This window comes from Martes martes (genome assembly GCF_963455335.1).
Source record: "Martes martes genome assembly, chromosome: 4".
In the NCBI taxonomy this organism is placed as follows: Eukaryota; Metazoa; Chordata; class Mammalia; order Carnivora; family Mustelidae; genus Martes; species Martes martes.
Window position 1 is genome coordinate 57,878,381 of NC_137891.1, and position 72,089 is coordinate 57,950,469.

The window sequence follows — 72,089 nt, forward strand, 5'->3', positions numbered from 1 at the left end:
CGCATTGCTTCCCTCTCTCTTTCTGCCTGTCTCTCTGCCTACTCGTGATCTCTCTCTCTGTCAAATAAATAAAATCTTTCAAAGAATGTTTATCAATGATCTATCTTCATTAGCTATAGCGTCTTCTGCTGTGATAATATGCAACAATATTCATTTATGTCCTCAAGAAAAAAAATTAAAGATTATTGTAATATTTATTCAGCAATACTGACCAACCATTTATAAATGTAAAAATCATTGAATCTCTCGGGTAAAGAGATAATGTCACAGTTCTCAAGGAGCTTATCCTTAACTTTAAAGAACTAAATATAATAAAAGTCAAAAATCTAAAAATTGGTATGGTCAAATTAAAAGGACATTAGAGAGCATTACTTAATTCTTACCAAGAGAATTGTAGGAAAATTCCTAGAGGATTTCACATTAAGTGCTGATGGATCAGTAGTGTAGCATAGCAGATACATAGTTTCCCCAAGGTAAGTAGCAGAAATGACTATAATTATATTAATAATAAGAACATATGTTTACTACAATCTGTATGTTTGATGTTAAGTAGGTTATATATCTCAGTTCTTCGAACAATCCCTATGAGTTGTTATTCATCCCATTTTTCAGGTGAAGTAATGAAAGTGTAGAAAGTTAAGAAACTTACTCAAGGCCACACCTTGTGTAGAAAGGATAGGTAAGCAATATGGAGCAAGACCAAGGAGGTTCATAAATGTTTTTATAAGATGATTTGGTTTTCTCAAATAATGGAAACTTATGGAAAAGCATAATTACAATGAAAAATTTAAAGATGGATTAAAAAGGAATGGAAAGAAACAAAAATGAGACTCCAACTGGAGACATTGTAATAGTACAGGAAATTGATGGTGAGTGTCTAAACTAGGGACAAATATGAGAGTCTTTATACTGACAAGAATAAAACTACTGGGGTGGGGGGAGAAATGGGGAGCCAAAGATGAATCTGGGTAAAGTTTTCATTTCAATCATGCTATTTAAGAAGGTATAATGTGTCTTTTGGGGAAAAAATGTTCCCACAAATCTGCTTTAAATTTTGGTATTTTTAATCTACAAATGCTTAAGTTTTGACTACCTATATTTTGAACCACTTGATTTCTGGCCAGTGCATGGTAAGTGGTCATAGTATTATTTTCTTTATCATTTGTTCTCCAGCAATGGTCTATATGAGCCTCTCCTTTATTGTTTTTCTATTATCCAGCTCTCTTGATTTTCCAGGTCTCTGGCTATGACTTATCTCCCCTTTATCTGCTCCTAAATACATAGTAATTTATTTTCTGAAAATATATGAAGTATTTGTTGTCTTGTCAATTTTTTATAACTACTTTATATCCTTCAGATTCTATCCTCATTTTATTCAAATTTTCCCTTGATACAATGTTCCCAAATATATGATTGTCTCCTCTTTCATATACAAATACCTACTCAAGTTGACTTTGCAGACTTCTGGTGTTAAGGATGTTATTTGTATTAATATCAATAACCCAAATTTAAAAGACTTAAAATAATTTTGTTAATTTAAAATGATTTCTTGATCAAAATAAGGAAGAAATGGACTAAAAATAATATTTTGAAACATGATTAATTTTAATATGTTTACAGGGAAAAAGTAAATCCACCAGCAAGAAAAAAAAATACCATAATTAACATTTTACAGGTTTTTAGTCTCAAAGCACAATACATTTTTCATAGAAACAAATATATCACCATCATAGGTACCATAATATGGCAACATTTATAAACAAGGCCATTTACCATTAATAAAACCAGTGGCAATGGTGATACAATACATTAGTTTATCTTTGTTAAAATTTTTGCTATTATACTTCCTGGCCTGCAGGAGTATTTGCCAGGATACAAAAGAAAAATGTGTGACCTCACTTTGAACAATACATAGAAAGCTCTGGCTGCCTTTGCTTAACCCTATATTTACTATATTATCACTAGGAATGTTTTCATACCACTACTCTACCATAGAATAATAGTTCATTCCACTTACTATTAAAGCCATTCCCATGAAATCAAATGTTTTAATAGATTCATTTGGAGATTAAGGAATTATTTTATACAAAATAAGAAGTACAATATCAGGACATAATACTTGATATGCCTAAACTTAACAGAGGAGAAAAACTATACCTGTATTAAGTGGAAAACAATTTCAGATTATTTGGAGTAGGTAATGGCAGAGTATTGAATTGGGGAAAAATGTGATAATATGGTTCCTTTCATTTTTTAAGAATTGATTATTTTTAAATGCACCAGATGATTTTCTGGAGTCCATTCACATTCACTGTTTAGATTCATTTTATTAGTGGCATATACAAAGCACCATATAAAATAACATGTGAAATGTAGAACAATCATGACTATGTAATTAACTATAGAAATAACTGCTAAGAAAATATAGCAATATTTAACACAGGATTTCTAAAACCATTGCATATTCATTACTTTCCCATAGTTAATAATGTCCCATGTTTAATTTTTACAGAATTTATCTATCAAGATTTATAATGCATTTGGCACTTTTTGGGGGGCTGAAAATGGTTGATATCTTCTGTACAGTAATGTTACAATTTTATACAAACTTCAGAAATATGGCATTTGGAATAGTCTTTATGATCCTCTTCTGAGTGTTCCATTTCACACAACAGCAAATACTCTGAATGCCTTTCCTCCTGGAGGATTATGTAAACTGCAAAAAAATACAGAAAGTATATTGATGTCATCTCCACATATAATCCTCCAAATAAATCATGTTTATTTATGACAGTCAAGAAAGCAGCTCTATAAATCCAGATGGCCAGCTTTCTTAGGCTACTATAATTTATAGTTATTGGAAAGCTTGAGTGAGGATGACATAATTCTTTAAATCTTGGTTGTATGATGGGCTGCAAGTTTACTAAAATTTAAGGTGCACAGTGATAATAATAGTATTTTATATGTAATGTAACAGATTCCAGATCATGTTTTCCTGTGCTACCACCTTTGATTTTAATAAAGCAAAGTTAGGCAGCTGTTATTCCATTTTATTAGGGGAATATTAAGATCCAGGTTTACAACTGACCAATGTGGTTAAAAGTTAACTTCAAGTTAAGAAGACAGTGATACTTAAATAATACTCTAGAGTACTATTATTTTTGAGTACCTACTATGAATTTCCCAGACCTATAACAGACGCTAAATGCCAAGTTATCTTTTTATTAAAAATGGCACTCAGATGGTTATGTGGAAGGCAATCTACCTTACAAAGCACCATCCTTGGGGTCATTTATAGAAACTTAACTGTATATGTAAAACCTCCACTGGCAATTTTAAAGAACCCGCTAAATGTCTAAAAGTTAGGAACTTTTCTTTATCTATACAATATACATGAGAGTTAATGTTTTTTCCCCAAGTACAAATGATTTGAAAAAATCACTATAGGTTCTTTGCTTTTAACTTTTTTGAATACTTGATAAAGTAAGTCATATTAATTTTCCCAAACCACTAAAATATATACTACTGATGGACTGAATAGTATAAGACCAGAAGACATTCATTTATGTCATACAAGGTATCCAACTTCTAATCAAAATGAATTTGTTTTTTGCGAAAAATCAGACCATTCTTTAGCAAATACTTTGTCATATAAAAGGATTAGAGAAATATCCAGTGCCCTTCTCAGCTAGAAATAATTACATATAAAAACTAATCTAGAAAATCCAAGAGGATGAAAGAAACTTCCTTATTATAAAATCAACTAACAAAAGAGTGATTCTGACTCATAATCCAACATTCATGTTGATATTTGTAAGCCTGTAGGAGACAGACATCTCTGGTACTGCAGCTTTTCCCATCCCTGGATGACCAACTATTACGCAGGGTGCAAAGGAAACACACTGGCACAGCCACGGAACTCCAAACCCATATTAAGGTGAGCTGGTTGTAAAGCAAGCATAAAGGGGTGTGTGTGTGTGTGTGTGTGTGTGTGTGTAAAGAAAGAGAGAGGAAGAGACTATAAATATATAAAATACAAAATATATATGTATACATTTTAAAATTTACCTTTCTGAGAAGATTCCATTCTGAAAAGAAGCAGTGTAAGTCTTTCTTTTGTCCACAGGCATGACATCAACATAACCACCGTGATTTCGAACCACTCCAGCGTGTACGGCTGCTCTGCAGATACTGGACAGCTGAAGGGACAAGGAAAAACCCATTGTTTTTAGGAAATTCCTGCTGAACTTATCCAGTCTACTCTTCTACTGGACTGAAGTCGGTGACACCTGTCTCTATATGGACATTCAGTGGTTACAGGTTGATGGTTTGTACATAAAGAAATGTTTCAAAAGTCACAGTTAAAGCCAATTCCGAGTGAGTCTGAGGCAGATCTTAAGGGTAGCTAGGACAGTAAAATCCCTTCACATTAAACCTAACAGACACTTGCCTTTCCAAATAGCAGGCTTTGGCTATAGTGAAGCAATCAGATGCGAATTTACTCCTTTTATCTCTTGAAGGGCCCATTTATCATTCTTAAATTTCAGCTTTTGAGAGTCCCTACTGGAGCCACTCTGACCAAATATTCACGGGCTTATTATCTGTACCTCTTTTATGTTCCGTTTTGACTTATAAACAAATCATAGATCTGTATGTCTTTACAGTCCCTTTTCCAAAATACAGGTGTATATTAAGTGGGGAGCTTTCTTCTATTAAGTAATGTAATCTACACACAGCAAATTTGCTCAAGAAGAAAAATATAAAGAACAATCATAGCTTCTTACCTATATTTGCAATGTCTGTCACTTTGGTTTGAATGGTCTGACGTGAAGTGCTAGGAAAGTGCTATGATTACATTGTACCAGTTATATAGTCTGAACTGAACTGGATTTCTATGGAAGAGAAAATTATTTTCAGGCCCAACACTTTAAAATTATTAACTATGGATTTCTAGAAGTCGACTCTTTTCCTTTGTCCCCTTAAAGCCTTCTCCAGACTTTGACATTTGCTTTAATCCTAATGTTCTGCCAAAATTTGTCAGTAGCTGCATACAGCCTGAGGAAATCCCACAAAATGAAACACTTGAACTGTTTCAGGATAAAACAATCCCCCTCATATCTGAGGGGTCTTTCTGATCTCACTGGTGTGTTCTTTTTTTTTTTTTTTTGGTCTGTATGCACATGTGAGTGACTTAATGTGCTTTTTAAGTTCACATAAGCATGTACATCTTACATGACCTTGCTTTATTACTGTGCTCTGAACTTTGTGGCATCAGTCAGAACTTATTAGATCAGAGAGCCTGAATGCCAAGCTGTTTAATCCTTTTCATGTTTTTGCTATGTCACAAAATACCATATATCCAAAGCCTTGTATTCTTACTCCAAAGAGGCATTTATTCAGTTTAAAGTCCTTCATTGAATTAATGTTTGTATCCAATATGATTCATAACAGATGAAATTAAAAATAATTCTGTAACATTTCAGTATTTATCTTGCTCTGTTAAAAGAGTATCATCAGCATTTTCCCCAAGGCAATAAAAGTGCTTAGATATAACATTCACTAAATCCAAGCACTTAATATGTTTTGAAACTATTGTTCTGCCCACAACTATGCAATCAGCAGGCATTCCTATTTCCGTTCAAAGGTCAGAAGAGATTTTCTTTTCATACCCACACTTCGTAAGAATTAATATATCATGAAAAGAAAAATAATTTATCTGTGAAAACAGTGGAATATTTTTAATGGGTACAGAAATTAACTTCATTTGTAACAAATGAGACAAGTTCAAAACAATAGAATGTACAAGTTGTAGCAATATAAAGAGAAAGAGAGAGACAGAGAGACAGGGAGGGAGGGAGGAAGAGAAGATATCTTTCCATATCTTGTATTTAAAGAGATAATGTATTTTGTAAGTCTCTGACTCTGCACTAACCTCATAATAGTAATCTTTTTATTTCCAACTTACTTTTAAAAGGATCTACATAATAATACATAATCACCTATACTCATTGCACTATAGAAGATAAAATGATCTCAGGATATAAGTTCTAATAAAACATTAACTCTAGAAAAATAGATGGCTGATGGATATAGAAGTGTATAGGGTATTTTGAAAGATTTTCACCAAGCATGACTAAAATGAAAAGTTTTGGTGTTTAAACAGATAATCTAAAAAAATAACTTCTTTTGAAATCTTTGATGATTTTATTTAATTTTTTTTAAGATTTTATTTATTTGTTTGACAGTCAGAGATCACAAGTAGGCAGAGAGGCAGGCAGGGAGAGGAGGAAGCAGGCTCCCCGCTGAGCAGAGAGCCTGACATGGGGCTCGATCCCAGGACCCTCAGACCATGACCCAAGCCCAAGGCAGAGGCTTTAACCCACTAAGCCACCCAGGTGCCCTGAAATCTTTGATGATTTTTAGAAAGGCTTATCCATTTACACTTATTCATTTATTTTTTTCAACAAATATTTATGTATAAGATATTTGCTTAATTTCTGATGCCCTGTGTGCTCTAAGTTTGTTAAGGCAGGATGTAATTCTGTCTTTTTCACAGGTCGGCACACATCAAACTGTTGATTAAAAAACGATGCATGAATTGCCCAGCTGTCACCCTCAAGGAACTTCAAATAATAAAAGAGGTGGAGAAACAATCCTAACACTAACAGAATCAGCTAACTGCTAAAAGGGAAAAAATAAAGTTGAAAGAAGGGTCACATTACACATGTATACAATACACTCCACAGAGAAAGTGCTAATAATTTAGGATGTGAAGAATGACCATGATTTTAACAGACAGAAAGATAAGAAGATAAGCACAAACATGAGGATCAAAGTTAGGATACCAGTAAGACATTTAAGCTGTAGATAAGAATAGTGCAAAGTTGAAGCCTGGGAAGGACTCAGATGTGGAGAAAATCTCAGAGCTAATGCTGAACTTAAAAGGAACAAAAACAAAAACAAAAAAACCTGGACCTCAATGAACTCACCAATAGAAATAAGGTGATCAATACTATTTCAAACCTCTTTTCACAAGCCTATTTCCATAGTATTTTATTGAATATGTGTTTCAAAAGTGTATTATCTGAATTTGTTTTTGTATCTCTCTGACTTAGAAACTGTAATGGTTTCTAAATGTCTGCCACATAAAATCTAAACTCATCAGCATGCATTCAGACTCTCCAAGGACATGTTTCAAGAGCCAGATCCCTCCATCCCTCACACCAAATTGGCTGCAGGCCCTTTGAAATTCAATGCTCACCTGTTCAGGGACAAGCAAACCTATGTGTTATGCATGCATCTTACCTGCTGTCACCTCCTCATCTTTGTAGATGCTGTTCATCCCACCTAGATTGTGTCCCTAATCCAATTTATCAACCCACACTTGAAACCTAGCTCAAAGAGCACTTGTCCATACGGAAGCCCTCCCAGCTAATAGTCCTTGTCCAACCCAGTAATGTTGTCCATTATAACATCCCCTCAAGTGGTTTCCTTTTGTATGTATTTTAGTGTACTATCTGTTCTTGATTCTATGCTACCTTTTTAAATGTTCCTTTGCCAGCAAAAGATATTGTTCATATACCTGATAATTTCTTAATTATCAAGTTTACACTATAAAATACTGAAGAACCAAAAGGAAGATTTAAAAAAGAAAAGTCAATTTTCCTTCAAAAGAATGACTCTGGACTATTTCCTAAGTGAGAGATATACAACGAATGGGTAAGACATAAAGAAAAATTTAGTAAAAATAAATTATTATGCACTCCTATGTGCAAACGGATAGTCATTTTTCAGTGTTATTGCTGACTAGCTTCTCTGAGAATATGTATATCCACACAGAATCTGTTCCCTTATTCTATATATAAATGTACATGCATTAATGTGTGTACAAATATATACATGAATACTGAGAGTTGAATAAATCAAGATACTTACATCAGAATAAACTCGAGTTCCAATTACACGAGCATAATGCGGATTTGCCTGCATACAGTTACGAGGACAATAGACTCTGAAAAAAATATATATAATATTAAGTAGCTGGTTACTTCAGTCATTCTCACTAATTAAGACCACAGACAAGAACACACAACAATTAACAGCATTCTCGATCCTACTCATCTTTTTATCTTCTGAAATAGGTCAATTGTATAAGCCAGGCAGTAGATGCAATTGCTTCTGCTTAATTTACTCACTTCCAGCTTTCGGCACAAATGTGTTCTTTTCTTTTTTAACTTAGCCAAGAAGCTTTCTAATTTCTGGATTAACCAGAAAGAAACATCAGGGTGCATCCCTGAGTATCTGGGAATTGGTACCCAATGTGTCTGTAGAATTTAGTAAACAGATAACTTGAAAAACATGACTCATTGCCTCACACTTCTCATAGTTTGTTTATTCTATGTTCACATCTTTGGTATCTCGTCTAATTTCATGGTTTTAATCATGATTATAAATTGTTGATTTCCAAATTTCTATCTCCAGTTAAGACTTCTTAATTCCAAATTTGAATGACCTATTGCTTATTCAGTATCTCCACTTAACTCTTACAGTCATTTCAAACTTTAAGTGGGTTTAAAACTAAATTCCTAATCTCTTCCTCCGGCCCCCAAATCTGTTTTTTCTGTAGGCTTCCTACAATAAAGGGTAACTCCATTACTCCAGGTGCTCAGGCCAAAATCTCTTATTCTAGCCTCGATACCTCTCTTTATCTCACACCTTACATTCAGTCCCTCAGCAATTTCTCTTGCTCATATGTTACAATCAGAGAATTCCTCAACACCTCAGTTACTATAACCCTAGACTTCATGGTGTCTAGCTATCTGTTCTCCTATGACCTCCCTCTTTCCAACCTTGCCCCATCCACTCTTTTGTTCCCCCACTTATATAAAAGTGTACAAGTCCAATCATATCATTCCTCTGCTCCAAATACTCCAGTGGCTTTCCATCTCTTTCAGAATAAATGACAAGATCCTTACAATGATCAACAAGCCCTGCATATCTTGTTCCCCCCACCATTACCTATCTGGCCTTTTTTCCTCCTCTTCTACTTTCTCCCCCAGCTCCAGTCATGCTTGCCTCATAGTTATTTCTCAAACATTAAAAAAAAAAAAACAGGCTCTGCCTCAGGGCCTTTGCACTTCTCTTTCTCTGTGCCTAGAATATTCTTTCTCCAGATAGCCTATTGCCTTACTCATATCTGATTGGCTTAGCTCACTTAATAACATATCCAAAAGCCCTTTATTTAAACATCCAATTGGATTTAAAAATCCAATTATCACTGTTCAATCAATCACGTGTTTAAAAAGTCCACTCCGAAAGTTTAAGAAACTATCAAGTGGCACTTTTTTTTTTTTTAAAGCAATGGACTCTTCAATTCACACACATGCACACACACACAAAGACACTTGTGTACTAAAAGGAAATTAAAAACTAAAACTGGAAAAAAATTCATTTTAGTAAATAGTAAATCAGAATCTCAACAAAATGACTACATGAAAATCAGTCTGATGAAAGAATCAATGATTTTCCTAAAAGTATTCTAAAAAAACATTTAATTGCTACTACCTTTACTAATTGAAGAAACTCCTTAAAAAAGTTCTTAAGAGATAGCTGCATTGGGACGCCTGGGTGGCTCAGTTGGTTAAGCAGCTGCCTTCGGCTCAGGTCATGATCCCAGCATCCTGGGATCGAGTCCCACATCGGGCTCCTTGCTCGGCAGGGAGCCTGCTTCTCTCTCTGCCTCTGCCTATACTCACTCTCTCTCTCTGACAAATAAATAAATAAAAAATCTTTAAAAAAAAAAAAAGAGATAGCTGCATTTCTTATTTCTAAAATCTATATAACATTGTACACTTTAGAGTATACTTGTGAATTATAACTTCTAAAGTAGAACCATTTAAATATAAATAATAAATGAGTCCAAGTTTTTATAACTTTAAAGAGCTATTTTTATAAAAGATGCTATTGGGGATTTCTAGAGGAGGAAAGTTGTCCCCATTGACTGCGATATTTTCCCCATGTGTTTGAGAACAGTTGGGCATCCACTGCCCATCCTATGGCAGTAAAATCAACTCCTCTGCCTTTAGGATCACACTCAAGGCTCTACCTTGACTATATTTAGCACTTGGTTTGTGGAAGACAAAGGTCAGTAGCTCCAGACTGAGTTAGTATCTACTTAAGCAAGTTCAGGTCAAAGAAAGACTGAAGGAGGTTTTACTTGCTTGAGTTCTGATCTCTGGTTTTAACACCTTGTTATGTACTACTGAGAATGTAAATAGTAACCTGGTTGGCATTCCTTTATATACAATTTAGTTATACGCTTTGAATAAAAATGTTGACACATGTTAATGATACCTGCTTTTACATCTTGAACATTCAATAGGTTTCAAAGACTGAGTCATTTGTAGATATATGTAAATCAGGATATGATTTCTGCCCTCCACCTCTGTGGAGGTCAGGGAAAAAAGAAAGGATTTCTAGTAACTCACACAAACACATGATATTTACAAGATTATGGAATTAAATAATAGAGACTGCTTATTTGGGGCTATTCTGCCTGCTATGGAACCTCTCAATGACACAATGGTACAGGTAAATATTGTTTCTTCATGCTCATCTTGAGCTAATTTCCTTTCATTTATTTGTTCTTGGCATTTTCTCCAGAATAGATTTATGCCTCAACTTATTTAAGTCATATGATATTCTGAAACAGATGTACCAACCACATGGTTCCTTAAAAGTTATAAAGTGTTATATAAATCATACCATTATAGCATAATTTGTGAAACTACTAAAAAGTTGTATGAGAAAAGAAAAGACAACCCTTTGTTTCACTAGTCTCTAAAAGGAAACGGCGGGAGGCGGGGGGCTTTCCTGACTACCTAAGGTCAAAATTATGCATAAGTCACTACTTCAACCAATTTGTTATGTTGGTAACAGTAAAAGGTAAAATCAAATTTTTTAAAAAGATTTTATTTATTTATTAGAGAAAGAGAGACAGAGAGAGTGTGTGTACAAACGGAAGCGGGGAGAGGAAGAGAGAGAATCCCAAGCAGATTTCATGCTGAGTGCAGGGCTGAATCTCAGGACCCTGAGAGCATGACGTGAGCTGAAATCAAGAGTTGGATGCTTAACCAAATGCCCACCCAGGTGCCCTGGTTAAATTTAATTTTAAAAATTTCTCTCATGGGGGAATATTTCCCCTCCCCAGAGTAACCAAAGAAATAGGAAACGTTTATTAACATTTCACTTTAGTGATTTTTATTTCTTTTGGAAAAATATTGCTAAATTATTCTGCAGATATTAAAATAACCATTTACTGAGCATCTACTAGAGGGATGCTTTATGCTGGGATGCTCTACAGAAATTATCCTCACTGTTTGGTCCTCATAAGCCTAGTCACATGGCTGAGATAGAGCTTAGCATAGTACAGTACATACTGAGAATTTAATAGGTATTCATAAATGGGTAATTCTAAAATTTTTGTTTTTTCTATCATATGATAATGGCAAAATTTACCAGCTTCACCTACCTTAAGAAGTAGCTAATTCTTATATCATCACAGTCTTTTATTACCTTATGAACAACCCACCTCATTCTTTAAGTGAAACACCACTTTAGTTTTAAAAGGATAAATGACAAATCTTTTCCAAAACAAACTTTACCATAAAAAGTAAGCTCCCTCAATTTTTAGTAATTACAGTTTATCAATTACAATTCTATCTCTAAATCTTATTACTGGTTTTTAGAATTAACATGTGATTACTTTGTATTAATGGAGGAAGTGTGGATAGAAATAAGACTGGAAGTGAAGAGATATATTTCATTTTTCCTACGTGTGGTTATAACTTATGGCCATAATACTTCTAACAGTTTTCACCTTAGTGTGATCAAGATAAATGAAGTACTTTTTCATTATTGTGTTACAGATAAACTCCATTATAATTTTTAAAATGATAGTACGCAAAAAATAATAAATAAAAGAAAGGCAGAAGATGGCCTTTTTGACTTAGCAATCACAATTAGATTTATCCAATTTAGAAACCGGATGGCAATGCTTAAAAATATGTTACATCATTATAGTTTTTGTGGTAATTTGTTGTAGACTAACTCGTCTCTCCAAATTCATATGTTGAGGCCAGCTCCCACTGTGACTGTTTTTGGAGATGGGCCTTTATGGAGTTAATTAAGGTTAAATGAGATCATCAGGGTTAAGCCCTGATCCCAGGAAAGGAGAATCTTCTCTCTCTGACTCTGCCTTTGCCCCTGTCTCTCTCTCTCTCCCCTTCCCTACCTCTCCTGCCTTGTGAGAACACAGAGAAAATGCAGCCATCTGCAACAAGGGGATAGGCTTCAGAAGAAACCAAACCTGTCCACACCTTGATCTTAGTCTTCCATCTTCCAGAGTTAGGTGAAAATAAATTTTGACTTTTAACACCATCCAGTCTGTGGTATGTTGTTATAAGCACCTGAGCAGACTAAGACAGAAGTCTTCACAGCACATGTGAACATACAGAACACACCCAGCAGCTCTGGTATTATGAAATAGCCAAAAGCACTCTGTGCTTTGGAGAAAGCGCATGAGGAATGCCTAGAGTGCAGGTAGTTTGTCATGACCCGCTGCTCCTTTCACTTCACAGCTCAAGACCATGTACCTTTCAAAGCCTGCAGACAGCAGAATTCCAGGCAAGAGCAGTTATCACAGAATAAAAGCCCCATCCATGTATGTTCACTGGTCAAGAAGAATGAAAAAATTTAGAAAACATTACCTTGGGCAATGTGAAGCAGGCTTATGAAATGGACAGAGCTGTTCCACAGTTGTTTCACAAGTGACAGCCTGGACTAAAGAATTGAAACACAAAACAATAAGCAAATCTTCGGCAACAATAACATGCAACATAGTCATAAGAAAATAAGATTTTAAAAAGTGCTAACCTGTTACTTTGGAGACTGTGAAGGAATTAGCAGACTGATATTTGCTGAAGATAAAAACATAAACACGTCAATCATTTTTTAGATGCATCATCATCAACATAATTCCTAGTACTATTTAGGTCTATGAATACTTTGTTTCCTCTTAATTTGATTCTCATTTAAATATCTAAATAAGTATTAGTATAAGAATACATCCTCTATTTTATGCTAAATCCATATTACCTTCAAGTATGAACCAAATCAATACCAACCAAATTAATCATTCTTGATATTGGAAAATGGTCTCTTCTCATGATCAGTCTCAAATATACAAATAACAGCATAAAACTACACAGATTTATATCTATATATGTGTTTCCTATTAAAATTAAAACTCTAGGGGCACCTGGGTGGCTCAGTGGGTTAAGCTTCTGCCTTCAGCTCAGGTCATGATCTCAGGGTCCAGGGATCGAGCCCCACATCGGGCTCTCTGCTCAGTGGGGAGCCTGCTTCCCTTCCTCTCTCTGCCTGCCTCTCTGCCTACTTGTGATCTCTCTCTGTCAAATAAATAAATAAAATCTTTTTAAAAAGTTGAAACTCTAAATATATTAATCCCCTGTCACCATAGAACCAAACTATTTAATCTCTCACAATAATAAATACAAGATAGTATTGTAAAAAGACTATTAAATCATAGGTACCTTAAAGGAATGTGTGTTACTCATTTTTTGTCCCCCCCAAGTATATAGTAAAATGTCTGTAATGAATGAATTCCTCCTCATTATATGTTTAATGCATCATTAAAAAGCAGGAATAGAATAGGTATACCATTATATATCAAAATATTAATTGGTTTATTTATACCCAAATTTTCAGAAAAAATCTATTACAAAAAATAAAGCTTATTTGTGATAGTATTTGAATGGCATACCTTCACATTTCAAAAGAGTTTTTGTAATAAACATAATCAAAAACTAAGTTCAAACAGAATAGTAAATAGGATAAATGTTGTTTAATCCAACAATCAGTATTGGGTTTACTAAAGGTAATAACTTCTATTATTCATTTAAGGTAATTAATAAATATCTGCTGAATTACTAAGCTAATCAATAAATGCTTCTATACAGCTTTTACTTAAGAGAATAATTGCTAATGACTGAAAACTACAGATAAAGCCTTTGAACAAAATTATATACAGAGAATGTTATTCTACCAAATTTGCAAAGGTTTTTAATAAATTCTTATCATTATGAATCCTCTACTGTGGAGTTTCATGCAATTCTATAGTTACAAAGAAAAGAAACTATGTCATATATCTTAAGAAAAGGCATTCCGTATGAGGTTTAATATTTGTTTTTTTTACATAGAAGGAGGACACTAACAAAGTTATTTCAGATCACATTTTTCTAATTTCTATAGAGTATATATCAAAATATATAGTCTTCTAAAATAATGTTTTATATATTTAATGTGAGACACATTTCAAAATTTAATGCCTTTATGTTGAGTTAAATTACATTTAGATGGACAAAAGTACATAATATATTACATATTTAGAAAGCTTTTCAAAATGCTCTTTTACCTATTAATCGAATTTATCTTATTAACAAAGTTACTGTTGCATGAAATAAACCATTTTCCATTTTCCAGAGCAGGCAGAATATGCAAATCAATTAGACTTCTCTGGGGTATTTTCTTTTATAGCTGAAAAAAATCTGTTGCTTCACATCAAGAAAAACTGTAAATCTGTAAATTCTCAGTGAAACTCCAGAAAATGTGGAGCTTTAAGCATGTTCTTTATAAGTAAAACTGCTCAACTTTGAATTTACATACTTCAGCTCCTTTTTGTCTTCAGAAATTACTGAGCTCAAATGAGCCTTGACAATTACCAACTTCCATATAAATCCTTCTATGCTGGGCTCTAAAAGAATTTGTCAATTCATTATTACAATTTAAAATCATCCCATCCAAAAGATCATTTGTGTACTTACCCGATAGTTTGAATACCATTTCTATTGGATTTGATGAAATAATGTTTTCTTCCTTGTCTAGTGATATCTACCCAACCGCCATCATTGTCTATTATGCCATAATGAATTGCAGCTCTACAGATGCTGGATTGCTTAGAGAAAAAAGAAAGAAGAAAAGGATATTAAAATATCAAGAGTTCTCCATAGGATACGTCTAATAACTATTTACATGACTTTAAGTTAAACATATTTGAGCAAAATATATTTACTTATATAAATTGTTATTTTTGCATTTTAAAAAATCAAATATTATGTAAAAAGATCCTATTCCCAAATCATGATATTTATAGTACTTACCATTTCATAATGTACACTGCCAATAACTTTAGCTTTACTATCCAAACAGCCAGCCGGGCATTCATATCTAAATGAAAGTAATTGAGAACAAAATTCATTTTCTCTGAATGTCAGTGCAAAATGAAAAAATCTCCTCTTTTGTCAAGTAATTTTGAGAATAATAACAAATATTACCTATTGCAGGTTGTTCCTTTGCACTGATCTCTTAATCTTACTTCACAAGAAACAATTTGGGCTGAAAAAAGAAAAAATACCAAAATAATTTAGATAATGTAAAAGCTGCTGTAGTTCATCACATATAGTCTAATGCCAAGCTTCTGCCATTCTCAAACTATCCTAATTAATAAAATAGAGTTGCATATGCCATTTTTGTAAACTTTAAAATTTGTGTAAATTATGCAGAGGTCTTACACATTTGCTGTGTGCTTATCACTTCATTTCTGTTACTATCATCTGCTCTTGTCTGAACGTGGGTGTCACGGACTTGTGACTGCTGCCGTTCAATTTCATTTGTTTCTTCTTCTCGAGGAGGATAATACCTGTCTGAGCCTTCTGTTAGAGAGAATAGATTTAAGAAATATGAACCCACCTTAAATGCACACAAATCATCAAATAATAATAAACCATTAGATGCCTGGGTAACATTTAAAACTAGAAAACTAAAAAAATCTGTAGTTTTTTTGGCACAGGTGTTGGCTTAAGGTGGTGATCTTATCTACTGCACTGGAGTAAATAAAATAAATGTATAAGGCTTTGAACTCTTGATTCATTTATGAATTCATTTATTCTTGATTCCATCTGGCTAACACTAAATAGAGTCATTTCTAAACTTGCTTTATATTTGAGAGTGATATCAGTGATTGCCTTTCATAATGGAACCATGAAGTCTACACTGTGATCTAATGATGTAAGGGCTTAGTGTATTTGAATTTGTTTTCCAAAATGAAATCATATTTTTAAGAGAATCACTTTTAAAATTTTCAAAAGGGTCACATTTAAAATTATCCCAAAAAGAAATTCGGCTTGAAGAAAGCATGCCATGCCCTACTAATTTACTACAATGTCAGTTTCCATGGAAATGTTTTTCTCTTTTAGAAGGAAATCCAATGTGCAGAAATTTAAACTTAACAATGGAGAATTTAATTTTTTTTCCAGGTTGACATATCAAGGGTTTAACAGTGGCATAATTTGGAATGGTATGTTATTTTCATGTATGTCCAAGAACTCAGAACCTAGAAAAGGAAGTATGAGTTCAGAGGAGAGTGAGTTTTAAATAAAATAGTGGTCACTGGTGAAGGGGCAAATAGGATGGAGGTTTAGAGATGGAGAAAATGGAAAACAGACTCACACACAATGAAAATTGCTTCCAGGAATGAAAAACGGCTCATATAACAGAGTGAAATAAATCGTTACTTCTTGTCTGCTCATTATAGTAATGAGCACTCAGTCATCAGGGAAAAAAGACACATCTCTTTATGAGTACTTTAAAAGAGTGGCATTAATTCATATTTTCTAAAACACTTAGTCTACATTAATCTTCATTCAGTCATCATTAAGAAAAAAGTACAAGGGAATAAAAATGTTCACTTGGATGCCTAAAAAGAGTAGGATTTTCACAAAGCTTTATCATACAATTTTTCTCTTCATGTGCTATAAGCAGGACATTAAATTTATATGTATATTTTAGCACATCAGATGCATTTCAGAGCACTATTTTTATAAGTCTTACAATACTATGATAGCTTTTATTACTGGTTGTTTTGGCATGAGAATTCATATATTCTGCAATAAGGAGCACAGAATTAGTATATTTCTTTGAGCATCATTTAGTAAGATTCATGGATAGGTATTTTGGCAAAAACTCTTAAGGTGTTAAAAATAAACTGTATTAGATTGCTAAATCCTTCAAAAATTAAGACACTTATAAAAATAATTCTAGTCAATAATATATTAAGGTGGCTTTTTAAAAAAATATGTATTCATTTATTTGACATGGAGATAGAAAGAGAGAGCACAAGAAGGCAGAGCAGCAGGCAAAGGGAGAGGAAGAAGCAGGCTCTCCATTGAGCAGGGAGCCCAAAGCGGGGCTCGATCCCAGCACCCTGGGATCGTGACCTGAGCTGAAAGCAGCTGCTTAACCACTAAGCCACCCAGGCACCCCTATTAAAGTGACTTTTTAAAATGTAAATGTGTACTTGTCACTCTGAGATAATTTCAAAGTAGAATTAGAAGTGGTTACCTAAGGGGCGCCTGGGTGGCTCAGTGGGTTAAAGCCTCTGTCTTCAGCTCAGGTCATGATCCCAGAGTCCTGGGATCGAGCCCCATGTCAGGCTCTCTGCTTCCCTGCCTCTCTGCCTACTTGTGATCCCTGTCTGTCAAATAAATAAAATCTTAAAAAAAAAAAAAAAGAAGTGGTTACCTGAAATAGATGAAACTTTCCTTTAAATACATATTTGATATAACAGACTTAGTAATATTATACTTTTAAAAATATTTATAATGGCTTCAAAATATTTTAAATAGAGTCCTGGGAATTTTTAATGTAATAATTAAATATGCTTTTTGCCTTTTAAATACAAATTAATGTAGAAGTTGGATTAAAATATGAAACTGAGTATTATGACACAATATCACATACCTTTGTAGCACAGATTTTCTCTACAGCCGCCTCCAAAACTAGGTGGGCAAGCAGAACAGGGCCGTCCATGTTTATAGGGCGCATGACCCCACCAGTTTCCCCTTAAAGAGATGATCCACTCTATTAAGAGGTAGTCTAATATAGCATAATTTATGACACTGTAAAATTTGCTATTTTCTAAGTAATTATTTTGGTGTATAGATTTACAACATTTATCTTTCATCACAGAGACCCTTCAGTTACTAGGTAACTAGTAACTGCTGCCTCATTCTTTTGAAAATATTTTAAGGCATTTGTTATGTATATTGTTAAAAATTACAAAATTAAACTTTCATAGAACACTAAGCTCTGTTATGGGATAGTCATCCATATTCCATTTGTTTTAATGAAGAGAGTTTAGACTTAGATTTGTCCCTATGTGAAGTTGTAATATTTTCAACATAGTTATTCAGTGGTCTTTACACAGATGAAAATACTTTTCTCAATTATTCTATAGTTTTTCATCTCTAATAGATCTAAATTATTAAAATTACTTATGTAATATAATGTAATGAGTAAAACTGAAGACTTAAAAATGTAATTCCTGTCTTCACAAAGATCGTATTTTCAATTTTCATATTCCTTTTAAGCACTGATTTTATTCATCAGGCAACCATAATTGTTGTCATATTAAATAACCGGAATTAAAACAATATACTTGATTCAGTAATACCACTGAAAATGAGAAAAAAAAATTGGGAATATAAAGTTACTTCATTTTGTTGGGAAAATTTACATATAAAAGTAATGTTTTGTCTACTTACTTTGGGGAGTAATTGCACACCAAGTAGACAGCTTTGGGCCATATCTGTCCCCAGATGTTCATGTTATGACACAAATTAATGGCACAGCCTATTCTGCTACTTGTTGCCCACACCACCTACATTAGAGAAACGAAAAGAAAGGCTCAGAAAAGGTAGGCTGAGACAAAGTAAAACAACAACATATCGCAGAGAGAAATGTATAAAATTGAACTTGAGAAATGAACCTTTATCATTCAGGATGAAATAAAGCAATGTCAAAAGGATACTTTTTCTGAGACCATGGGAAGTGCTTGATTCAATTTAAAGAAGAGTGCTACAGGTAAATAACTCTCTCTAGCTCTAAAACGTAACCATCTTCAAAACATACATTTACTAAATAGTTCAAAAGTTACACCCTCACAAACCCAAATCCTGTGTTAATGTGTCTATGAAGAGCCTTACCTAACAAAGGAATGAAATTTCTCATCTTAAACTGTACTGGAACAAAAATGTAGAGACTCAGATGTCTTATACAATGTGTACTTTCATAGTATGACTGCTTATTAGGGAATTCAGTGCTGATTTGATCTTGTCACATGCAAAGGCAGACAGAATAATTTGCTTTATATTCACTAAAAATCAGCTGTAGAGATTCTAGTAACTCAGATCTGTTGTGAGATTTATCTAGTTGAATTTACCCTTAGTGGTTTGATTTAGAAGTTTACAACTTATCGAATACCAACTGTGGACACTGAATAAAATATATATGATGTATAAGGTGTATATATACATATAATGTATAAAATGTATATATATAAATGCTGCACACATGTAAATATTGAGTATCATGGTAAATAAAACCACATTTTTATTCTTTGGAAAATAAAAAATGATACCTGACTTTGAAGATGGTAAATTTCTCCATGTGCATTTCCTGGGGCCAGATTAAAAATGTTTCACATATAAAATAACTGAAATAATGTTTGTTTTTTTTTAATTGATGTTTGGACTTTTTCTAGTAATTACTTTTATCATTTATAGAAATTGATTTCTAAATCAATATATATTATAAAATATTTATAAAAATAAATTTATAAAAATAAATATTTATAAAAATTTATAAAATAAATTTCTAATTGATTTCAATAAATTGAAAGTTTATTCTACATAAATCAATATCTATGTTTTTAAATAATCACACCAAATCATACAAGACACACATTCAGTAGTTTAAATTCTTCCACAGTTACACAAACTCAATTTAGAAAAATGAGGTATAATATACCCAAAACATACCTGTGTATAATGAGTACACACAGGACCAGAACATCTGAATGGACAATATGGGTTGCATTCATGTTCATAAGGGTAGCTGAAGTCTCTCACTTCATCATACCATGCTTGTACATGATATGTTGGGGGCCTGTATCTATTTGAAAGACAATAACCACCAAGCGTAAGTAAAGTGGGAGAAAATGTAAAACCAAATATTGAAAAATAGATCGATAAGTTTAGTAGAGAGATATTCTTGCATAAGTTGTTAATGTTAAATATTATGCCCATTACATTACTAATAGGTCAATGATTTAAACAAAAAATAAGACTAAAATATTGCTGCTATTCTGTTATGACATTTGTTTTTTGTTTTTTGTTTTTATTTGTATTGGTGTGATCATTTGTTTTCCTTTTAGGCTCTAACACTTTGAAAATATTCAGTGCTGAATTAATAAGTATTTCAAGCATTTACACTATCAAAAACAAAAAGAGTTACTCTTTACACTACCTTCCCCAGTGTGCTCCCAAGTTCTGTCCAATTGATGGAAGCAAACTTGCAGGTCCATGTTCCCACAAACAAGTTTCAGCCCAGGATTCTGCAGATCTTTCCAGCTCTACATCCCATGTCTATAGTTTAAAATGAAAACAACACACAGATACAAACAGATAATGTATTTGTTTGGTGTTTGGACATTTCTTCAGAATATAGTATGCTTCAGTTCACTTTCTTCCATCCTTACTGCTTTACAAAGTCAACATCTTAGTCTGGGTTCCCACCATCTCTCACCTAGATTTTTGCACTAGTCTCCTAACTAATCTCCTTGCCCCCATCTCTTATCTCTCCAATCTGCCCCCACAAGTGTTTAGAAATTTTCTAAGTCAGTACAAATATGCCTAGGTGATTTCTCTATCCAAACACATCCAACAAATTCCCATACACATGAAGTCCAAGATCCCTGGTCCCGCTGTTCCTTATCATAAAATGCTGGCATTGTTTCCTCTGTCTAAAACATCATTTTTCCCAGCTATTTGTCACACAGACCATATTCTTTTTTCACACCCCAGCTTTAGATAATACATTTTAGGCACATTTTTCCATTTCTCTCAGATGTAGGCTATTCTCTCCTTGGGGCTCTTAAAACTTTGTAACATTTCTTCATTTAGCAGCTATTACAATGCAATGTTAGTATTCATCTACAAGTCTGTCTCTTTCATAAGGCTATGAGTTGTTTGGAGGCAGTCATTTAATTCACACTGGTATCTTTGGCCCATTTTTGTGTTTTCTGTCTATCATATAGACAAGGTGATTAATAAATGCTTATTGAGTATACAAATGATGAATGAATCTGATTCCTATAAAAATGTATATGCATTAAAAATACATATGCTTTTTTTTAAAGATTTTATTTATTTATTTGACAGACAGATCACAAGTAGGCAGAGAGGCAGGCAGAGAGAGAAGGGAGGAAGCAGGCTCCCTGCTGAGCAGAGAGCCCTATGCGGGGCTCGATCCCAGGACGCTGGGATCATGACCTGAGCCGAAGGCAGCGGCTTTAACCCACTGGACCACCCAGGTGCTCCAATACATATGCATTTTTATAGACAACATTCAATGAGGGTGATTAATTTGTAATTTTAACATAATTTACAAAGAAATATTTAAAATTATAAAATTATTACTGAAATTGTTTTGTATGTCCTAGGTTTAATGTTCAATTTGTTAAGTTGAAAAACAGGCAGTGTAGTAGGAAATGTGGTTGTAAAAACCCAGAGTTAGGCTGAGCTGGGTTCAGTCTCAGCACAATCACAGAACTCTGGGCATGTTTAGAGGATAGGAAATAGTCCTGGAACTGAAACATGAGCACACAGCCTAAGGTGATAGCAATGAGGATGGAGAAGAGCAGACAGACTGAAATCATGTATCAGAATTTAAATTCCTAGAAGTCCATGGATAACTGAAGGAAGGTTGTGAGGAGGGGGAAAAAAAGATGAAGAGGATGAAGGGTACCAAATTGGAAGAAGGAAAATACAGAAAGAGAAATAGATTGTTCCCATGGAAATATGTTTGATGTTTCTCAATGCAATGTGTGCCAAGGAGACAGTGGAAATAGATGACTGGGGTTCTGGGGAAAGAAATCTGTACTGAAGATATGGGTTTTGGGGCTATTCACCCAGAGATGACTTTCTTTAGGAAGATGATACAGAAAGAGAAGAGGAATGAAAAGAAAATTCTGAGATTATCAACCTTAAATGGGAGAAAAAACAATGAATTAGTAAAATAATTTATTAGTAAAATAAACCAGAGATCAGAAAGGTGAAGGGAAAACTGTAAGAGGATTAAATTATAAAGCAACAGGACAAGGATTCCATGCATAAAGAACAGGCAACAAGATCAAATGCCACAGAGATTTCCAGAAAGACAAGAGTTGCTAAGTGTTAATTCATGATCAAGAACAATTTCAGATCAGTGCTAGAGAGAAAACCAGGACACATGGGCACATACTCGACAGGAAGGAGAAAGTGAAGAAAGCAAGTGTGTGTTACTTTGTTAAGACTTCAGAAAGGAAAAAGAGAGATGTGCAAAAGCTAAAAAAAAAAAAAAAAAAGTAACCTGTCAGGTTCTAGGGTATGAATATGTTTGCTTGCTTTGACTTTTAAAGGGTGGAAGAAACCTAGTCGTGACTGCAGGCCAAAGAAAGCACACTAGGAAAAAAGCCCAAAAAAATTAAAAAAATAATAATAAATAAATTAAATAATGGCTTGAAGCCATTGTAGTGATTTTAAAACAATCTTCCCCACAAAGGTGGAGTTGAACTCCCTCCCCCTTCCCTTCAATTTGAGCTGCATAGTAACCCCCCCTTTTTTAAATTATTATATTCAATTAGCCAGTATATAGTAACTCCCTTCTAACACATAGAAGGACAACGTGAGACTTCTCAGGCTAAGTTAGGAAACACAGCCTCTATTCAGTCAGTTCTTTCTCTTTTAAGACACACATTTTGGGGCACCTAGGCGGCATAGGCAGTTAAACATTTGACTCTTGGTCAGGGTGGTGATCTCGGGTCCTGCTCTCAGGGTTCTGAGATCCAGCCCCAGGCTCTACACTTAGCTTGGAGTCTCCTTGGATTTCTCTTTCCCTCTCCCTTTGCCCTACCATACACACAGAGAGCAAGAGGAATTTCAGTTGTTTGATTTTCCTACCTCATACTGACAGGTATGAGGCTGTCAGTTTGCAAGTCCAGGTCACTGCAAACAAACATTTGAGAGATCCAAGTATGAACCACCCAACTAAGCCCTTAAAAAGAGACAATGGGACCCTATTCAAGGCCAGTCTACTCTTGTTTTATACATGAGTCTACAATCTCAAATGTTAGTTTTTCTGATGAAATTGAGGATGGATTTTTTTTTAAGATTTTATTTATTTATTTGACAGAGAGAGAGAGAGCACAAGTAGGCAGAGAGGCAGGCAGAGAGAGAGGGGGAAGCAGGCTCCCCACTGAGCAGGGAGCCCATTGCAGGGCTTGATCCCAGGACCCTAAGATCATGACCTGAGCCGAAAACAGAGGCTTTAACCCACTGAGCCACACAGGCGCCCCGAAGATGGATGCTTTTTAAAGAGGATAAACAATCAGTTCCAAATTCACAAATTCACAAATGTTATATTGCAAAAGGCTGCTTACATATCTGTTGCATAGAAATTAAAATAAAATAATTTAAAACGTACCATTCAAATGCTTTAGGCTAAGTTTTCTTATTTGCAAAATGAGAAACAGAAGATAACTCAGGTCCCTTCAATGGCTAAAAAATTCAATTAGTGAATATGTACTATCGATAAGCTGTTTTTTTACGGCATGGCAAGTTTTCTAGGTAATGCACTAAAAATAAGGGGGGAACCATATCAAATGAACTATAGTAATGCTAAAATAAGGACACATTATTTTAATATAAGAACTGAAGCAGAGGAGCATGTAACTAAAATTTACTATTAATATTTAATAAATATTAATTAGTGTTAATTTTTAAAGAAATTATCTATTTAAAGGATGTAATCAAGCATAGATGTTTAGGTAAAGTTCAATAATACAAATCAAGAGGACTTTTTGAAAAAACTTAATGACAATATAGCTGTCCTAGAAGAAATACTGTGAAAGTAGTATGGGATGTGTATTTTTAATGCCACAACATTATATTACATGTTTTAAGACCACCAATAATTCATACCCATCCCATTTAAATTTAAGTTAGTCTCTACACATTCTATTTAAGTTCAAGTTTGTAAATAAAATCAAGATGCCCTGATGGACATTTTTTCCCCTCTCTGAACTATTCACCCAGCACGAATTTAAAGCCAAACCACACTTAAAATTACCATTTCTTTATAAAATGGGTACTTGAGGTGTGTAGAAAGAAAACTACTCTATTTTCCAATTTTATCTGTAAGCTATTCCTTCTTAGATGACAGTGAATTCTTCAATGAAGTTTTATTACTAAAAAGAAGATTTAGAATACTACAAAATTCTTTGTCTCCAACACTACTTTTAAAGCCAGTTCAACAGGGAGGATTTATGTGTATGTGTGTGACTGTATGAGAAATCCTAAATGTTAACAAAGGACTTTCAAAAGTAAGCCTAGAAATACAAAGTTGTTTCAGTACTAAAATATTATACTGGTAGAAACTGGACATCTAGACATGTACAGAAAACTTCATTGACTGTTATCCTCTGTGAAACATGACTAAACATATATAATTCATATTCCTACCAGAAGAGCTGCAATCCTGCTCTAATAATAAGTGATTACAGCTGGAAATCATTCAAGGTTGTAGTTTTTACCAGAGTTAATATCAGTAGGTTATGAGTAACTTCTATCACTGTACATTAGGCAAAAGTTGTCATTAGTGATATTACCTTTCCTTTCTCTTTGATACTGAGAATAGTTTTTTCTCTTAAGAATGATTAAGTATTCTCAAATATATCTTCTTGACCACAGTAAATTTATAACTTTTTCCAGATTATTAAAATTTGAAAATTCATGTCCTGGGAAATGTATCATGATAGAGTCTACCAAAGAGAACACCCTTGGTGACACTAAAGTAAAGTAGTTTTATAGAGTCAGATTCACCAATAAAGAAAATATGGTATATGTGCTGCCGAAGCGAGCACAATAAAGAAAATATGGTAAAGACATTTTAAATTGACCAGTCTTTAAATGGTCTGACACCTTTTAATGTACATGGAAATTACTGACTAGAAACACATAATTTTGTAATTATTAAATATCACTCTAAGTAGGAAGAAATAGGTTTCTAAGATTTTCTAACATCTTACAAGTCTACCTAAGTGTATAAAACTACAATAGGTCTTTTCAAAGACATGCTGAGAAAAATGTCTTTAAATAGAGAAGATAAACTTTTTCCAGAACAACTGGAAAACATAATTAATGTTGTAATTACCTAACAAATGAAAAGAATATCTCAATGTATAGGAATAATGTACTAACTCATTATACTTTTTTGCAAAATTGATACAGTTTTAATGGATTTCCAAGATGAATGCAAAAGACAAAATTGGTCTTTGACTATCATGTTAGGTAACCTAATCAAATGGTAAATATCAGTCCATGATACAATTTGCAATTTTTTTAAAGATTTTATTTATTTATTTGACAGAGATCAAAGGTAGGCAGAGAGACAGGCAGAGAGAGAGGAGGAAGCAGGCTCCCCGCTGAGCAGAGAGCCTGATGTGGGGCTCCACCCCAGGACCCTGGGATCATGACCCGAGCCGAAGGCAGAGGCTTTAACCCACTGAGCCACCCAGGCACCCCTACAATTTGAGATTTAATATGGACTTTTAAAAATCTGTATTGCTTTCTGGCAAAGTAACAATATTATGAAAACACAGTAGTCTGAAAAGGCAATTATGTTGAAAGTCCAGTCTAGGCTAGAGCTCTGGTCTACTTCCTACCATTAAAAACTAGAAATAGCATGATGAAATTATTTTTAAAAATTATCTTAGCATTTGCAATAAGTTTTGACAAAAGGAATTTCACAAACATTCTTGTTTTGAGACATATATATATATCTGCATACCTGACCTGAAATACCACCCTTATATCTCCAAACCTACCTCAGTCATGAGCAGTCAATGGCTGTCAGAAATAATCATAGCATGATAATTTTCTTTTTTTTTTAAGATTTTATTTGTTTATTTGACAGAGAGAGAGAGATCACAAGTAGGCAGAGAGGCAGGCAGAGAGAGAGAGAGAGAGAAAGAGAGAGAGAAGGAAGCAGGCTCCTTGCTGAGCAGAGAGCCCAATGCGGGACTCGATCCCAGGACCCTGAGATCATGACCTGAGCCAAAGGCAGAGGCAAAGGCAGAAACAGACTTAACTGAGCCACCCAGGCACCCAGCATGATAACTTTCAATGGGATTGGAAACACCCTTTCCCTAGTGCTTTTGGACATATGTAAATAAGGTCATCAGTCATAAATTTTCCTCTCATTCTCTTACATAGACAGACTAAAAATACTCTTGCATTTGCTCAAAGTACTTTGATGGGTAATTAAAATACATGATATACCCTGGAATAGTTTTCTTTCTTATTTAAATTATGAACTCCCAAATTTGTCTCTTGATGATGTCAGGTTTGGTTTCTGTTTCCTTATCTGTAACAATAGGAAGATAGAATAAGTCTCTTCAATTTCTTTCAGCTTTAAAAGCCTATTATTTTGCACTTGCATTCTTATAGAATGCTCCGTATTATTTATAGAATCCCACAAGAACTTAGAAACTGTAAAATAATCTTTCTGATGACAATTAAGGGCATTTCTAACTAAGAAACAAAAGCTGTTTTGCGATTAAAAGATGGGCAGAGGACTTGAATACGCCTTTTTCCAAAGGAGACGTACAGATGGCAGCAGAAATATGAAAAATTGCTCAACATCACTAATCATCAGGGAATGCACATTGAAACAACAATGAGATATCACACCAATCGGAATGGTTAGCACAAAAAAAAAAAAAAAAGAAAGAAAGAAAAGAAATAACAAATGTTGGAGAGGATGTGGAAAAGAAGGAACCCCCCTGCACTGTTGGTAGGAATACAAATTGGTGCAACCACTGTGAAAAACAATAATGAGTTTCCTCAAAAAAATAAAAATAGAAGTATCATATAATCCAGTAATTCCACTACTGAGTATTTAGCCAAAGAAAACAAAAGCATGAATTCAAAAAGATATATCTACCCTTATGTTCACTGCTGCATTATTTACAATATTCAAGATATGGAAACAACCCAAATGTCTATCAATAAATGAATAAGGAAGATATGTTTTTACACTACAATGGAATATTACTCAGCCATAAAAAAGAATGAGATCTTTTCATTTGCAATAACATGGATGATTATGTTAAGTGAAATAACCCGAATAAAGAAAAATACCATAAGATTTCATGTATATGTGGAATCTAAACAAACAGAAACAGACTGAAAGGCAGAGAACAAACTAGTAGTTGCCAGAGGGAAAAAAGGTGGGGCAGAGAGATGGGCAAAATAGCTGAAAGGATTAAGATACAAACTTCCAATTATAAAGAAGTAAGTTACAGAGATGAAAAGTACAGCATAGAGAATGCACTTAATAAAACCATAATATTGTGTAGTAACAGAGGGTAACTATACTTATATCCTAAGCACTGCCTAACATATAGAATTGTCAAATGGCTGTTGTGCACCTGAAACTAATATAACATTATATACCAACACACGTAAATTGAAAAAAGAATTAAAGCTGTACTGTGACTTATAAGACTGCAAAATCAAAAAGGTTTCAGATCTTCCAATTATGAGTCTAGAAAAGAGCTCAATTATTTCCAAATCATCTCTATTAAAGGAAGTTTTAATATTGTCCAAAACAGATAAACTGAAACTTAATTGAATATGATAAGGGTATATTCTCCGTAAGAAGTTAAAACCAGGCTCCCTCCAGCTTCATCCCAAAAACACAATGATAAAACATTTGAAATAAGACATAGACTTCTACGTGTAATTTTTCTGCACCACCAAAAGGAAAGGGAATTTTCAGCCAGCTAACATTTTTGTAAAACTGATATAATTTTATGGACTTCTAAAATTTAATGTACATGTAACACACATGTAACTTTTCTGCACAGCTAAAAGGAACAAGGATTTTTAGCCAGTTCATGAATGTAGAAGTTGTTGAAGAAAACCAAAGACATAAAAAATTATGTCTTTCTAAATACCATGTATAAAAGATAATTCTTGCTGTGCCTTCACTTCTGGAAAAACGGGTTTATAAATTATCCATCATGTGTCAAAACTAAATCCTTCCCCAAATCACTGCTGTGTCCTCCTATTTGAATCAAAAAAGGGAATCCAAAAGTCTGACAGGATAAGTTGTCAACATGATCCTCTCCATAGCAATAAGCTGACCTTCAAAACAGAATCTGTTATTCTATGTAAGTCACACATTTGACAGTTCATGATATTTCAGATTTAAATTCCAAATATAATGCTTCATCATAAATTTTTTAAGGCACCTTCTCTGCTCCCTGTTGGTAGTATTATTCAGAATTACAATGAAGAAACTGACATCAGTGAAATAAATAATAAGCAAGTCGATCAATGCTGAAAGAATGTATGATGTTTTTTGTGATAAAGTCATCTGGTATAAAAAGCACTATGGAAATCTGCAGTAACACATTCCTTACAACTTGGAAATTACCTCAGGTGTTTAACTACTGTGCTTCACCTGTCTTGAAAAGACTTTGTAGTGACAGGGAAAATGTACAAGGCTCAGATTTCAAAGGGAACACCTGTGTTACTGTGCATAGAGGCCAGGTACTGAGAAAGTAGCATTAGCTCTGGGCAATGCACTTCTGAGAGTCTCCTGGAAGTTACAGAAATATGAGACAGATGGGGCAGTATTCTACTTAAAACACTCTAAAACAAGGCCTTAAAACCTTAAAAAAGTAGCAACCTGCAATTTAGGGAATTGTCTCTTCATTTCCTTAAAACTGAAATATATTTGAAATGGAAATTTAATGTGTGGATAAACACACAAGATGATTTCAATAAACCCATAGTTTCGATATTCAATAGAGATAGTGAATGCATGATGTGGGGAAGATTTTCCTTGTGAGACATCAGATTCACTAATTCAACACCATCCTTACATAGAAATGTCTACTGATTCATCTCAGTTCACTGCCAACGACCTCCCAAGTCTGGTCATAGCTTAACTATCTCACTTATATCCCCCCCCCCCCCACCTAATCAACAGAGACCCTCAACAGCAGACTTCCTGAAATTTTAAAGAGTTTGTAAATCACCAGATCTTTTTTAAAACGCAGATTCTGGGGGAACCTGGATGATTCAGTCAGTTAAGCAGCCTAAGACACAGGACCTAAGTTCTCTGCCTCAAATATACACGTATGATGTAAACTCAAATTGACAGGTATTCATAATGTACCTATGCTAAACAGAAGGTAAGCCTCTAAAAAGCTGAACCTGGATTATTTTTGGAAATGTCATATCTTTGTATTAACTTAGTGATTAATCCAAGGTGATGATGCCTTCCTTACTTTTATTAGGAGTAGTTGATAATCTTCAAGACTATGTTCTAGATGTTTGAGGAGACTTTAGTATTTAAGGAAATCCTTTAGTAACTTCAAAAGTACCATCAATCAGGGGTGCTTAGGTGGCTCAGTTGGTGAAGCATCTGCCTTTGGTTCAGGTCATGATCCCAGGGTCCCAGGATCAAGCCCCACGTCAGACTCCCTGCTTTAGCAGGGAGTCTGTTTCTCCTCCATCTTTCTCTTTCTCTCTCTAAAATAAATAAAATCTATTAAAAAAAAAAGTACCATCTATTAGTTAGTTCTTTAGGTCTCCATTTATAGCATCGGGCCAATTTATAAGTGATAACACCTGTGTTTTAATTTATCTATAGTTCATAAAGTTTAGATAGTCAACACTAGAAAAATATATGATAGCAAAGATAAACTCTCATAATAAATCACTCTACAATATCTACTTATGCATTAGTTTATATTTTATATTTCAATTATTTCAATATAACTTGGGTTTGGAAAGTAAATATTTCTTATTATTTTAAGATTTTATTTATTTATTTACTTGAGAAAGAGAGAATATGAAAGAGAGAGCTCATGGGTAGGGGGGAGGGGTAGAGGGAGAAGCAGACTCCCTGCTGAGCAGGGCAGGGAGCCTGATGTGGGACTGAATCCCAGAACCCTGGGATCATGATATGAGCCGAAGGCAGACCCTTAACTGACTGAGCCACCCAGGCACCTCGAAAGTAAATGAAATATTAATTGCTTTTATTTATTGTACTTAGGGATGCTTTTCTAGTTTTCAGAAAGAAAGACATGGGTTAACAAATGAACAACTTCTTCTTAGGCAAATTAGTAAAAGAAAAAGTTGATGGACACATGGAAACCAAAACTTATAATTTAGCACCGTAACTTCAATTTAAACCAAACGCTAACACCAGAAACATTTAAATGATTATGTTTACATAGTTTTAATGAAACTGCTATAGTAAGTTGCTCATTGTTCTCATAGTGAGAATTCTGTGTTAACTTTTCACTAAGAAGTCCTATTACGGGGCACCTGGGTGGCTCAGTCGGTTAAGCGTCTGCCTTCAGCTAGGGTCATGATCCCAGGGTTCTGGGATCAAGCACTGCAGCAGGCTCTCTGTTCAGCGGGGAGCCTGCTTCCCCCTCTCCCTCTGCCCACTGCTCTGCTTACTTGTGCTATCTCTCTGTCAAATAAAGAAATAAAATCTTTAAAAAAAAAAAACAAGTCCTATTGCAAGAATGACAAATTGTTTTGCTTCTCAGCAGTCAACAGGAGAAACGTAAACATGGTTTCCCATCTTCCTTAGCTGTTAAGGAAACTAGAGCTAGTTTAATAACGACAGCAATCAGGTTTTTAGGTGTCCTTTAGGGATGTCTTTAGCTTTTTCCTCTACAATAATTAAACAATGACTAAGATGATGATTTTAAGAAATATGGTTTTCAAAAGTCCTTATCTGAAAATCTGAGGAAGAATACCACATTTAATATTTTTCATTTTTTTCCACAAAGCCATCCTCGGTCCCTAAGTGCTAGTATCTATGTCTCAAAAGGCGCAATCCTACGTACTAATTTACTTCAGGCTCTCTTGAGCCCTGGACTTGTGCTAACGGGAGACACAAACAGGAAGTCAGAGGGTGTGAGGTGAATTTAAGTCTGTAGCACCAATTCTATTCATCCCCTTTGAATCCTCTGCCTCACTGTGATAATGACAGTGCCCTATCACACAGCCCTACTTCCAGGCAATAGTCCTCACCAGGCTGCGCCTTCACCATTCAAGCCTGGGTGCACTCCATCCTTTATGGCTCACTTCAGCCCTGTCCAACTCTGCATGTAGACCACTTTTTTTTTTTCCTGGTGAACTCTTGTTATTGAAGCATTTGTTTCCTGCTAAAAAATAATATTTGAGAATAAAAATAGCTCACAGAATTTATATTAGCAAACTGCCTATCATATTACCTGATACCTATTAGCTCTTAATAAATGTTCTCTTATTTCCATGTTCCTTTAAACATCTGCTTAATCTGCTGTGATTTGCATAGCCTTGTAATGGAACACTGAGGATACTCATGTGACTAAGGAAGAAATTCAAATCCAAGATTTTGAATGATTGAAACACAAGATAATCAATTGTTGCCATCTAAAGTCCCGATGGAAAAGTAAATAATCCCCTACAATTCAGATTTAACACAATATTAACTATACAAAGTTTAGGGTAAGTTATTCCTAGCTTTGCTTTGAGTCTATTAACAATAAACTTTCAAACCTAAAGACCTTTTTTCCTATTAAATTTCTAAGATGGTATTTCCACTGAAGCTCCCAACTACTTAAGTATATATACATATATACACACATATATATGTGTATATATATATATATGTATATATATACATATATATATGACATACACAAGTACATACAGGAATAATTTTAAAAATGGTCATAAACCTCAAGTTTAGAAATCCATTGTAATAAGTTCACTTACAAAAATCAAATGAATACTGCCAGATTATGTCAAAGGAAATGTTTCTTCTTATTTTTTTTTCTTTTTTGGATATGAATAGAATGATGAATAGGGTTGTGCTGCTCCAGTCTGATTTGCACTTGAACAAGGTTCTTTTCATTATATGTAGAAAAAAATACATCCTCAAATATCTCCATTTAAGAGGCTTGGATCGCTTCCTTTTTTTTTCTAATTAAATTAGCCAACATAAAGTACATCATTAGTTTCTGATGTAGTGTTCAATGATTCATCAACTGCACATAACACCCAGTGTTCATCACATCACATGCCTTCCTTAATGCCCATCACCCAGTTACCACATCCCTCCACCACCCCCCTCTTCTACAACCCTCAATTTGTACAGATCATGGCTGCCATGTCCTTGCCTTCAAATCAACTATTCACATATTCTCATATCAACCCCTTTACTAAGAAGGTTCTCATCATCCAAATGCTCTCTTCTAGACTCCCCACCATACAATGACTAGAACTTCTTCCAAATACTATTTCAAAACATACCTCTTCTAAGAAGCCTTTCCTGATTACTGCTTTACTCTGAAATTCTTTCAGATTTATGTATACTTTAAAATATATTAATATGTACTTATTACCATATTGTGATTTACATCTCAAAAACATCTCTTTTGCTCTTCTGCAAAAGTCTTCCCACTCTGATCCCTTTATCTCCTGAAAGAGTATCCCTACTTGCTGAGGGGTATAGCCATCCTCACTTCATGCGACACAGCTGTCCATAAACCAATGGAACTCTCAAAGTCACTGAAATCCAATGCCAATTTAGTCACTATTATGCTTATTTAAGAATGATTTTTAAAAAATGATTTTACCTAACCAAAATGCAACTGCACTTAAAATTATAAAGTAAAACATAAATACAATACTTCATTACAAACAATGTTTTTATAATTTTTAAGAGCATTTTCTTGTCAGAACAGAATTAACCAAATCCTTTTGCATCCTACCCATCTTAAAACTGTTGTTGAAACCTAATCATCTTTTCATTTTTTATTTATTCATCCTATTTTTTTCCACTCTAACTAGCATGAATTGAGCACAGAGTATCTATCAGCCACTCAGCTGGGAAATGCAAAAATTACTAAAGCACAGGCCCTTCCCATAAAGGAATGGAAGGTTTGAGAAAGAGGCAAGATGCAAATACCTGGGGCAGAGGCAGATATGAAATGCTATGGGAGCCAGGGAAGTATGTGGTGGTACACCTAACTCCGTATGGAAGGGTTTAGATACAAGCAGATTCTTAAGGAAGAGAAGAAATTCATTAGAGAGAAACACGGAGGGCATAAGGCATTCTAACATGTGCAGAGTTCATCAGTCTTGGCAAGATCTGTACAGCATCCAAAAACCCAAGGTATATGGAACCACGGCATAGATGTTCCTGTGGAAGAGTGATGCTTTTTATTTGTTTAGTTTTTTGTGTTCACTGATCTCTTGGTGAACAGACCTCTCTACTCTCTTTTTCTAGACAGAAGTTCTGATGCCTTTATTCCACCTCAGTCTAGAGTCACAGCCCCTCAATACGTCTAGGGCTTTGGCTTCCCTACTCTGGACAACATCTGATCTCACCATAGACAGTCAATCATTCAACATTTCAGATATGGATCTACCATGTCTTGAGAAAATATAATACACAGTTGTATGTTTTACTCTCAGTACCTTTATGGGATTGCCTCCTTTGCAGGATTAGCTTTATATTGTCTGAGATACAACAACATACATGGGAAAGTCTATGAATGGGAACTCTTGTGCTCATTTCTGGGTCTTATCTAATAGCTCATTATCCTTTTTATCTAGTTGCCCCTCCATACTTGCCCAATTTGAAATTCCACTTCCTCCGTCCTCACTCATATATGCCCTTTATTGTTTATCCTATCACAGACTACACCTCTCTTGTCACTATCCTGCAGAACTGTGCCATTACCTAATTTTAAGATTTCATTTTCCATTTCTCCAAGTAGACTGATATAAACATTAGGTATTTGGGGGGTTTACCGTTCAAATGCCTTCATCTTTTTGGTTTCTAAGTACTTCTAAAAAGAGTGAAAAGGAGTTTCTGTTGTCTTGTATTAGTAGTTGCAGCTGCTACCTTATAAAAAGGAAGATGGTGAATGTCATAGTTCAGGAGGGGAAAAAGAAAGAATCTGAATTCCAGAGTCAGTGTTTCACATCCTTCATGGGGCCTAGAGTCTACTCAAACTGAGGTTCCCAGATAGTGCTGCCACAACACTTTGGAGCTTGCAGAATATTGAAGCCCATGTAGACTTACTGAGTCAAAATATGTATTTTAACAGGATTCCCAAGGGATTCATAAGCACTTACAAGTTTGAGCAGTGCTGGACTATAACACCCTGTTCCCCAAATCATACCTAATGTCTTTTCTAATGAAAAACACTTGCTATCCTTCATTTCCTGATGACTGATCTCCAAATGTTCTTTGATTAAAAACTTAAAATATAAAACAGCATGGCCTACTAAATAGATTATATCCATATTCATATTTTGCTTCTGAGGTTGATAAGCTGCCAATATAGAAACATGCTGCTATAAACTGGAGGTTAGTTAGCTTAACTACACCTTATTGATTCTGTGAACTACTTAAAAGAAAAAAAGTAAGATACACCAGATCATCGTTACGGGTTCTTATCTTCGGTAAGTTTTAGTAACCCACTATTCCAAGTAACATATTTGGATTGGTCCCACAATTTAATTTTCGGAATTCCCATACAATTATCTGTATTTAGCATTCAGTTGGCAATATGAACCCCAAACATACTTTTGGTCTGTATCTGTACTTCATCGGTATTACACAATAGCTGAATACTTTAAAACTCAAACCCCACTAACATGCCTTTAATCACGTCTGTCTCATCTCCAGAAGCTGCCTAGTCAATTGTCTTCACAGGTCAAGCAGATGACATCACACAAAGTGGCTGGAAAAGAGTGATGTGACTTATGGCAAGTCAGAGCAGGAATCAACACTTTAAATCTCCATGTTTTTTGGAAACACCTTGACATACTATATAGTATGCCTCTATATCTATTGGATATTTAAACTTAAAGCATTATGAACCAAATGATCTAAAAACATCTCAAAACCTCCCATACATTTGATTCTACATGGATCTATATGCAGTATGTTTGAAATTACCAGCTCATAATGTCTTACCCTCACACCCTTCATTCCTGCCCTCTCAATCTCTGTTGATGGCTTTGCTTTATAATTTCACTGGGGAAAAAAATGGAAGCATCCACATGAAAATTCTCTTCTCTTTTCTTCATTGAATACACCAAACTGTCTGCTTCTGCACCTACAGCCTCAGTGTTTCCTATTACAATAAATGAAGTGACATTGTAGCTGTATTTTCTCCCTCCCATTGCCAAGTGCTTTCTCAACTTTTTTATTAACCTACAAACATACTCTGGAAAAAAAAATGGAAAAAAGCTCATATTCCCCTTTAGCAATAGGTAGTTTCCATTCTCTGATTTCCCTCATAGAAACATCATCTTAAAGAATTACTTGAGGTAACTTCTCCTTCTCTACTACCTCTCCTCCCATTCTCTTCTTCCCACTTCAGTAAGACTTCCAGTCAGACCCCCCCTCATTGAAATTAATCTTATCAAGGTCATCAACAACGTCCATGTTAACAAAATCATTGTTGGCTTTTGTTCTTCATTTTACTCAGCCTCTTGGCAATATTGAAACACTGAGTTGCCCCTTGTTGAACTTTCTTCTGGCTTCTGAGATACCAGTCTATCCTGTCTTTTCCTCCAATCTTGCTGACCACTTTTTCTCAGCTTTCTTTGTTAGTTGCTCCTCTCTGTTCAACCCCTATATATTGCGGGACCCCAACGCTCAATACAAGGCCTTCAACTCTTGTTCATAAAAATCTTCTCGTTGGATGATTTTGTTTGGTCAGTTAAGATGCTTCCTAATAACATCTACATAATTTCCACATTCTTATCTCTAGTTCCACCTCCCCACTGACCATTAAAACCCAAGGGAAGATGACATTTGGCATCACAATGAAGCTGGGCCAAAAAGAAATTGCTGATTTCCTCCTCACCTATTCCTGTCTGCCTCTTAGAAAATATTTCAGCTCTCCATCAATGTGCTTAAGCAAAACCTATGAACATCCCAGATTTCTCTTTATCCTTCACACTTCACATTAAAGCTATTAACCAAACCATCGGCAATGCCATCAAATCATACCTTGAGCCACCCACCTCTCTCCATCTTTACCACTATCATCCTGGTCCCAGTAACCATCCTCTCAGACCCAGAATATAGCAATGGCTTCCCAACTATCTCTCTGTTTTCAGCCTTAGCTCTCATTCAGACCACTCTCCATAATGTAGTCAGAATAATTTTTGAAATGGAAATAGGCCAGGTCAATCCCTTGCAAGAAATTTTCCAATGGATTTTCACTACACTCAGGATAAAATCCAAATTTCTCTTCACCTATAATCCAAAAGGACTTCTGGCCCATGCTTCTAAGTCTACCTCATTTTCTAACACTTCTCTCATTACTGAATAAAGTTCAGTCACACTAGCCTTCTTTGTGACCCCTGAAAATCCCCACCTCATTTCTGACTTGGAGACTTTGTGTCCAGTATTCCTTCTGCTCAGATCTTTATATTTTTGTTTAGCTTATTCCTTCTTATAACTTAGCTCTCACGTCAAGAGCCACCAGCTCAGAAAAGCCTTCCTTAACTACTCAACAAGATTAGCTCCAATTCTATTCTTCTTTATCATCTCATTCTCCTTATTTTCATTAATTTGTTAAACTTTTTATACAATGATGTACTCTCCAGCATCAAAAACATTGCCTGACACAAAAATGCTCTATCAGGACTTGTTGAATTAAATGCTTTCTCAAACACAAGTTCATCAATAACAAATTGGTTTAATCAATATAAAAGTTTTTCTGTAACTTCCTAAAATTCTGAAGGCAACAGATATATAGGAAAATAAGGAAAGCGTTACTTAGACATACTGTAATACTTGAACTAGACAATTCATTACCACTTGAATTTGTACTTTTTCTTCCAATGAACTAGATATTATATATATATGTATATATAGTACATAATAATATATAAGACATATAGGTCAGTTTTATAAATATTTGGCTTTAATTGAATTAGCAAAAATCATTACAAATATGAGAATTTAAATTTTAAATCATGTATAATTATTTGGTTGTATAAACTCCTAAAAAGACTGTAAGAGGACACAGCTAAACAATAGCAAAGGATGTTCTTGACCTAAATATCATTCAATTATGATTATAAATCATTATAAATGGTTATTTTGTGTTTAATGAAGGCATTCAGTAAAGGTAAAAAAATACTCAATAATTACTCAATAATTGCATTGTCCTCTTGACTGTTATTATAAATGTGAGATATGTTCCCTAATTGAGTTACATCTTCTAAAACCATGTTGAAAATTTTTGGTTAGAAAAGAGTTAATGCAGATACCACCTGGCCCATAGAAAATGAAACACATATATTTGATGAATGAGTGAATGAACATGCATGCTCATTTTTTTCATCCCATTCTGCCCACCTACCCTTGGACCACTACGACTTCACCTAAACGGTCAGTTCTTCAGTGTGGCCTCCATATTGTTAAATTCAAGACTCTTCATTTTACTTAATCTATTTATAAGCGACATCTAACATAGCTGACCACCATTTCTGCCTCTGTTCATTTAGCTTCTAGAACATCATGTTCCCAGGTTTTTTGCTGTTGTTATTGTTTTTTTCCCCCTAATTTTCAATTTTCTTTGCTGTTTTCCCCACCTCTCTATCTCTACACCATAAAGTGTGTTAAGGGCTCACTTCTCAAACATCTCTATCTATATTCACTTCCTCAATGATCTTCTCTCTCTTCATGCCTTTAAATACCATAAATGTTATTAAATGCTAATTTTATGTTCCAGATTAGACTATACCACACTTGTCTAATTGCATACTTGACAAATTCACTTGGATATTTAAGCTAAATCTTAAGTTTAATGTGTCCAAAATTGAGCCTCAGCTTTCTCTACCAAGAGTTGATCTATCTACATTCTTCCCTATCTTAAAAATACCACAACTCCAGTACTTCTAGTTCCTCAGGCAAAAACTACACAGCCATACACCATATCCAAAATCTGTTAACTCCAAAATAAAATAAAATCCTAATGATATACCTCATGATAAAGAAAGTGGTGGTTACTGGGCAAGAACTAGGCCACTATTCTGTTCTGCTTCTCATGCCAAAGGTCTCATCTTCTGTTGTTAATGGAGGGAGTGGGAGAGTGGACTAGCTTTTTGGAAGAGAGAAAACCATGTGGGGAAACAGGTGGCATCCTTAGTGAGGAGGTAGAGGTTGATTCCACCTCCTCTAATCTCTTGGAATTTGGTTGGCAAAATGGGTATCAAGCTATGAGGAATTTGAGAAACAAGAAAGAGGATCATAGGGGAAGGGAGGGAAAAATGAAACAAGATGAAACCAGAGAGGGAGACAAACCATAAAGAGACTCTTAATTTCACAAAACAAACTGAGGGTTGCTAGAGGGGAAGTGGGGGAGGGATAGGGTGACTGAGGAATGGACACTGGAGAGGGTATGTGCTATGGTGAGTGCTGTGAATTGTGTAGGACTGATGATTCACACACCTTTACTCCTGAAACAAATAATACATTATATGTTTTAAAAAATTAAAAAAAAAAATATGTGTCAAGTAACTGGGTGACTTCTGGGATCTCTGTAACCATTTAGGAAGTCACTACAAGTTGAAAGACACAAAATCTTCACCATTGGTATTAAACTAGGATAGGAACACCATCCATTTACAAAAAAATGCAGCCAGGAATTGATTTCATCCTGCATCAAAGGCAGAAACTCCCAGCCTACTGGCTGCCTGGCTCACCGAAGCAATTTCATTAGTCTTGCAATAGGCTTCCTTGAAATTTTCAAGATTGATGTTACGATTACAAAGGGATTTTAGTGTGTATTCACACTCTTGCCACTTCTCATCACCCTCATGGCTACCAGTCATCAGTGTTAGATGGATTACTGCAATAGCTTTGCCTCCCTGCTCACACTTTTGCCCCACCTCGTACCACCTAACTTCTGTTCTCAAAAAACCCAGGTGATTCTGTATAAGTACAAAATCATACTATACCTCCGTTCACACAGTTCAACTGGTTTCTTACTGCTCAGACTGAAAGTGAGTTTTTTTTTTTTCAAGATTTTCTTTATTTTTGACAGAGGGATAGAAAGCACAAACAGTGGGAGAAGCAGGCAGAGAGAGGGGGAAAAGCAGGCTCCCCACAGAGCAGGGAGCCTATGTGGGGATTGATCCCAGGACGGAGATCATGACCTGAGCTGAAGGCAGACGCTTAACTGACTGACACCCAGGCGGCCCTGAAAGTGAGTTTCTACAATGATCTAAATCTGTCCTTCTCAGTTAAATTTCTAATCTCTTTTTCTACCTTACTTCCCATCCTCCCTCTGTATAAGGGCCCTTGGCTGAGTATGGTGATTCAGGATCTTCACACCTATTCCAGACAATGAAGAATGTTTGTTGTGTTTATTTCTGGGTCCTAGTGGCACCTACCGTATAGTAAACCTCTAATACCTGCTGAATGAAGGAGCAAATAACAATAACAACTTCAAAATCTCGAGGCATTTTCTGGCTTTGAGTGCTCCGTTCTCTTCAAAGTACTTCTCTCCTCTTTCCTTTCTAAGACCCTAGATTTGCTGTTTACATTTAAGGAGATATCTTTAATCTCCCAAAACTCCAGGGTAATAACTAGATTATATAAAACTGTTATGTCACTTTCTTCCTATGGGTATTGCCATTTACAATGCAACTTCTGAAAAAAATACATTAATTGTAAGTGCCATTGTCTTTAAAAAACAATAACTATTTATTCAAATTACGGTTTTGAAATTTTTTTAATTGTGTTGACCAAGATACCGAGAACCATATATAACTTCATTAGATCTAAATAATACTATTAAGATAAAATGCTTTAGGAAAACTAAAGAAGCTATTTTAAACACAGAATAAAAAGCCTTAATAACTTAAATAATGATAATATTCTTTGAATCAAGAAATATTTCATGTACCTTTAAGTGAATGAATATTATATTGTATATCAATAAAAGATGCAAACATTTAATTTTTGAAAATTACCAAGTAGGCACCAACATACACAGGGAAAACAATTGCTTTTGGAATCAAGACTTGTAACAAAACCTTAGTTGATGGGAATTCCTGCCACTTTTAACAAGATAAAAAATGTGTAAACATGGAGCTTTGGGTAAATGAGTTATGAAGTCATCATTTTATCACCTGCATTTATTCTAGATATATGTAAAAGGTGGCAAATAATGTCAGAAAATACAGATTAATGAGAGTAAACAAGAGCAACTCACAAGACAAAGATCACTCTTTCAGGTCTGGATTTAGGTTAGACTGAAATAGGGCAGAACTCAGACTAGCTTCACCCTGTTTAGCAGACTAGGTTGTCTCATGTCGTTTCTAGGATTATCTGCTATACTGAAGTACAGGAAAAAACAAGACCAATAACACCTTGACTTCCCATGTTAAATGTGGCCTTAGAAAAAATCTAAGTGACAAACTGGAACCAGGTTATTACAACATGCACCATGGACCAAAAGTACCACTGGTTGGTTGGCTCAGGGCCTCCAGTTTCCTAGCAAAAGCAGAGGTATCCAGATGTATTTTGTTCTACATTTGGAAAAGTGCAATGCCAAGGTTCTGCCCATAGTTTTGCCTATATGTGAGGTGAGAACAAGCAGGCACAGCCACCAACCCGCCCAGCAGAGTGTCTGTCAACAGTTCCTTAAAAGACATGGAAATAGTTGTAATACCAGAAAATGGCTCATATAATTGGCCCATGTGTTCTTTTTTAGGTAAAGTGGTCTGGCTGCTAAAGCGCATTCTAGACTTAGGTACACTTTGCATCACAGTGAACTACTTGGGATCAGTCACTCTATAGTGTTTTAGAGGCTTTATGTTAAAAATTTGTAGCAAGAGGTAAATGCTCATTAACTCATTCTAGTATTTGAATTCCAGAACATTTGAATATATTTATTATTATCTCAGTAGTTCCATATTACAGGATAATTTTTAATGTACTACCAATATTTTAAATATTGAATTATTTGAAACATTCATTCCTTCATCTCTAGCATTTCCAATTTCTATGTCAGTATCTCCAGTGCTACTGATTATCCTACCTTCCAGAACTTTTATTATTTTAACTCCTCTTTCTTACCTGTCCTGTCCTCACATTTATCTCACAGATAATCTCCTCTATTTTTCCACCCATCCTTTCATTCAACAGATTTGTTGAACCACCAACAATATTCAATCAACAAATATTTACTGAGCATGTCTATGCATCAGGCACAGGGTTATAAACATTAATAAGGTAGGATGCTTACCCTTCCAGAAATTTAAAGTCTTGGAAGGGAAAACAGACATGTAACTATTTAATTGCAACAAAACTGTTATACTTTCAATAGGTTTGAATGAAATACTTTAGGAACACAGAAGTAGTAGGACAGAGGGATGAGTGCACCAGAGAAAATTTTGCAGAAAGACAATATTTGAGCTTAGTCTTGAATAAGAGATTATGTGGAGGAGACAGGAAGCACAGACATTTGGGGCAGAGATGAAACTGATGAGCAAAGAGACACGAGGAAGCACAACCACCTTTGAGAACAGTGAAAATAGTTCGATATGAACACAGATCAGGATATACACAATGGAGTTGAGGGCCATAGGCAGAATTGACAAGATGTGTCTCCTTTATTAAACATTAATCAAAGTGGGCTTCAACTTGAGAGCATCCAGAAGTTAACAGAAGTTTTAAACAGCTGAGTAACCACCACAGACTTGTTTCAAGAAAAAGAGAGATTTAGTAACAATGAGGAAGGTGTACTAAAGTGAAAAATAAAGTAGGAACAGACTGGTATAGTCTGTTGGGTCAGAAGCTGTGGTACACTCTTGAGGTGAGATAATGAGCAAAGGTTAGGATGAATTGGAAGAGATGAATTCAAAAGACATTTCTGAGACAGAATCTACAGCATTCGGCATGTAACTATGTTTGCGTGCATGTTATGTGAACGTGGGAAGAAAGAAGGACAGCATGGCAAGAGCTGGGGGGAAGGGGACCAGTTTTCTATTCTGTGAGGTGTTTTGTTTTGTTTTGCTTTGCTTACAGAAAACTGAGCTGATGCTGTTGAGATCCACTAAGAATCCAGGAAAAGAAGTAGGATCACAGGCAAGGGTAAAGGGAAAAGGGTAAGGCTTTCCTTTTCTTTTCAGACATCTTAAGGTTGAAGTAACTGTGGAGTAATATCACACAGAGATGACCTTTGGAAATATGAAAATGAAGCTCAAAGAGATGACAGTTACATGGAGATACAGACTAGGTATGGACAATATACCATCAATACACAGATGGTATTTAAAGTAAAAGGAGTAGATAATATCTTACAGGAAGGGAGAAGGCCAAAAGGAAAAACCTAAGAAACAAAGTCTTACAAGACGAGCTGGAAAAAGAATGCATTGATGAAATAACCAGAAAAATAAAACAACCAAACAATAAGGTGAAAAGCCCGTGGAAAGGAAAGGCCTGAAAAACAGCATATGTGCAACAATATCAAATGTCTTATCTCCTTTCAGCTTGTGGTTTTATTCTTTACACCAATTTTACCATTGAGAAAAGCAGTGCCCTGAAGGGTTGCTGACTGTCAGAGGTCACATACCAGTAAGCGGCACAGGCAAATGTGAACCTGCTGCTATCGAGGGCCAAAGCTAGTGTTTTTTCCTCTAAAAATACATTGCCTCTTCCAGCAACAGTTTCCTTTGGTAATGTAAGAGCTCTAGTTTCTCAGCTTACCCAGAAGTAAAAGTGGGTAACCTCTCTCTTTAAAGTGCTTGTCTGAAGTAAAAACTTGTAAGACTTTTTTATTTATGAGCTTTCAAAAAGAAAGCCAACTAGGGGGCCTTTCCAAGCATCACTGGTTTCAAAAATGAATAACTCATTTCTCGCCTTCCTGATTCTGCCCCAGGTATGTGCTTTCCTTAACCTACTCTTCTAGAAGGTTCCATGGAAACACCACCTGCCTGTCTCTCTTCCTCTAGGTGAGCTATGTCCTCCAATTCAGGATCCTGACCACCTTCCAGGAACACCATAAACCCCACCTTTCCCACCGATTAACTCTCTCCGTTAGGAATATTCCATTACTCTGTGCTCCCTTGGCATTATTCACACACCTCTGCAGAGAATTTTATGCCCTTGTTTACTCTAACATTTTCAAATGTGTCTATTCTTTCTTCTCAAACAACCTATAAGCTCTTCAAGGGAAGATGCGGCTTCCAGAGTCAATTTTTAACTCAATTAGTTAAATGAGGATAAGAGTAGGGATAAAGGGGCGCCTGAGTGGCTCAGTGGGTTAAAGCCTCTGCCTTCGGCTCTGGTCATGATCCCAGGGTCCTGGGATCAAACCCCACATCGGGCTCCCTGCTCAGCAGGGAGGCTGCTTCCCTCTCTCTCTGCCTGCTGCTCTGCCTACTTGTGATCTCTGTTTGTCAAATAAATAAATAAAATCTTAAAAAAAAAAAAAAAGAGTAGGGATAGGGATGTGATGCTAGTAAATGTGGATGTGGTTTGGTTGCCATAGGTTCAAATACAACGAGTACACTAACATTAACTCCAAGCGTAAATAAGGTTACTGGCTGTTCACATTTTTAATGTGATGTGACATCTAGCACACAAGTAGACGAAGTGATGGCACCTCTAGGGTATGGCAGACTTTACAGGAAATAGCTCTTGAAGCCAAATTTTAATTTTGCTTTCTCAGAATAAGTACACTTTCAAATAATTATGTGAATAAATAACATTTTCACAAGGTTGATCAACATCTGTACTTCTATTACTATGTAATACATAAGTCAACTATATTTCACATAAAATAGTATTGTTCTTTTAGGCTTTCCCCTTAAATGTGTATTCTAGAAAATGTGTTCCAGTACAGCTGGGCAATGAAGTTCTTTGCAGCCGATTAATGGCCAAGACACAGTTCCAGTGCTAATAGTATCTAAGGGCAACACAACATAAACCCTGGCTGGTTTCTAAATCTACATTTCAAGGATAGAATGAAACCAGTGAAACTAAAAAGAAACCCATATAAACACACCAGACTAGACATCATACAATAGGCAGTTATTTTCTTTGGAAGTCAGACATGAAAACGAATCATAGAACTGTTCTTTCATTATTTCCATATTACTTAAAACACACACAAATATTCTCAGGTTTCTTTTTGTGGGTTCAAACTCCCAAGTTCTTCCTTATTTTAAATAAAGCAATGGAATGCCTATCCACATGGAATAAGCATAAAGTGGCCTACTTGGAAAGGCTCCATAATTGGCTCTTGCTGTTCTAAAGCTCACAAATGAAGAAGTCATAGAATATTTTACTTTGGATAAACGCTTTAAAATACGCAAAAAGCCGAAATGTGAGACATTACAGATGTCACAAACTGCACAGAATTTTGGAAAGAGCTAACGATTTCCTCAGGTATTTTATTTAAACACTATGGGGAGACATAAAATTAACTCTCAGTCATAGTCACATTTACTGAGACCTTAAAACATACCTGATGAGCTAAATTTTACATAGGTTATCTCATTCAATCCCACAACAACCCTCTGCAGTGAGTACACATGCTAGACATGAGGGAACAGAAGTAGAAAGAAATTAATTTGCTCTAAGTCACACAGCTAGTGGGTATCAGTGCCAGAATTTAAACCCAGACCACCTGATTGCCAGGCCCTGATTCTTAACCTCTGATGAGTTCTATTGAGTGCTACCTACTTTCTTCAGGGTAATTTTTTTTTTCCTAATGAAAATTAAAATAATATGTTACATTTTGTAACGGGTAATGTGAACTTAAAACTTCCATATGTCATGAAAGTTGCCTAGAGAATACTCATCAGCACTAATGTAAAAGAAGAAAGAAGAAAACTAGAATGCATTAAAATTAATTATACCCTACAATGTATCCAAAGGAGAAATGTAATTCCCAATTTTCACTCTATAAGCATTGCTATCACCAATAATTACTTACCAGTTTTTGCTAGTACATTCCTAATTTTAGTATAATAGATATTTGAAAATGTTTTACATATTTAAGATATAAAGTAATACATTCATTAATAAGTAATATCCCAATAGCCTTTAAAAAGTAAGTTTGTGGGTTGCCTGGGTGGCTCAGTCAATTAAGTGTCCCACTCTAGATTTCCACTCTGGTCATAATCTCAGAGTCGTGAGATCGAGCCCTGCGTACAGCTCCGCTCTGGGCAAGGAGCCCACTTAAGATTCTCTTACTCCCTCTCCCTTGGCCCCTCCCCACCTTTCTAAAAATAATAATAAATAATAATAATAATAATAATAATGTAAGTTTGTTTCCCAAACTTGCTGTTTTACTCTAAAAATAAATACAATGTTATTATGGATAAACCACATTTTTAAAAAAATATTTGTCCAGGCTTGTTTTCACATGTCAAAGTGCACAAATAAACCCACAAGAAAAAAAAGTAATTGCCAAAGCACTGCTTCCCATAAAGAACCACAGAAACATACCCTTTACCGTGGGTCATTTACATATTGGTAAGAAGCAAGGACCCATTGGAAAGTTATCAATAATCCAGAAAATTGCTTTAAGTTATTGGTCCCTGATTTTTCAGATCCACCATTCATGAGTTCCATCAGTTAGGAATTAGAAAGCAATTGTTCTACGAAGTCACTTAAAAGCAAATGCGTGAGCTGTTGAGCATTTTCAGTATAGGAGTCTTCCCGGTAAGGGTAGAATGTAGAGCTTTTAGTAGGAACATTGCATCTGAAGATATTCAATTCTACTCTGAAATTCAAAGAACTCTTAGAATAAAGGGAACACTGATAAAAGAATATGCAGATGAAGATAGTCCCCAAGAAAATCTGCCTTTTTTTTTTTTTTTCTAATTTCATACAGGTCAAATGGTAATGATTAAATAATAGCATGAGGGAATTTAACCAGGAAGACCAAAAGCATTAATAAACATTTTTTGTACATACCATTTGAAAAATGTCCTTACCATATACTGCATATTAGACGCTGTTGGATACACCTGACTTCGTAATTTATTATGAAGGTCCAAGATACTCTGCATGTCATTGTCTGTGATGGCCCTTTTCCCTCTCTGCTTGGCCATCCACCACTCACCATCCTCATCCATGTACTTTTCCAAAAGTTTCTCCAATAAAGTAGCATTAGGAACTACCATGGCTGGAATTGCTCTAGCCATGAATAGCACTGTGGTTACTCTGAGCCACTCCTGCGCGGTACACTTCATAATGAATGATCTCAGGATTTCCCCGGGAAAATCTCCAAGACAGGTTCTTCCTCTCCTTTTGGCTATAACGACATGCGGTGTGATTAAGGTGAAAATCGAGGCAGATATTAATTTTCTAATAACAAAAGCAAAATAAGTTACAAAGGAAGTGTGCCAGTTTGATTTGTTTATATAATGCTAACAAAAGGACATGCATTTTTCGGAATAACTATCTCCAATTCATTTTTCTCTAGGGGATTTTTCACAATGCATTATTTTCACAAAATAAACAATTATATGTACCAAGATAACATGCATGAGGCGAAAATAAATGGAAAAATTAGCCCGAAGAGCCCAACCTTGAAATCAGTTTTTGAAAGGCTTTATTTAAATGGCTATATATTGCATACAGCCTGGAAAGTATATTATCTATCTACAGTGTTTTCTACCAATCTAGGGGTCCATGTTTCTGTGTCTTAAGGTATCGTTTTATGTTAGTGTCCCATCTCTAGTTCTCAGACACTCAGACACATGTCTACAACATGCTGAAACTGAGGTGAATGTTTTAAAGTTCAAAATGTCATTCATACATATATCCTCCGGTACATCTAGAAGGCCCATGAAACTAACGCCAAAGAATGGTCTGGGAGGAATCTCCTCTTACCAGGCGCAGGGCAAGAAGAATTCAATCATTACTTCCTGGAAAGTGTGTGCCCAACCTGTGGCCCGCACCCGATAAAGCTAATAGTTCACCAGCAACTTCAGCCTTTCCTCCCACACGCCGCAGGCGCGCTCTTCACTTAACCCAAACGGAAAGCGCGCGACAGGAGGAGGGGAAGGTGAAACCCACAGTCACTTGGAAGCACAAGCGCCCGCAGATCTCCATCGCTGCAACTTTGGAAGCAGCCCCCTCACTCTCCGTGTCCACCCACTCTCTACAAGTTGGCTTTTTTTTCCTTTTTTTTTTTTTTTTTTAAGACGGGTTTTAGAAGAAAAAGGTAGATAGGAAAATGTGGAAGCCTGACGACTCGGCGATGCGTTTTAGAAATGCTCTTACCTCTCCAGCGTGAAGTTCCGTAAGATCCCGGAGCGGAGCACCACGTCCGGCCTCCCACAGCCGCCCCAGCCTGTGCACGCGACCGCACACACGGAGTCGGGTCGGGAAGGACCGGGGCGTGGCGCGTCCTGGAGCGACGAGGGCGCTGATAAGAGGGTGGCCGCGAGCCTGGGCCTCCGCGGCTCCGTCAGGACCTGCAGCAGGCGAAGCGCTCCAAAGTTAGAGCCTGAAATTCGGGCCGAAAGAGAGCCGCCCGGCTAAGCCACGGTGGGCGCCAGAGCTCCCCCGAGCGCTCTCCACAGGAGCAAGGGGCGGGGACAGGAGCCGGGCTGGGAGGCAAAGGCTCGCGGCGATTTCGCGCTCCCGCTCGGAGAAGCCGCTGTGCGCAGAGCCAGGAGCCGAGCGCTTCCGCCGGTCCCCCGAGCTCCCGGGCATTTATTGCGGTCCCTGCGCGCGCACGTGACGTGAGCGCCCCTCCTCGCCCACCCCCACCTCTACCCTGTCTGGCCCGCTGCCTGCTGCGGAGCGGGGAGCAGCCGCCCTGCTTCTCCCCCAGCCCAGCGAAGCCTGGGCGCTTGGCCTTTGTGGGCGTACTTTGGGCTTCAGAGGCCCGGCGTGCGGATCAGGACCCCGTAGGAGGCGTATGCGAGGACGGCCCCAACTCCTCCCGCCCCTCACAGCTCCTCTGCTTCCAGAGGTCTTCTTCCTAGTTGCTTCCTGAGATGCTCCAATGACTTTAACAACCCTTACAGAAAAAGAGGCGCCCCAGAGACCATGCAGTAGGAGTGGGGATGGGTTAACACCTCAGATCCTGGAGATGCAGAATGTTACGGGGGGCGGGGGCAGCGGGATGGGGAAGGAAAGGCTTTTTCTCTTATTTTCTCCGGGATATCACTTCTGTTTCCAGGACCCAGTGTCTAGAATTGAGTTGTTGTCCTTTTTGGCTCCCTTAAACCTTTATGATGACCAGATGGACAAGGGGTTTCATAGAATGATGTAATGACCTGTCATTTGGGATTGTCTGACAGTTGAGAGTCTCATTTGATCTATAAAATATGTGGCATTCGCATCCCAAGGTGACCAGAGCAGTGTTTTGTTTTTTGTTTTTTTTTTTTTTTCATTTATAAGGATGTAGATATTTTTGGAGTTGATATATAAAGGGCCCCCTACATTAATTCATCAGTGCTATATTAACAGGAATTCAAAACCCAGCCCTAGACTTGATAGTGAAATGAGTGCCGGTTTCTCTGTTGTCCATGTTATAATTTGGAGTATGAAAATAATTAGTTTTTTTCAATTAGTAAGCATTATTTAATTCATTTACCTTTGCTTCCCTTCTGTAGTAAGCCATAATTTTAATTCTTTATTTCTAAATGCTATAGTATATAGCATATGATCAAATGAAGTAAAACATTTTGATAGTAACTCTCAGATCATCCCAAGCTGCTACCTGTCTATTTCCACAATACAATTACACTTTATGAAACCTAAAGACTGACATTAAAGCCTCAAGTGAACTTGAGACCTTGATTCCTCTCACAATAAACAAAAGGGAAACAGCACCTATCAGAAGGGCACAGAAGGTGAAAAATTTTGGTGCACATACAACTTTCATAGGTGTAATTTTTGCAACTTCATAGCAGTTTAAGCACAAAAAGACTGTTGCCTTGTACTTTTCAAACAGTTATTTATAACTCTTCTGCACAGGGTTCAGAAAATTGGCTTTTCCTCCTGGAAACTACAATTTTGAGGCAGCATTGAAAAGTATGCTGAGTATCAAATAAAAAAATCTTAAAATTAATAACAGAACTTGAAACGTTTTCAAAGTGAATTTGAACTGAGAAGAAGGGAAATAAGATGATAAGGACCCAAAGTTAAATGCACTGACTCTTGAATGTTTCCATCATAAGCCTTTCCACACAATATACAAATCAGACACCTAAAGGCTTACATTAAAGAAAATAAGATTTGCTTTTAAGGTTTTATTTCCAAACTCTCCAGACCAAAAAAACAAACAAACAAAAAAAACAAAACTGTATCCCTTGGCTCAGCATTTACATTGGCTTCCAATTTGGTACTTCAGGTCATATTTTTATGTAGAAGAATGATTCAAACATTCATTATATTAAATATCAACATTTTGATAACATAGCTTATCATATCTGGTTTAATATATATGCCTGAAATGTTCTGAAGAGAAGTGACAGTATTCTTGAATACTCAAAAGATGATACTCTTCACGTTGTTATTTGTGGTTGAAAAATCCGTATGTAGACAGAGCGAACATCTTCTCCACACTGAATTCATGTAAAAATGGCACTTTGGTTTGTGGCTAAGGATGTTACTTATAAAGCCATGGTTGTTTTTAGCATTACTGCTTTCTTGTGGCAGACGCTGTTGATTGCTTAACCAACAACCAGGCTTCCACCCCTTTCTTCCAAGCCTGCAGTTTACTGAGGGTGGTCACACTCTCACATCCCGTCCAGCAGACATCTTTAGGAGATGAATGTTGATTGACTAAAGCCAGTCGTCACAATTTAACCCTGCTGGCAGTGATTGATTTCGCATGGACGTGCCATGCAGTCCTGGCTACTGAACGGATGAAAGAATTGTCTTAGGTATGAGGAGAAGGGTTGGCAAGATTTTCTTCTGTAATAGAAAGAGAGAAAAAAGGCAAAAATGTTCCGGCAGGTACTGATAAGTTTGTAAGTTTAAAGATACAGATGTTATTGTACAAAGAAGAGGAGCAAGCCTGAGAGCAGAGACCTATCAGCTTGGCTGAATGGATGGATGGATAGTTCTGTCTCTTTGCCATTGGCCAGTCCTTGAACACCTGCCTACAAGAGAGATAATAAATGCATTGTTTAGGTCACATTGACTTGGGTGCTCAGTTACTTGTTGCTCAAAGTATTCTAAGAGACATATTGCGCAAAGAAGATACTTTCCTCTGGCAATGTCATTTTGTCCATGATGCTATCATTTTCTGCTAATGTGCATACTTAGATGCTATCTTTAAATACATTCCTATGCGTTTTTCTGTCCCTGCCCTTGCAAAAGTAGGTATGGGCATACCTCAGAGATATAGTGGTTTCATTTCCAGACCATTGCAATAAAGCAAGTAACATAATAAAGCAAGTCAAATGAGGGTTTTTTTTTGTTTCCCAGTGCATATACAAGCTATGTTTATACTATACTGTAGTCTACTAAGTGTGCAATAGCTATGTCTAAAAAACAATGTATATCTTAATTTAAAAATATTTCTAAAACATGCTAAGGGTCATCTGAGCTTTTAGTGAGTCATAATCTTTTTGCTGGTGGAGGGACTTACCTCAGTGTTGCTGGCTGCTGACACATCCAGGGTTGGTTACCGAAGGTTGGGGCGGCTGTGGTAATTTTTAAAACAACAATGAAGTGTGCCACATTGATTGACTCTTTCATTCACAAATGATTTCTCTGTAGCTTGTGATGCTGTTTGAGAGCATTTACCCACAGCAGAACTTCTTTCAAAATTGAGTAAATCCTCTCAAACCCTGCTTCTGCCTTAACAACTAAGTTTATGTGATATTCTAAATCCTTTACTGTCATTTAAAAAATCTTCACAGCATCTTCACCGGGAGTAGATTCCATCTCAAGAACCACTTTCTTTGCTCATCCTTAAGAAGCAACTCCTCATCCATTCCAGTTTTATTGTGATGTTGCAGCAATTCAATCACATCTTCAGGCTCCACTACTAGTTCTGGTTCTCATGCTATTTCCACCACACTTGCAATGACTTCCTCCACTGAAGTCTTGAACCCCTCAATGTCATCGATGAGAATTGGAATCAACTTCTCCCAAACTCCTATTGATGTTGATATTTTGACCTTTTCCTATGAAGGACACATGTTCTTGAGGGCATCTAGAATAGCTTAATCTTTCCAGAGGTTTTCAATTTACTTTGCCTAAATCCATCAGAGAAATCATTATCTATGGCAGCTATAACCTCATGAAATGTATTTCTTTAAATAACAAGATTTGTAAGCCAAAATTACTCTTTAATCTGTAAGTGGCAGAATGAATGTTGTGTTAGTGGGCATGAAAACAATATTAATCTCATTGTACATCTCCACCAGAGTTCTTGGGTGACCAGAAACTTGTCAATGAGCAATAATTTTTGTAAGGAAGCTTTTTCTCTCAGCAATAGGTCGTAACAGTGGGCTAAAAGTATTCAGTTAACCCTGTTATAAACAGATGTGCTATCAAATAGGCATTGCTTCCTTTATAGAGCACAAGGAAGTAGATTTAGCATCATTCTTAAGAGCCCTAGGATTTTCAGAATGGGAAATGAGCTTAAAGTCTTAAAGGCTTTAAAGACTTAAAGACTTAAAGTCATCAGTTGCTTTAGCCCCTAACTGAAAGTGAGCCTACATATGAAGCTTTAAAACCAGGCATTGACTTCTCCTCTCTAGCTATGAAAGTCCTAGATGGCATCGTTTTTCTATTAGAAGGCTGTTCTGTCTACATTGAAAATCTGTTGTTTCCTGTAGCCACACTCATTAACTATCTTAGCTGGATGTTCTGGAGAACTTGGGGCAGCTTCTACATCAGCACTTGCTGCTCTACCTTGGACTTTGATGTTATGGAGATGGCTTCTTCCATAAAACTCATAAGTCAATTTCTTCTAGCTTCAAATTTTTTTCTGCAGCTCCCTCACCTCTCTCAGCCTTCAGAATTTAGGAGAGTCAGGGCCCTGCTCTGCAGGAGGCTTATGCTTAACAGAGTGTTGTGGCTTATCTGACCCCCTATTCAGAACATTAAAACATTCTGTGTATCAGCAACAAGGCTGTTTTGCTTTCTTATCATTTGTGTATTCACTGAAATGGCACTGCTAATTTCCTTTAAGACCTCTTCTTTTACATTCACAATTTGGCTAATTGGCGCAAGAGGCCCAGTTTTAGATCTATCTCTGTTTTCAGCATACTCTCCTCACTAAGCTTAATTATTTCTGGGCTGTTTTTTTTTTTAATTTAAATTAAGAGGCGGTGATTATTCTTTCACTTGAACACTTAGAAACCATTATAGGATTATTAATTAGCTTAATTTTAACATTGTTGTCTTTCAGGAATTAGAGAGGCCCAATAAAAGGGAAAGAGACCAAGCAATGGCCGGTCAGTGAAGCAGAGTACACACAACATTTATTGAGTTCACAGATTTGCAGGGGCGTGGTTCATAGCACCCTAAAAGAATCACAGTAGTACCATGAAAGATCACTGGTCACAGATCATCGTAACCAACACCACAACAAAGAAAAAGCTTGAAATATTTTGGGAATTACCAAAATGTGACACAGAGACAAGAAGTGAGCAAATGCTTCTGGAAAAATGGCATGATAGCCTTGCTTGACACAGGGTTGCTGCAAACTTCAATTTGCAAAAATTGCATCATCTGTAAAGTGCAATGAAACAAAACATAATAAAATGAGGTTTGCCTGTATATATTTATCTGTATATATTCCCCTATAGGCATTGTATCCACGGTATGGTTTCATGACCCTCAAACCTGGACCTCAAGCTGAGGCACTGGCTGTTTTGGTAGTATACCATTGATAAACCCATCCTCCGCTAGGGGATATAAGAAGAGAATTCCTGTCTTGTTTTAAGAGGTGGACTCAGTATTGTGCAATGTTTTGAAGTGTGGAATTTTAAATTAAGATGCTGGAGTTAGCTCCATGAACTGTTACTAGTCATGGGATCTTGATTTTGTTTCTTGGCCACTATGAGCCCCTAAACTTCCTCTTTAAGAGGAAATAATAATAGTAGCTACCTTAACCCTTGTCACTTTGTGTACTAAGATGAGTTAATTGGGTACCTGGGTGGCACAGTTGGTTAAGCATCAGACTCTTGGTTTTGGCTGGGGTCATGATCTTGGGTCATGAGATCCACCTGGCATTGGGTTCCACACTCAGTACAGAGTCTGCTTGAGACTATCTTTCCCTCTCCACTATGCACTCTTTCTCTAAAATAAATAGGTGGATCTTTGAAAAGAGAGAAAGAGAGAGCATTAATGCATGGGAACACTTAAAACAGTAACAAAAAAAGTTCTCAACAAGAATTAAATATTATTATAAGAACTAAACTAGAGACTTTATATATGTTATTTTATAAACTCAATGGGATTTAATCAAAATACTATGCAGTTTAGAAGTTTAACTTTTAAATCAAAGACAAGTAACTGGCTATAGACATGATGAAAACAATCTATAATATTTCTGGCAACGTGTAGTCAATTTTCTTCTCATTGTTTTTATGGTATTTAATTCATCTTACCATAGGAAACAGTCTACACTCTTACTCAAAGCAGCCCTTTGTCTCTGCTCAACATCTGAAATATATATGTATATGTATATGTCTTTCATGTATATGTACGCCAGATTTTAATGAATGCCATATATAGTCTTTCTACTCTAACTGCACGCATGCAATCAGTTATCAAACCTTGATTATTGAACTGTAATATATATACATTAAAATGCAGAAATCTTTAATGTGCAGCTTGAAATTTTACAAAGTTAACACACCTGTGTGAAAACCACTCAGATCCAGATAGAGAATATAATCATCCCCTCAAAGCCTATTTTGTGCCTCTTTCCTGATATGTCCTCCCTAAAGATAACTAATATTCTTACTTTTTATCTACAATTAGCTTTGCCTATTCTTAATTTATACATAAATGGAATCATACAACAGATTCTTCCATTATCTGACTTCTTTTGCATCTTATTTCTTTCAGATTCAGTATGTCTTTGAGGGTGATCCATGTTGTTGTATATGGCAATAATTTGTTCTTTTTCTTTGGTGATATTACCACAATTTATTTATCCATTCTGTTGTTCAATATTAGAGTTGTTTCCAGTTTAGGAGTGTAAAAATAATCCTGCTAGGAACATTCCTGTACATGTCTTTTAGCACACATATTTACACTTTTTTAATTGGCTATATAGCTAGGAGTAGAACTACTGAGTCCTAATGTATACTTATGTACAATTTCAGTAGATAATACTGAATTGTATACTTTTTTCTTATTGATTTGCAGGAATCTTTTGTAAGTGTTGGTGGTGTCTTATTTAGATGTAAAATATTCATTTCTTATTTCTCTCCTTCCATTGTCTTTTCTCTCTTGTAATCATGTCTCTTGATGAACACAATGTCTTAATTTTAATGAAGTTCATTTTATCAATCCTTTTTCTTTCGGTAAATGATGTGTGTGACCTGTTGGAGAAATATTTGCCTATCCCAAAGTCATGAAGAAAGTTCTCCTATGTTATCTTCTGCCTCTGTTATTTTATACTTTACAATCAGGTCTTTGATCCACCCAGAATGGATTTTTGTGTTATGCTATGTCAAAGGCATAACTGATTTTTTAAAGAAAGATTGCTGCATTTCTTGTAGCCATCGCCATAAAACTATGAATTTGTTCTGGAAAAAAAGGTAAGTTTCAGAATGGGAAGATAGAAAAATGTCATTGTTCTTGAAATCTAGAGTCACTATGATGCTTTGATCAGATTATTTAAAACATAAATGCTGAGATCCATATTGATGCCATAACCTGCAAACTCTTTAACCTGTTTCCTGAAGTCTAGGAAAGTAATTATTTTAAGCTTATTATTAGATTTTTGGAGAACCTATTTTGTCATCTATTTGAAACCTGACCCATCTACATTCACTAAGTGCAGTGATTCATTTAAAAGATATTTTCTTTTACCACCAGAGCCGTCCTACATTATCTGAAAAAAAAAAAACCAAAATTTCAATAATTTCCATAAATATTTCTGAGCCTTTGTAGATCCTGTTCTCACTGCTTGGAGTCTCCTCCATTTATTCTTCTTTGAATACCCAATCTCTAACCATTCTTCTCCACAAAGATTTTAACTGATCCAGCCAACCATTATCTCTGTTATTTCATTTTCCTCTCTTATCAATATCTATTGTGTAAATGATAGCTATGGATGTACTTATCTTATCTCCAACAATGTTAAGAGCTCCTAGAGAAGGGAGATCATGTTTATGTGACTTTGTATTTCCTACACTTTACGTTAAATAAACAAATGAATTTGGATTTTTGGAATATTCAGTGTTTCTCAGAATGGTACACATATGTCCCTGGATATACAAACCTGTTATCAGGAGAACTAGAATTCACAAAACAAAGTACATTATACTAGAGATGATTTTCACTTGGAGCTCTTTTTTTTTTTTTTTCCTGAGGGAAAACACAGTGCAACAAATGTTTATGTCATAAATGAATTACAAAGCAGGTGGGCAATTCAGATTGATTTTAAAATGAAAACCAAGCATGGCATTAACTTAAAAAAAAAAAGAATGCATGTTTAAACCATGCATTCTTTTCAATATATCATTTCTCTTTTTTTTTTTTTAAGATTTTATTTATTTATTTGACAGACAGAGATCACAGGTAGACAGAGAGGCAGGCAGAGAGAGAGGAAGGGAAGCAGGCTCCCCGCTGAGCAGAGAGCCCGATGAGGGGCTCGATCCCAGGACCCTGGGATCATGACCTGAGCCGAAAGCAGAAGCTTTAACCCAGACGCCCCTCTTTTCAATATATCATTTCTAAACATTCATAGGAAAATGACGTTTGCTAAGGTAAAGAGAAGCAAGTCAAATATTTATTAAAAATTATATTTCAGAATGATACATTACTTAACTGATGTCCTACTATGTATGTTTCACCTATTGATGGATTGCTTCTATTTCCATAGGTCTCTTTATAGCTTATATGAAGACCTGGCACCTGTGTATTGTTAGCATTTGCAACATTGTAAATTACAGCAGGAGCCAGAGATGTGAAACTGAAAGAGCTATTCATTGATATTAAACTGTCCACCCTGGTTGAAATATTATATTTTCATTTCTTTAAATTAGAATATCCATAACAGCTAAAAACCTTTAAAAATAAAGAAGTGTCTCTGAAGTGCATTTAGCCTAAGAAATCATGCTGCAGCTTTATCTTTGTATTTTAAGCTTTTATTTTAATTCCAGCAGTTAACATACAATGTTATATTAGTTTCAGGTGTACAACATAGTGATTCAACACTTCCTTCCAACACCCACTGCTCATCACAAGTGAACTCCTTAATCCCCATCACATATTTTGCCCATCCCGCCACCCACCACCCTTCTCATAACCATCATTTTGTTCTCTATAGTTTAGAGTCTGTTTCCTGGTTTGCCTCCCTCTCTCTCTTTTTTTCTCTCTTTGCTCATTTGTTCTGTCCCTGAAATTCCACATTTGAGTGATATCATTTGATATTTCTCTTTCTCTGACTTATTTCACTTAGCATAATACCCTCTAGCTCCATCCATGTCATTTCCAATGACAAGATTTCATTCTTTTTATGGTTGAGTAATATTCTGGTGTATATATATATGTGTGTGTGTGTGTGTGTATATATATATGTATATATACATATATATATGTATATATATAGCTCCATATATATATATATATATGTATGTATATATATAGCTCCATCCATGTCATTTCCAATGACAAGATTTCATTCTTTTTATGGTTGAGTAATATTCTGGTGTATATATATATGTGTGTGTGTGTATATATATATATACGTATATATACATATATATACGTATATATATATATACACACACACACACACATATATATATACACATATATATATATGATCTTCTTTATCCATTCTTCAGTCAATAGACACTTAGGTTGTTTCCATAGTTTGGCCATTGTAGAACTACCCTATGATACAACAAGTGCACTACTAGGTAGTTACCCAAAGAATACAAAAACAGTAATTGAAAGGGATTCAGTTTCATCTTTTAATAATCATTTTATTTCTAGATCTACAGAAGTGCTTCACTATGTGCCTGGGCTAGAGGGTGTATTTCAGGTTTATCAGGAAGGGATGTTGAAAGATGAGCATTATAAAAAGAAAAGTATTCACACTTTCATCTACAGAATTAATGTCGAAGACAGGTTTTTCATCCTAACATAAGGAGAATGAAAATGTTCTCCACTATCATTAGCTAACAAAAATCTGCAGTCCACTTTTAATGGTAATTTTAAAGAATCACATTGAACAAAAGTGAAACAATTGAAATATCTAGTGTTTTCTGCAAAAAAATTATATATATGATTATGAAATACAAAAATTACATATATAAAGTATGTATGCATATATGTATGAATACATAGCATCTGAATGTTAAATACATTATTTTGCTAGATAATGGGAGAAATGAAGAAAATTTAATTTAATTTAATTTATTTATTTTTTAAAATATTTTATTTATCCATTGGACAGAGAGAGAGAGATCACAAGTAGGCAGAGAGGCAGGCAGAGAGAGAGAGGAAGGGAAGCAGGCTCCCCGCCGAGCAGAGAGCCCGATGCTGCGGGGCTCGATCCCAGGACCCTGCGATCACGACCTGAGCCGAAGGCAGAGACTCAAACCACTGAGCCACCCAGGTGCCCCAGAAAATTTAATTTTAAATAGAGAAGTTGTAAGGGGAAACCCTAGAAATATGGAAGAAAATGTGCAACTTTTCATCTGTTATGTGTTACCTCTGGCTATTCTCCTGAGTGTAAACCCAAGAATTAACATAGATTTTACAAATGCTTCGATCTAAAATAATTGAAATAACAACAAACTAAAGGCTTTGATAAATAATAACTTTATAAAAAATAAACAGAGCACATGGGCAAACAAAAAATATGTTGAAATAAACAGCTTTCAAGAACAAATGTGAAACATTTGTAACCTCAATATTGTGTAACTGCATTTACACAAAGTGACTTTTGCTTCTGCTCCTGTCTGGCTTCATGCTGTGCCCTTAACTTAGGCACCCATTCTTAGTTCTCACTGCCTCCTAAATATTACTGCCTTCATGCCCTTTGCCCAAATTCTTCCCCAAATTATAACATTACTCTCAATTGCTGCATGAATATTTCTGCCCCTCTTTCAAGGTTTTGTTTCCAATCTTGATTCTTCCAAGAAATTGACCTAATTGTCCTCATATAAAAGTTACCTTACCCTAAAATCTCTGTATATCTGAAAACATCAAAGGAAAGTCTGTGTTAATAGCAAAAACATGCTTTTGAGACCTGAAAAGGTCAACTTTTTTAAGTGGAAGTGTTCATTACACTGGTGATCCAGATATTAGAATCTTAAAATATAAACTTTTTATTTAAAAGAAATACTTAGAAATCTGACGACAGAATAAACTCAAACTAAGCAAAATGAAATTTGATATGTACTTGCTAGAATTTAGGTGAAAATGTCACATTTTAGGTATAAAATTACTTTTTAAGGAAGCATCTTTCTTTTTTTTTTTAAAGCATTCATTGAAAACCTAACATATTTTAGCTGGTGTTAGATTGAATTATTTGCCTACAAATATTTTTCTTGCCATTGACTTTGGTCTGGTCCATATTGCTTTGCTCAGCAGAATGCAGGTGGAAGCTAAGACCATTGGAGGCTTGATAATTTCTACCCACCCTTTTGGAGCTTCTGCGTTCTGTCTTGAGAAGGGCATCCCCAGGCCGCTGTTGCTTTTTTAGTTCCTAAACCTTGGAGTCCAGCCTAGTCCAAGTGAGGTCAGCCAAGACCAGAGCCAACCTGTCAGATTTATTTAGAAGTAAATATTTCTAAAGCTCCTTGGGTTTTGTTGTGTGCTGCACAGCAAAAAACTGATGAGTAAATACTTCTATAGTTAGTGTATCCACATTATAACAATTCTGTGAAATATACATTATTGAGGTTCAGAAAGATTAAGTGATTTGCACAGAATGATGATAAATCTTTACCTCAAGACAAATGTGCTCACTACAACCTCCCTCTTGCTGTCACCACTTCTGCCCCAAGCCCTCTGCTCCTTTATTTTTCAAGTACAAGTAAAGAAACTTTTGAAAATGCAAAAAAAAAAAAAAAATCAGTAGTAGGGAACAGGAGATTAAGAGTAGCAAACTAATAGAGAATATCTGTGCCAAACATTTTGTTTTGAAGTTTGTAAATCTTGTGCATGGCTAAATACCCTCATATGTGACATTTAACACATGAGAATGTTTCTGTGAACCTTGGCAAAATGCTGACTGACATATCTTAACAAAATTACACTACGTAAAAGTAGTGCTGTAGATGTGATCTAAAGGATCAGAGTAACAGAAAGATGGTGGGTGAAAGGACATATCATGAAACTCCACAATTTTCAAGGCTTTGAGATTGCTTCTCTCTAACAGAACTGTATTACTCCCCTAAAGAATTTCTTGATTTAAAAATTTAGGGGCACCTGGGTGGCTCAATGGGTTAAAGCCTCTGCATTTGGCTTGGGTCATGTTCCCGGGGTCCTGGGACCGAGCTCCACTTCAGGCTTTCTCCTGGGTGGGGAGCCTGCTTCCCCCTCCCTCTCTGCCTGCCTCTCTGCCTACTTGCGATCTCTGTCTGTCAAACAAACAGGTAAAATCTTAAAAAAAACTTAGGCAAATTTTTGTTTTAGTCAATCCCAGGATAATGTTATATTTTAAGAAACAATGGTGCTACATTTTTAAAAAAATATCATTTTTTTCTACATTGTAGAAAAACAGCCTTGGGAGACTGGTTCGATTCTGAGCAGGACTGTTGAGTTTAGAAAGGTCTGATGGTGCAAAGTATATTCAATTAACTGAAGAAATGAACAACAGGAAGTGTATAGGCTAGAATCCAAGGCAAGACATATTTCTTGATATTGGAAAAGGGAAAATGAAGTACAAAGGCTCTCTGCCCTTAACAATATTATATAAAGGAAGTTATGTCCTGAAAAGTCAGGTCATGCTGGTGCCAGGCAGGAAGAGGTAGGTGTGCGTGTTTTGAGATGTGAAGAATGGCTGTTATCCAGATGGCAGACAGGCCGAACGAAGGAGGAATCAGAAGAATTCAAGACACGTTTCTCGTTTTGCCAAAGCAGCAGACTATCCAAGTTTACTCAAGATTTAATACTTTAAATTTGAGGTGAAACTTTAATTATACATTTGGAATATTTGAAAATTAAGATTGCCTGTAGTTATAAAAAGAACATCTGGAAAAGAATATGTAAGAAAAACCATTACTTCTGCAAATCCCATAAGACAAATTCAACTTCTATTTCAAATTAACAGCTTATCTGTTAGTAACAATTCAGCTCATAGACCATCTATTAACAAGATGAAGCTCTTCTCCCACATGTTGAACAAATTGCCTTCGTTTTATCAAACCAGGTTTCCTGTTCCACTTCTGGCTTTTCAGAATTTGTTTAAAGTCTGCCCTTGGCTTACTTTGTTGGACCAAGGGATAGGAATAGAATTAAAAGAATGCAAACACAAAGAAAATGAATTCCAAGTTAGACAATATACTCTTTCTTTCACTGTTTCCCTTTTTTACTATTCTATCTGTTATTCCCCTTTCCCTCTTTTAAAAGACAGCTCATTTTTGTATCATTCTATTTTACTTTTAATATTAATGTATTTATAATTTAAACATGCATTTAACTAAGAATCATTTCTGCCTTTTAAAGCTATTTAATTTGGTAAATAATTCCTTGCTATTGATCTTCAGTCTGTGGCATAACCCTGGCTTCCCTTACTACTGTGGAAATCTAAGAGAGATTATAATACCTTTAAACAGAAGTAGCTCTGTCTTGGCATTTCATGAATACTCAGTAATTATGACTTACTGATTCATAAGTCTACATGACTTTGGTTGCTTTCCATTGGCAATCAACACCATGAAAATGCCTACAGAGGGCTTCACTAAACCTCTGGAAATGTATTTTATTTGTTACTTTAGTTTTTACTTACTCACCTATTTTATAATAACATGATAAATATCTCCACATACAAAAATGAATAACTTCAAATTATTATAGGTCTAATGATATATACAAAAGCATGTTGTAAAGAATTTTCTTTATTCATGTTAATTGAAAAGTAAGCTCAAGTAAGAAAGATAACCATTCACCATTGTTTATGCATATGCATTTACTCTGCCAACTCATTTGCAAAGCATTGCTAATTTTTAAAAATTAAAACTTCACTGCCTTAGAGAGTTTTATATTGGGAAAATGTCATAAATTGGTTTGACTTGGTCTGTTTTCAGATGTAAGAATCATGTCTTTCATGACTGAGAAAAAAGTGAAATGATCTAGTCTTCAGATTTAACCATAGAAAATACTATCTCAGAAGACAAAAGTGTCCCAGATACCAATTTCACTTTTTTGTACATTTAATTTATTATGACAAACTCAAAGGCTATCATGTCTGCCAAGGGCAACTAAAAACATTGATTCCATATTCTGAGATAACATTTCCACCTATTTTGCCAGCTTTACCAAGACCATTTTCTTTTTGATTCATAGCTATTTCCAGATTTCCAGTCTAAGAAACAACCTTTGTTTCTGGACTCAAGTCTGACAGAATCATAATTTAACCAATAAAATTGAATAAATTCAAAAGGATGGAAGACTCAGTATATGAACATTTTCTATAGCCTTTCTTATTTTTTATAGACAAGGTATACCTTTTCTAAATTGAAGAATACATTTCTAATAAAATCCAATCAATCAGCTTTGTATTTATTCTGTCTAAAATAGAGCTCTAGTCAATGTACCTTCTCCTTGATTGAGCTTCTAGTGGAATTATTACTTTGCTTTGTAGAAAATTTGAGTATTAGTCCTCAAAGATGTATTAGAAGAGGTTTTCAGGCATACCTTGACAGTGTGATGGCCTTTTGCCTACTATCAGGAAGACACCTCACCTGCCACAGGTGCTCATACTATAAACGAAAGTGAGAGAAACATCACTGGGGAAACGAAGTTTTGATGAGCTTAATGTGTGAACTGTCTGATTATAAAACTAGTCCATTGGGTTCCACTCCATTACTCTATCTAGGTGGCAGGTTTTCAGAGATACTGTAATTGTTTTTTTACTAAGCCCAGTTTATGGAGATGAAAATTTCATAAATGTATGAGGATTTCAATTCCTTCCATATAGCAAAGTCATATTCTTTTTAACTTCTGATCTCAAAGCAAGTAAAATACATCTACAAAAATGTCAACTCCCCTAAGAACAAACCTTGAAGAAATGGAATGATTCTAGCTACAAATTCAGTTGATTTTGGAAATTTGTGTTTTTGAGAAAAGTAGAAAACAAATCCAGTCATGATCCAAAAGAGGTAATTTAAATGAGCCCTTCTCTTCTGGCCAGGACAGTTACAAAAAGAGTATGTATTGGAAAAAGCAATGCTTGCTACCACAAGTTGAAGTAGCGTGGTTGGCAGAGTTTGATGGAATTTGTTTAACACCTCCAGTAGATTTTCTAGGATTCTGTCTCTGCATGTTCATTTTTTTTTTTTCAGGAATCAAATCTATAAGTGAACACTATGATCACTGATTTGGAAGCTCAGCTGGATTCTTGTCATGTGTCTTTCCCAAGGATTTTAATAACCATTAAAGTGGTCAGCAAGTCAAGAATTTAGCACTTGGGCAGAAGATATGAACAGGCACTTCTCCAATGAAGACATACAAATGGCTATCAGACACATGAAAAAATGTTCACCATCACTAGCCATCAGGGAGATTCAAATTAAAACCACAATGAGATATCACCTTACACCAGTTAGAATGGCCAAGATTAGCAAGACAGGAAACAACATGTGTTGGAGAGGATATGGAGAAAGGGGAACCCTCTTACACTGTTGGTGGGAATGCAAGTTGGTGCAGCCACTTTGGAGAACAATGTGGAGATTCCTCAAGAAATTAAAAATAGAGCTTCCCTATGACCCTGCAATTGCACTACTGGGTATTTACCTCAAAGATACAAATGTAGTGAAAAGAAGGGCCATCTGTACCCCAATGTTTATAGCAGCCATGGCCGCGGTCGCCAAACTGTGGAAAGAACCAAGATGCCCTTCAACAGACGAATGGATAAGGAAGATGTGGTCCATATACACTATGGAGTATTATGCATCCATCAGAAAGGATGAATACCCAACTTTTGTAGCAACATGGATGGGACTGGAAGAGATTATGCTGAGTGAAATAAGTCAAGCAGAGAGAGTCAATATCATATGGTTTCACTTATTTGTGGAGCATAACAAATAACATGGAGGACAAGGGTAGATGGAGAGGAGAAGGGAGTTGAGGGAAATTGGAAGGGGAGGTGAATCGTGAGAGACTATGGACTCTGAAAAACAACCTGAGGGTTTTGAAGGGGCAGGGGGTGGGAGGTCGGAGGAACCAGGTGGTGGGTATTAGGGAGGGCACGGATTGCATGGAGCACTGGGTGTGGTGAAAAAACAATGAATACTGTTATGCTGCAAAGAAATAAAAAATAAAAAATAAAAAGAATTCAGCACTAAGTTGGCAAGGAGCCACTTAGTGTTTAGATAGCATCCCATGATGATTTCTGCACAATGGAAGTGCGATTGCTCAAGATAACTAATTATGACCTGAAGGAAAAATAGCCAATGTTAGCCATGTGTTTGGTTGCAGAACTTCTTGTTAATTACAGTCTATTAACAAAGTACTTTCTACCTGTCATTAACTATGCTCACTCGTTCAGGTATTAACTATTTGAACCAATGAGTCAGAACACTATAAGCCAAGGCATATTTGGAAACTTGGTATATAACAGGTATGGCATTAAATATAAAGAAGTGGTACTGGATCACTCAATACGTGATCCTATGATTGTGGAAAAGAAATTCTGTAGTGATTTCACATCACAAATAAAAACAATATCAGTTTTATTAGAGACATTTGTGGGGGAGCTTGAAGCTTATAGAATAGATAGAGGTAGAATAGTTTTTTAATACTAGGTAAGGAAAAAAAATTTTATAAGATAGAGAAATCGCAATATCCAAAAGAAAACTTGACCTACTTAGCTATAATAAAAATTAATAGCTTTTGTATAATAAAAGAACCATTAAAAGAGTTAAAAGACAAATCACAGTTTAAAAGTAGGTAATTCTAGCTTATTTAACTGATAGATTTGTAATCAGAGCAAGCAAAGAAACTAAAAAATTATTAAGAAAATCACAAATGACCCAATCAGAGAAAATGACCTAAGAATAGAAAAATAAAATTGAATAGGTAACAAATTTATGAACTGTATTACCCCATTATTAATGAGGGAAATGCAAATTAAAAAATCAATACAATTTTAAATAATCCCATTGGCAATATCAACATTTGGCCAGGCTGCAGAGAAAGAGAGACTCATACTAACATAATATTTATTATACTTACTATACACCAGAGTCTCTGCTAAGCACATACCACTACTAACACAAATTTACATATGGATAAATTATGAAACATGTAAATACTATTCAGCCATAAAAAGAATGAAATCTTGCCACTTGCAACAATGTGGATGAAGCTAAAGAGTATTATGCTAAGTGAAATAAGTCGGTCACAGAAAGACAAATACCATATGATTTCACTCATGGGAATTTAAGAAACAAAACAAACAAGCAAAGGGAAAAAATAAGAGAGAGAGAGAGAGAGAGAGAGAAATCAAGAAACAGACTCTTTATAATTATAGAGAACAAACTGATGGTTACCAGAAGGGAGGTGGGTGGGGGGAGAGTGGGTCAAAGAGGTGATGGGGATTAAGGAGAGTACTTGTCCTGATGAGCACTGGGTGATGTATGGAAATGTTGATTCACTATGTTGTACACCTGAAACTAATATTACACTCTGTGTTAACTGGAATTAAAATAAAAACTTTAAAAAAGTATAAAACATGAATGGGAATGATATGTAACAGCTTAGAGTAGAGATTGCCCTTAGGTGTAATGATAGAGGAATATAATCAGGAAATACAGTTCCAAAAAAGGTATATCTGCATGTCTCTGTTATCTTTTAAATTGAAAGAGACAGACAGAAACAGAGAGATAGAGATTGGAGTCAAGAGAATAATTGTTCAATTGCATGCCTTCCACAGCCTCCTCACCTCTGTCCTTTAGAAGTCTCATCCCACAACTCATGTTCTTGGTATCTCTATAAATGCTCACAGCAATCTGAGATAATCATTATTATTAATTCACCTAATGTACAATGAAACAGAAATTCAGAGATGTTAATAGACTTGCTCAAAGTTAGTGATCGAGGAAGGCATAGTTAGAACTCAGATTTGATATGTACACATACACAAAATGTATGCCAAGGCATTCTACCAGCTATGATTAACACTGAGCAGGGGAACATGGTGGTGGGCAGCATCTGTAGCACAGAGGGAAGGCTGTGGAGTCCAGGAGGTCCAGCCCAAGCTCTGCCATTTAGGAGCAACATGAACTAGGAAGAGTCAGCTCTTGGAGGCTCTCTCAGACTTAGTCTACTCATCTCTTAAAAAAGATCCAAAAACACCTACTGCAAAGAGCTGTGAGGTCAAATGTGATGCTAAATATAATGCACTTCATCGATGCAAAGAAAGGACAATTTCCTTTAGAAAATGAAACAATTTCTTCTGCTTAGGACTTAGCAACCCCCAAATTCCTGTTGCCTAGTGTAGTGCTTGCACATAGTAACCATTCGATAAATATTTGTTGATTGTGATGACTAGTCTACACAGGAAACTAGAAGTCAAACAGAACTGGCAGCTCTCATACAAAGGGGTAAAGGATCTCAAGTGGAAATATATGGATTTGATGCTAAAAGTCATTCAAGTGGAAAGGAAGTAGAAGCACACTGAAGATATCTTGTTGGGATCCCATTAGACTCCCAGTGACAAAGGAAAAAGCGGAACTGGGAGGAGATGCCCATCATACACTTGCTTGCTTGCTTTCTCAAGTACTCATGATGGGAGAAAAGGCGGAAAAATTAGGCAGTCCATGAAGTCAATGAAGGTCAGGATAAAAGTACTTACGTGTAACAAGTGCCTAGTAGAAGGTGTCCAAGTTCTGAAAGGAAGCAGCTAGTTCATCAGGTAATATAATCAGAGTCCACTTGTCCTTTGAGTCAGAGCCTGAGTTCAGCTTTTGTGACAAATTAATCAGCTTGGAAAAATGTCAGGGCCCTCTTTAAGAAAAAGAAGACAAAATTATGAAACAAAAATTCAAAGGTAACTATTTATTTAAAATGAGAAAATAAATTAGAATTCACTGCAAAATGCAAGTTTTAAAAGGCCAACAAACCACACTAATGTCACAAAATTAGAAGAGGAACATAATATACTTATCAATTACTACATGAAACATTTCTATAATATATAACCTTTTAATCTTTGGCTACATAGTCTTTGTCTTTTCATATGACAACAGTCTCTTATAATATTTTCTTTTCTATCATTAAGGAATAGAATGCTACCTTAGTTTCATGTCTTGTAATATTTTATAAAGAGATAATAGAAAGGAATTCAATCTTTCTTCTAGCATGGTTGATCAAAGACACATTTCTAATGCAGAGAACTTGCAATAATAACCATATCTAGAAGAGATTTTGAGCCACATGAATATATTCTGCTAATTCTAAACTACATGGATAACTGCTCAACTCAACTCCTATTTTCCCAACAATCCCTGGGAACACTTCGACATCACTCCATAAGAGAAAAAGTGTGATGAAGTGGAATTTTAACAAGTTGTCATCAGAATATAGTATTTTGCACAAAAATATAATACCATGTGAATATATTACTAGTGCCTTTCTTGAGGTTCTGCAAGGGCTCATGCCCGTGATGGACCCCAAAGCTTGACTTCCATCCTCTTCAGTTAATCGGCCTCTATCAGGATTGCCCTCTGCTCACCAAGATAGAACAATGGAGTGTAAAGTCAGGAAGTCCATAACAAAGGGTTAGAGAGAGGAGGGGCGTCCATCCCTGTCCTGTTAGTTCCTATTGTCATTACAATAATCTTGGTTGTCAGTCCTCCCTGAAAACTGGCCAGAAATTCAAGTCTCCCCTCCAGTGGGAATTATAGAAAAGAACACCACCTTCCTGCCAAAGCTCATGCTCTTCCACTGTTAAGGAAATTAAAATCAGAATACCATTTCATTAATGTTTAAAGTAACTTAGCCTGACAGAAATGGCTTTTGTTGTCTTTGCAGAGAATTTTATTACTCATGATGATGGCTTGGTAGATGCTTTGACGCTCAGGCTAGAAAGATCTGACTGGCACTATTAAAGCTCTGTGTTACCAAACTGTGCACAGAAGGGGAGATATGAATGTAATACATGTGAATTTGATTGCCTATGAGCTCACTATTAATGTTTCCTTCCATGTGGTACATGGAACCTTGGTGGTTTACTGAACCACTCTCCACCTAGGTTACCACTGTCAAGTGACATAACATACATGTTGTTATACCCAGAAAGCACATTTGGCATAAAGGAAAATAGGGCTTGATGTGAAATGCAGCTCTTTTGCCTTTCCATCTAGGCCACAAGGAAGAAGGAACTGGAGGTTCAAATGGGGACGGCTTTACAAGGCAACTAAAAAAAAAAGAAGAAGAAGAAAGAAAGAAAGAAAGAAAAAGAAAAAAAAAAGACTTAAAACCAAACCACAACCACGCTCACACTAACCTGGCCATGTGAAGCCCTAATTCCAGTAACACCCTTGGATTGCATCCACTCTTCCCAAGGCTCTCTCCCAAGACCAAATGAGTTGAGGAGTGCCTTTTTGCTTAACGGAGACAGTGAAGAACAGATTCAGGAGTATGGCAAAGCTCTTGGCTCTTGTGGGCAGAGGAGCAGGGTGACCAGCTATGAAGGGCACATTAATTCTTCTGACTCACAGGCCCCAGGTTGATAGCATGTCTCTAAGAGAGAGTCCCGCAAATTTACCTCCCCTCAATGAGGCCTCTGAAAAAAAATTAATTCTGTGCTTAAATATAACAGATGCATTTGATGTCATACCTTTATGTTCATGATTCTATATTTCACATATTTTCCATAATTCTAATAGTGAATACAGTCAGGTGATTTGTTACTTAAAGGACATATACAGAGAAATGTTAACAATCTCAAAAGCATCTTATCTTTCAAGAACAACAGTTTGGGCATGAGGCAAATCAGACTGAAATAAATATTTTCCTCATCTTTTTTTTAAGATATTATTTATTTTTTTGACAGAGACAAAACAAGAGAAGGAACACAAGCAGGGGGAGTGGGAGAGGGAGAAGTAGGCTTCCCACTGAGCAGAGAGCCAGATGCGGGGCTCATCCCAGGACCCTAACGACGGAGCCACCCAGGTGCTTCTTCCTCATCATCTAAATTAAACAACAATTTTGACACATTTTTGGACAAGGTCAGCTAAGATAATATGTTGAATATTATAATTGGTAATAAAAAGTTAAAAAATGAAAATTTCTATCTGATATTATCCCTGTCCTCCAATCTTCAAGTTGTTAGTCTAAAGTAATTTCATATTGGCCATTAATCTATTTCCACATGTTATGTTTATTAAGATATAATAAAAACAGGAAGTAAAAGATCAAAAGCATTATCTCACACCACTTAGTCTGTTAATGGCTAAACAGTAAAAATTACATCAATGAAATGGAAGAAAGATAAGTAGCAATAGCTATCTTGAGGTCATTAAACTATCTTTGGGCATTCTCTTTCTCTGTGGTTCCATCCTAACTGTGTCAATAGCTCATTTAATTTCTTCAGGAAAGGAGGGTAATTTAAAAATGATTTCTTTCTCAAAATTTATTGCAGTTTCTTAATATTTAGAAACTCTAACATTTCTTATGTTTTATTTAAATACAAAACAAGTAAGTTTTTATTTAAATACTTTAAAATTTAGAGTGCCAAAACAGGTTCACAGAAAACTGTAGCTACCTTTCAAAGGTTCTGTGTTGATACCAATTATAGAAAGGGAGACAGATCAAGTAGAGACCAGATAGACTGCTCCCTCTTCTGGTAAATCAAGATATTTGAAACACAAAATACTAAATGTGTGGCACATGGTTTGCAGTGGTTTTAATCATTCAAAGAAATAAACGTTACTATAAACTAGTTAAAATCAGTTTCAACTAATTAATTGGGTCCCCAAACTGACACCTTAGAGGGTAGCTTTAAAATAGGATCTCTGAGGGCTAAAGTTAGGTTTTCTTGTCCTTGGTAAGCAATGAAAAATTTTTTATCCTAAAAACACTTAAGTATGTTAAGTATGCTGTTAACCATTACTCTTGCGTATAATTACAATTCAGACTGAAACTTGAGATGTTTGGTAAGCACTATATTGCAGCAAGGGGGGGTGAGAGAGGAAAACACTGAAGCAAAAATATGCTTTTCTGCTCCTTTATAATGAGGTCCAAAAGAACATATTACCAACATTCACTTTCCCTTGAGGTTTTATTTAATTAACTTTGCCTCTTGCTCATTAGGGCAGATTAGGGACTGGGGATAAATGTGACAGAACCTGTTACAACCAGAGGAAAGCAAACCAGGTGCTTTGGAATAAACAACGAAAATGAACATTTTGTTATTCTTTTCTTTGTCTTGTTTGATTTTCTATTATTTCTGAGAGTCATCCATTTATGAATGGATTGTGCCTAAAGTCAGTTTGTAAATCATTGATCTGAATTTGTAAAATTTTTTTGGAGAATTGGGCTGTACATGTTAAATGGTTTTATTTTTTACAAGTGATTAAAAAGTCTAATAAACATGTGATGTAGTAGAAAAGAAATTTTTTTCTTACTTTACCACTGGTTATCAGGAGGGAAAAGTCACTCAGGAAAATGTCTCGAGAGGCTCTTTTGGAGGAGGAAAAGCTGTTGCTCTGAGGATTTAGTTTGCAAAGAAGCACCAGATTCGAAGTGTACTGTGTGCTGCCTGACAGGAGAGGAAAAGAGAGAGCAGTGAGTGGAAGTGGGGCAACAAAGTAGAAGACCACCTTGGAGATCAAACTGACTTTTCAGGAGAATAGTGAACTTCTTCTTCTTCTCCATCTCCTTCTTTTAATTATTATGTTCAGTTCGCCAACAGATAGTATTTCCAGTAGCAGTGATCACTTCTTCGTTTTCCCCCACCTTGATCTAAAGAAGTGAGAAGGCTGGTGCCCTCTAGAGGACCATTCTTGAAATGCGTTAGGGTTTGGAGTTTGGGGAATTACTTAGCTTCATGGTTTCTTTGGGGGTTGGGAAGATGTCCCTGGTCTGGTATGGTCATTGGCCAGGATACTAGACAACCATGAATGTTCTTATTCAAAATGGGCTCTCAAGGTATTTTTGTAAACAAACCACATGTCTTCTTCCAGGTGCTACAATAGCAATTTCTTCAATCAGCTACATTTACTACTTCCACATGTTAATTTCCCTTTTAAGCTTGGGTTAAGAACTTACCACTATTTGTGGCCTTGTTTCTTAAAAGAAAGAAAGAGGGAAAGAGAAGAAGAGAGAAAGAGAAAGGGGAAGAGAAAGAAAGCTGGAGAGAGAAAGGATGAGAGAGAGAGAGAGAGAGAATCAAGAGGATATAGAAATCACATAGTGATCAAACAAGTCTCTATGTTCTGCTCTGCCCGCCACAAGTACAGCTACCCTTGGTCACCATAGCCTATTACAATACCATTGACTATATTCTCTGTGATGTACCATTTGCATGTTGTTTATTTTCAAATCTTCTCTGATTTAAAGTTTGAGATATCACTTTTGTATAGAATCTTCATTATTTTATCCTTGTTCCAATCTGAGGGCTGCTTCATTATGAAATATTGAAGGACAGTTTCTAGGTTACTTCCTTTTAAGTAATAGAGAAGGAATGGTTGCCTTGACATACACTGTGGTTTTAGATAGGAGTAACGTTTCTAGTCTATTTATGAAAAGCCATCAGGAATTAGTTTGATGAGACATTTAAAAATAAAGTCCAGTTTATTTGCAAGTACTTCCTTATTTCTTCCATTCAATAGTCAGTAATTTTTTTGGCACAATATACTCACTTCAATTATGGTTATTTCCACCATTTCCTTATTAGATACAAATTACTTTGGTTTCTTATTATTTGTCCTAACAGTTTCCTATTTCTTCTGATTGTCTTTAGTTTCTTTCCAAATGTTTTATTATAAATATGTTCAACAATCCTCATTTTGTCTCCCAGTGTAGTCAACTAGGAGTTTATGATACAAATGCCTAGTTTTAATTATAAAGTATTTTCCTTCCATTTCTGCTTGCTGTTATAATAAAAAATGCCATACTTATTTTTAACCATTACATTATCAAGTTAAAATTAAACTATGTGAGATATCACCTGCAATAAAAAAGGAGCAAGCTATCAACTCACAAAAAAACACGGTAAAAAGGTAAAAAAGTTTCCTTAAATTTTGAACAAAACCCTCCCCCATTTTATATAGTAGTTGCATCTCCAGAAAACTCAGAGTATACTAAAACCAGACAAAAATATTCTCTTTTTATCAAAAAGAAACATTCCAGCTCATATAATTAAAAACACATTTTTCATTTATGTTACAGCCCAACAAGACATTTAAAAGATATGCATGATCTGGAAAAATTCCTCATTGTGAAGGATGGTCTGCAAAGTGAACTGTTACATTACATCACATTTTTCTACT

General features: G+C 35.7%; 1 protein-coding gene across 1 annotated transcript; it reads right to left on the minus strand.

Moving 5' to 3' along the window:
• Positions 1–2,664: 2,664 nt before the first annotated feature.
• CRISPLD1 (cysteine rich secretory protein LCCL domain containing 1) lies at positions 2,665–46,505 on the minus strand (the record flags this gene model as incomplete). The annotated part of the gene is made up of 14 exons (XM_080802877.1): positions 2,665–2,716; positions 4,069–4,199; positions 7,936–8,011; positions 12,768–12,840; positions 12,934–12,977; positions 14,904–15,034; positions 15,240–15,306; positions 15,414–15,474; positions 15,651–15,791; positions 17,878–17,978; positions 18,681–18,796; positions 19,956–20,088; positions 20,443–20,561; positions 46,248–46,505. 14 exons carry the CDS (start codon positions 46,503–46,505, stop codon positions 2,665–2,667), a joined length of 1,503 nt encoding a protein of 500 aa, XP_080659003.1.
• Positions 46,506–72,089: the final 25,584 nt, after the last annotated feature.